Source organism: Juglans regia, chromosome 10 (assembly GCF_001411555.2).
Source record: "Juglans regia cultivar Chandler chromosome 10, Walnut 2.0, whole genome shotgun sequence".
Lineage (NCBI taxonomy): Eukaryota > Viridiplantae > Streptophyta > Magnoliopsida > Fagales > Juglandaceae > Juglans > Juglans regia.
Window position 1 is genome coordinate 34,357,563 of NC_049910.1, and position 72,089 is coordinate 34,429,651.

Here is a 72,089-nt window from a genome sequence, read left to right on the forward strand (position 1 = left end):
AATTGGTTTTGGAGCTTCGATATTTCTTCTATGTCATCCCCTATAATAATCATGTCATCTACATAGGAGTGTAAGGAAGTGGTGAGAGGGGGGGGTGGAAAGGTCAGAATCAGATTGAAGAACCTATAAGCAAAGTCCAAGGGCTGTTAAGAGTATGCAGGGGGAAATTAAAGGAATGGGCCAGGGGTAAGGAAAGGAATCGTGAGAAGGAAATCAATAGGCTTTCTAAGGAAATAAAACAGCTGCAAGATAATGAGAGGCTAGACAACATAGAGGCTATTAGGGAGCTCCAAAAACAGGTGGGGATTTTATTGGAACAAGAGGATTTAAAATGGAGGCTAAGGGCAAAAAAAAACTAGTACAAACTTGGTGATAGAAATACCAAGTTTTTTCATGCATGTGCCTCTCAAAGAAGGAAGAAGAACAAGATAAAACAGGTTAGGATGCTAATGGGAGGCTTTGGGAGGAGCAGGAGGATATCATAGAGGCATTTTATTCTCACTATAAACAAGTTTACCAATCGACTTCACCATCAATCGAGGCTATTAATTCGTGTCTTTGTGCAATGGAGAAACGCATAACTACTGAGATGAATGATGATTTGCAGAGAGAGTACAGCAGAGATGAGGTGGTAATAGCTATGCAACAAATTGGACCCTTGAAATCACCAGGCCCCGATGGATTTGGTGCCTCTTTCTATCAAAACTACTGGGAGGTGGTGGGGGATGAGGTGACAGAGGCAGTATTAAGCTTTCTTAGGGGGAAGGGTAGCTCGAATTGTTTAAACCATACACATGTGGTTTTGATCCCTAAGATAAAGGAACCAAAAGATGTTGGGGATTTTAGACCAATTAGTCTTTGCAATGTTTTTTATAAAATCATTGCAAAGACTCTGGCCAATAGACTTAAGAAAGTGCTAAACAATGTGATTTCTTTGAACCAAAGTGCTTTTATACCGGGGAGGCTTATTACTGATAACATAATTGCAGCCTATGAAATTCTCCATTCCATGAAGAAGAAGAAGAAGAGAGGAAATAAGGGGAGTATGGCTTTAAAGCTTGACATTTCAAAAGCATACGATAGAGTAGAGTGGGGATTCCTAAGGGTAGTAATGGTTAAGTTGGGTTTTGGTGAAAAATGGGTGGGTCTCATAATGCAGTGTGTTCAAACAGTATCCTATGCCATTGTAGTGAACGGAAAACCTGGAAATTCTTTAAAACCATCTCGGGGTCTAAGGTAGGGAGACCCTTTATCTCCCTACCTTTTTCTCCTATGTGCAGAGGGATTGAGTACTCTCATAAACCAAGCTGAAAGGAGGGGAGTTTTGAATGGAGTTTCAGTGGCTAGAGGGGGGATTCGAGTTACACATATGCTTTTTGCATATGACTGCTTGGTGTTTGGGCAAGCTTCTTGGCATGAATGGGTGAAGATAAAAGTATTGTTGCATATTTATGAGGAAGCTTCAGGTCAATGTTTAAACAGGCAGAAAACAGCTTTGTTTTTTAGCTCTAACATTAAGGCAGACATTAGGGAGAGGATCAGAGTGGATGTGGGGGCAGGGATTCAGAATAATTGTGAAAAGTACTTGGGATTACCTGTGATGGTGGGGAAATCCCAATATATTACCTTTTGAGGTATAAATGACAGGGTGTGGAATAAAATTAGTAATTGGAAAAACCATTTCCTCTCACCCTCGGGCAAAGAAGTATTGTTGAAGGTAGTAGCACAAGCTGTCCCAACTTATCACACGAATGTTTTTAGACTCCCTGTGAAACTTTGCAAGGAAATATCTGCATTAATGGCTAAATTCTGGTGGAGTTCTCAGAAAAATGAAAATAGAATCCAATGGAAGAGTTGGGCAAAAATGGGAACTGCTAAAACAGAAGAGGGTATGGGTTTTAGAGAGCTTCAAAGTTTCAACACTGCACTTTTGGCAAAGCAATGTTGGAGGATCATGACCATGCCACAATCTGTTGCTGCGAGGGTGCTGAAAGATAAGTTTTTTAAACACTCTGACCTGCTGAAAGCTAAATTGGGGTGGGGTCTTCAAAAATATGGAGGATTTTGTGGGGTTCTATTGGTTTGTTAAAGGAGGGATTGGTTTGGAGGGTGGGAAATGGTGAACAGGTGAAGATATGGGAGGATAAGTGGATCCCAAAACCCATTCAATTTAGCATTCAATCCCCTCAAAGGAACCTGTGTGCGGAGGCAAAAGTGGAAGAACTCTTGCTTAATGGAGGGTGGAATCATAGGCTAGTTTATGATACTTTCTTAAAAGAGGAGGCTGACCTTATTTGTGGTTTACCAGTTAGTAGCTCTAATGCACCAGATAAAAGGATTTGGGCTTTTTCCAAGGATGGCTTATATAGTGTTAAAAGTGGTTACCATTTGGAGAGAACTAGGAAAGGCAGAGATAAAGGGTGTTCTTCAGAGGCAAAATGTGAAAAAATAGTATGGAAGAGTATTTGGCAGCTGAATACACCTGAAGTGGTAAAAGTGTTTATGTGGAAAGCTGTTGTGAATAGCCTACCTACCAAGTGGAATCTGTTTAGAAGGAAAGTAGTGGAAAATTCACTATGTCTAGTGTGTGGAAGAGAGAATGAAACAGTGGGACATGTGCTGTGGAGTTGCAATGCTACTGGTGATTTGTGGGCTGATAATAAGAGCCCAGTGCAAAATGGCATCAGATGGATGGTGATTTTATAGATGTTTGGTTGCTGATGATAAAGAAACTTCCACGACAAAAACTTGATCTAGTAGCAACTGTAATGAGGAACCTGTGGTGGAGGAGAAATGCCTTTGTCTTTGAAAAGAAATTCAAAGGACCAGGGGAGTTGTTTCGACAAGCTGAAGAGAGTCAAAAGTTTTTTGATGAGGTTAAAAGGGATTCGGATGGGGTTAGCAGAGGAAGGGAAATGCAGAAAATTGGTGACAAATGGATTAAACCAGATAGGGGGTTTGTGAAGGTGAATTGGGGTGCTAGTTTGAATATAAAAAAGAATAAAAGAGGGGTAGGGATTGTGGTGAGGGATGAAGAAGGTGAGGTTTTGTTATCACTTTGCTGTTCAGTTGCAGGTACATGTACACCAGTAGTTGCAGAGTTACAAGCCTTGTGGAGAGCGGTAAAGCTTTGTGAGGAGCTGAATTAGCAGAGGGTCATCTTTGAAGGTGATGTGTTAGGGATCATACAAGTTGTAAATAGGAATAGTTGTTGTTGGGAGTGGCATGGACAGATAGTTGACGATATAAAACTATTTTTACACAATAGAAGGAATTGGTCTATACAATACACACACAGAGGAAACAATAGAGTAGCTCACACTTTAGCTAAGCTGGATCTTGATGTATTGGATGAATTCGTTTGGATGGAAGGGGTCCATCAAGAATTAATTCCTTTGTTTTGCAAGACAAATTATGCAACGTTTCAGTTATGAGGTAATACAGAAATGAAAATTTTCTGTTTTCAAAAAGAAAAAAAAAAAAAAAAAACTTAAGTCACACAAAACTTTAAGAGAAATAATTTTTGTAAAAAGTCTCAAAACCCTTTTTCTCTTTTGGCACACTTGGATACCTTATCATGAGTATATGATTGTGTAAGAAATTTCATGCTCCAAAGGGCCTCTGAATTGATTAAATTTTTTTGAATTTCAAAATCGCATTCTTGAAAATTCGAAGATAATCTGACACTCATCTCATCCCAACTCATTTCATTTCATCTAATCATTATAATTTTCACAAACTTTCATACAAAATACAATAAATAATTTAATTTTTTTTCAAATTTCAAAACAAAAATTATATTAAAAAATAATATTCTAATAATATTTTATTCAACTTTCATTTTATCTCAACTGACTATTCAAGCCTCCTGGCCTAACTCTTCTTCAAAATGCGGCATGCCCTTCTATCTAAATTTTGAATTTCGAGATCTTCAAAGCTTCATCATCATCCAATACTCAAACTTATCTCAATAAATAGAGCATTGGTCTCTTATCAACCCTTACCCATTATCTATATAGATAATCTGATCTTTCTATTATACCCAAACTAAAAAAACAAACGTTATCTATTGTTTTGAAACAAATTTAACCAATACTAAAAATACTAACAAGTTCTTTATAAATCTGAAACAAGAAGAAGGCACTTTTTCCCAAAAATTCTATTCGCATTAAATTCACTATTGCGCCCACTCAAAAGGGCAAGTCCAGGACCAGTGAGAGTGGTCTTAAGGCCCAAAAGGTTACCATATTAAAGCGACAACATGCTCCCACAAGAAAATACAACTACCAAACTATCGAAAGCAATAAGTGAGTTAGACCCCTCCAAAAAACGAGATACAAATATAGAATATAATAAAGATATAGAGGTATGCCCATACTCTCTCTTTTAAATAATTGAGAAAAAAAGGATAAAGGAATACCTACTCTTTTACTCTTATTGCAATTCAGACAAAGTTGATTATTGTGTGCAGAGACTAGATATATATTGATAAAAAAAAATTACTGCATCTCTGATCGATGTTCTTGTCCCTATTCATTGTTGGAGAATAGAAAAGAACAAACAACATATCATGAGTGCCATGCCATCATCATCATCCAAGAATGTCGACTCCACCTGTGGTAATTGGTACATCCATGCACATGATCAGCTCGCTTGTGACATTTAACCCAGAATAAGGACTAGAATTATAGCCATTACTCATTATCTACATAATATTATATATCTGTATGAACCTACCTGAGTCACAATTAAACTTCAAATACACGCGGTATGTCCTAAATATTTTCCTTTCAAAATGATTTTCTAAGGATCCAAACGCCGCTTTCTGACTAGATCTGCAGAATACATATATATAAATATATATATATGCGCACGCGCTCGCACGCACTGACAAACACAATTTTATTCTTGCTTGGATGGAGGACGGGTAGAAAATGTTCAGCTGACACGCATATATCACGTACCCATCAAAAGGTAATACGTACCTTCTGAATCGATATAAATCCATATGGGTAGTGTTACTTGTCAAAGGTTTTTCTGTTGACCGTTTCTCACGGAGGCCGTTCATGAGAACGAGTCTCTAGCTTCCTTAAGTTTAGGAGCCTTTGAAGTGGTCCACTCTAATTTATTCAACACGTTCATAGAACGTAGAAACTGATCCCATGATAAACTGAGCACGTGGGACACGTAAAACTAAAGCTTGATGGAGGCTTCGGCTATAAATATTGTGTTTGGTCCCCAAATTCACTCACTCAATCCCTTTCAGTCTTGCACGATCTAAATAGAGTGGAGTAGAGTTTGGAACTGCCAAACATCAGTGAAAAACCGTAGCAAAACAGTGAGGAGCATGAATGGTTAGAGGTACTGTTTTAGTCATTAAACTAGTCGATTCTTGTTTGTAAAGTGTTTATTCCGCAATATAGAATCGCTTTAAGCTTTCATTTGGTATCAGAGCCCCGTTTTATCTCTGTCTTGGTGTTTAAAAAAATTGCTCTGTTCATCTCTGTTTTTGGCCGAAAGTTTTGAAAAATTTTAAGTTTTGATTTTTGGATGTTTTTTATTCAAAAGAAGTTTAGAAATCATGTGGAAATAGTTTTTCTAAATTTTCTGTGATTAAAAACGTGTTTTTTTTACTTGAAAATGGTTCCAAAATCGTGATCTGCGGAACTGTCTAGAGGTTGAAAACTATCAAAACGACATGTAGTTTTCAGCTTTATTGAAAACAATGTATCGTTTAGTGAGGAAGTCTTTCATTCAGTGTTGATAAACGACACGTTGTTTTCAGTTTGGTGAAAACGACATGTCGTTTAGTTCACAGCTATTTATTTAGTATGAAAATAAACGACATGTAGTTTTCAGTTTTGTTAAAAATAACATGTCGTTTAGTTGGGTTAGCATTCATTCAGTATAGCAAAACAAACGACACGTCGTTTTCTGTTTTGGCAAAAACGTCATGTCATTTAGTTGGGTCTCAATTATTCCGTAGAGAGAAAAACGACACGTCGTTTATAAGTTTAATAAAAATGACATGTCATTTATGTGGCCTGTTTTTCTTTTTAAACAATGAGGAAAACGACATGTCATTTTTCAGTTTTGGAAAAATGACATGTCGTTTATATGGGTCAGTTTTCAAAAATAAAAATAAAATAAAATAAAATAAAAAATAATTTTTTTTTCACTTTTACAGATGGTCTGGAAAGTGGGTTTTTGGGCCAAAGCCCTTTATGCTTATAATTGTTATACTGTATAGTTGTGCTTATAATTTTTATTTGATTTAATTATATGCAATTTGGATAATTGTTCTATAAATTTATTTATTATGCTCGTATTTAGTTTGCATGAATTTATTAATTTTATTCCATATTAATACAAGCAATTTTTGGATGAGTATATAGTTAAAGGCATGAAATTAAATGCTATGCATAATATTATAGTTTTGATTATGCAATATTTATGCTTATATTTTGAATATTTTGTGCATAATAATAACATGTTAGTATTAGTTAAAATTATGTAATTCATAATATTAAGCTAGTCTTATGCAATTTAATGTCTAATGATCCATATAATTTTAATTAATTAGAGAATAGCCACAGCATCTTTAATTAAGTAAAATTATTATAATTGATTAAGATCACATAAAGAATATTAGACATTAATTGTAATTAATTATACTTAATATGATAAATTTATCCCACAAGAATTTTTATTATATTTATATTATTAATTATGATAAAATATCAAGTTATTCATAAATTACCGACATGAATTATGAATTTAGTAAATGATTTGATAGCTTTATTATAAAGTTTAATCTAAAATAGAATATATCTCAAATTATAATCATAACATACTCTTAGAATTATGAATTAGGTAAATAAAGGTAAAATTCTATCATAAAGAATGATTGAATCTACTTGAATTAAAATTTAAGCCTACAGGCAATTTTATGTCATTAGATTCAATTTTTAAGCATGATTTACATTGGTAAACCTGATATTTTTTATTTAGGCCTCAGTTTTAACGTAAGCATGTAATCTATAATTTTATGCAGTTGCACAACCTGTAAATTTCTTTGATATTCGTTATGATATCCCTAAACTTTAGGGAGATAATTATAAGGTCTAGAATGAGAGAGTTCTTCTTCATTTAGGGTGGATGGACATAGACTATGCTATTAGGAAAGACGAATCACCAGCACTCACTGATACCAGCAATGCAGCAGACATCGTGCTTTTTGAGCGATGGGAGCGATGTATAATCGCCTCAGCATGATGTTCATTAAGACTAGAATTTCTGCTAGTATTCGTGGTTCTGTCGATCAGCATGAAAAGGTCCGAGATTTGCTAAAGGCCATTGATGAATAATTTGTCACTTCATACAAGGCACTAGCAAGCACCCTAATCATGAAGTTCTCATCCTTAAGGCTCACCTGTGTGAGAGGTGTGCGTGAGCACATCATGCAAATGAGGAATAATATGGCTCAATTGACGCACACCATGCAAATAAGGAACAATATGGCTCAATTGAAGAAACTCGAGGTTGAAATGTCAGATTCCTTCATAGTGCACTACATCCTAAACACCCTCCTGCATCAATATGGACCATTCAAAATCTCATATAACACACATAAGGATAAATGGTCAATTAATGAGCTCATGACCATGTGTGTTCAAAATGAATGGAGACTAATGATGGAACAGGGTGAAAGTTCAATGTTGGTAACTCGTGGAAATGGCAAATCTCAAGCCAGTCAGAAAGGAAATGCAAAATACCTCCCCAATGTGGTATTAAGAAAGCTTCCAGGTGTTTCTTCTATAAAAAGAAGGGATACATGAAGAATGAATGCGCCAAATTTCAGAAATGGCTTGCAGACAAAGGTAATCCAACCTCACTTGTTTGTTATGAATCTAATATGGTAAATGTCAATATTAACACATGGTGGATTGATTCTGGATCAACAATCCACATTTCAAATTCCTTGCAGTGTTTACAAAACCTAAGGAAGCCAGTGGGAAGTGAGCAAAGCATCTTATCAGGAAACAAGATGGGCTCGCATGTGGAAGCTATAGGAACTTGCTATTTAATTTTATCTAGTGGTTTTGTTTTAAAGTTAGAAAAGACATTTTCTGTTCCAAGTTTCTCTAGAAACTTGATTTCAGTTTCAAGACTTGTACCTTTTGAATATTCCTTTAATTTTTCAAATTCATCATTCAGTTTATTTTATAAATCTGATTGTGTTGGGAATGGAACTTTGTCTGATGGTCTTTACTGCATTAATTTACAAAATAATGTCACTTATGATTCAATGTATGTTCACATTGGCACTAAAAGGTGTGTTATTAATGATGATTCATCTAAATTATGGCACCGGAGATTAAGTCATATCTCCGTAGATAGAATTAAAAGATTAGTAAATGAATGGGTACTTAATACTCCAGATTTTATTGATTTTGAGATTTGTGTGGACTGCATAATGGGAAAGCAGACCAACAAGTCAAGGAAATGTGCCAAAAAGAGTTCAAACATATTAGAGATCATACATACTGATATATGTAGTCCAGACATAGACTCACATGGTCAGAAATATTTCATCTCTTTTATAGATGATTACTCACGATATATGTATCTCTACATGCTTCATAACAAGAACAAAGCATTAGATGTCTTTAAGATCTTCAACGCTAAAGTAGAGAAACAATACGGTAAGCAAATTAAGATCGTGAGATCAGATAGAGGTGGAGAATATTATGGTAGATACACAGAAGATGGACAAGCACATTGGCCATTTGCAAAGTTTCTTTAAGAGCATGGGATTGTTGCCGCCCAATACATCATGCTTGATTCACCGGACCAAAATGGTGTAGTAGAAAGAAGAAATCGAATATTATTGGACATGGTGCGAAATATGTTTAGCAGCTTCAATCTTCCTAAATCCTTATGGGCTAAAACACTTAAGACGACAGTGTATATATTAAATCGAGTTCCAACCAAGGCTGTTCCTAAAACACCATTTGAATTATGGAAATGTTGGAAACCGAGTTTGCAACATATGCGCGTTTGGGGATGCCCATCTGAGGTGAGAATTTATAATCCACAAGAGAAGAAACTAGACCCAATGACCATTAGTGGGTATTTCATTGGATATGATGAAATGTTTAAGGATTATAGATTTTATTGTCCATCTCACAGTACTAGAATTGTGGAATTAAGAAATGCAATGTTTCTTGAAAATGACTTGATTAGTGGGAGCAATCAAACCAGGACCATAGTTTCTGAGAATGATCATTCAGAATCTCAACATTCCACCTCAAGTGATAGATTAGTTATTATTTACAGCACCCCTCAAGTACAAACTGGTGTTGAACGACCAATCATTGAAGTTCCACAAGGTGCTGACGACATTCCAGTAGATCAGGTAGTTCAAGAGTTGCCAACAACTGTTGAACAACAAGTTGAACCATATACTTCTTAGGAAGATGATGGTACAACATTAACAAGATCTATTAGAGCAAAGAGATCAACATTTCCTAATGATTATGTTGTGTATCTACAAGAATCTGACTATAACAATGGAGCTGAAAATGATCCCCGAGTTCTTTTCACAAGCCATGAGTTGCAAAGAATCAGAATTATGGTACAATGTCATGAAGGAAGAGATGAATTCTATGAAGAGTAATAAAGTCTAGGATCTTGTTGAGCTGCCTAATGGTATAAAAGCCATTGGATGTAAATGGGTCTTTAAGACTAAGAAAGACTCATTGGGCAACATTGAGAGATACAAAGCAATACTTGTTGCTAAGGGATTCACTCAAAAAGAATGAATCGATTACAATGAGACTTTCTCTCCTGTATCTAAGAAAGATTCCTTGCGTGTTATTTTGGCATTAATAGCCCATTTTGTTGACTTAGAGTTGCAACAAATGGATGTAAAAATAGCATTTCTCAATGAAAAATCTAAATGAGGAGATTTACATGAAATAGCCTGAAAGATTCCCTCTAGTGATGGTGAGCAATTGGTCTGCAAGCTCAAGAAATCCATATACGGTTTAAAACAAGCATCCCGCCAATGGTATTTGAAATTTCATAATGTAATTTCTTCATTCGATTTTGTAGAAAACGTTATGGATCAATGTATATACCAGAAGGTCAGTGGGAGTAAAATCTTTTTTCTTGTTTTATATGTGGATGACATTTTGCTAGCAATCAATGATAAGGGTTTGCTGCATGAGGTGAAACAATTCCTCTCTAAAACTTTTGATATGAAGGATATGGGTGAGGCATCTTATGTCATTGGCATTGAGATCCATAGAGACAGATTTCGAGGTATCTTGGGTCTGTCTCAGGAAACCTATATTAGTAAAGTTTTAGAGAAATTCCAAATGAATGATTGTTCACTAAGTGTAGCTCCCATTGTGAAGGGTGATAGGTTCAATTTGAACTAATGCCCGAAGAATAACCTTGAAAGGGAACAAATGAAGAACATTTCATATGCTTCTGTTGTCAGAAGCCTAATGTATGCTCAGGTCTTTACAAGACCTGACATTGCATTTGCTGTGGGAATGTTGGGACGATATCAGAGTGATCCAGGTTTAGACCACTGGAGAACTGCAAAAAAAGTAATAAGGTACCTTCAAGGAACCAAAGAATACATGCTTGTGTATAGACGGACGGACAATCTGAAAGTAATTGGCTACTCAGATTCTGACTTTGCTGGCTGTATTGATTCACGCAAATCAACATCAAGATACATTTTTTTTTATAGCCGGTGGAGCTATATCATGGAGGAGTGCCAAACAAACATTGACTGCCACTTCCACTATAGAAGACAAGTTCATCTCTTGTTTTAAGGCTAATTTACATGGTGTATGGCTTAAGAGTTTCATTTTTGGACTTAGAATTATAGATTCTATCTCTAGGCCATTGAGAATGTATTACGACAATTCAGTTGCTGTTTTTATGGCTAAGAACAACAAAAGTGGGAGTCGAAGTAAATACATCGACATTAAATATTTGGCCATAAGGGAACGAGTTAAAGAAAAGAAAGTGGTCATTGAGCACATTAGCACTGAGCTAATGATCGCTGATCCTTTGACTAAGGGCATGCCACCATTGAAATTCAAAGATCATGTAGTGAATATGAAACTTGGTTCCATTATTTAATTTTTTATTGTATGAACAATGTTATTTTAACAAAATTCTTAAATATTTTGATATTTTTTTCTCATATTGATGTGCACCTTAATTTAATAATTTAATTTTGAGAAAATTCATCTAAGTTGGACAAAGAATAAACATAGGGTTTATTCATTAAGAAATTGTTGCCACATAAATTATAATGTTTAAGAAATAAATACATGGTAATACATGGAAGGTAATACTCGTCATTAGATGACCTATCGCCATGATTCATGTATTTATTACTTAAATGCAAATTATCAATGGGTTTAAGATGAAATATTAGATTAGAAGTGTGGACCAAATGGGAGAATGTTGACCATTTCTCACAGAGGTCGTTCGTGAGAATGAGTCTCTAGCTTCCTTAAGTTTAGGAGCCCTTAAAGTGGTCCACTCTGACTTATTCATCATTTCATAGAACGTAGAAACTGATCCCATGATAAACTGAGCACTTGGGACACGTAACACCGAGGCTTGATGGAAGCTTCGGCTATAAATACTGTGTTTGGTCACCAGACTCACTCACTCAATCTCTTTCAGTTACACCATCTAAATAGAGTGAAGTAGAGTTTGGAAGTGCCAAACATCAGTGAGAAACCACAACAAAACAGTGAGGAGCATCAATGGCTGGAGGTACTATTTTTGTCATTAAACTTGTCGATTCTTGTTTATAAAGTGTTTATTCCACATTATAGAATCGCTTTAAGCTTTCATTTTCCACCCACCTCCCCAGTCCCAACGTTAATGTCGACTACACTGCAAGGGCTCAGTACTCTTGGCTAGTGTCAAGGAGACAAAGGACCCCATTTGATGCTGCCATGCACACCATGGGTAGGCTCCTCTAGACGTAACCTACATGAGGGAACGTGCTGTAGGGGATGAGACTCATCGACCTAAAAATCCCTCGGGTAGTGTCCAGCTCTTGAGTGCTTGTCCATGTAGTGGGTGTAATGTATGAGGAACCCTCGATCCTCTGATAGGAGGGACATCAACGGACTACCAAGGATACTAACGGGAAGAAGGAAATTGGAAAATCACGTCGCATTAATGGCACTAATACCCAAGCTACGCGCCACATTATTGACGACGTCTCTGCCATGAGAGCTCAGCACTGACTAAAACCAGTCGATTAGGGAGAGAAAATCGATATTATCGGTCTTGATGTGGCCTGGTTGGATTCTTCAGCCTGCTGTCGCTGTCTCTATGATGGAGGAGGGATGTCGCGTCCATTGTTGAGTGATAGTAGAAGGTTTAGGGTTTAGGTTTTAGGGTTGCAAAAGAAGAAGAAGACGCGAGGAAGAAGAAGAAAGGGGGGTTTATTAAACCTAATTCAAAACGGCGTTGTAAGCCAAAGGGCGCCATTTTATATGTTTTTTTTCTTAACTTCCACTTGGCAAAACGACATCGTTTCACTCAATGCCATTTTATATACATATATTAAAAAAAAATAGAAATGATTGGGCGGTTCAGTGGTTTCCCAGGGGTTCACCGGCGCTAAACTGCCGTTATTGGTTTTCCCTCAAATCCTCTTGCTCGCTGATCGGTTCTGGCTAGTTTCGTGCTCATGCGACCGGTTCTGGCAGTTCCTGTACACCCCTAGGGAGAAGTATGAGACGCTTCGAATTGCGGCCCCTAGTCGATCAATTTGATTTGAGCGGGAAAGGTCTTGAGAGATGGCAATGGCACTGCGAAGCTGGCCCAACTGTGCGTCAAGAACAACGCCAGAATTCTCACCAGTCGGGGCTGCATCGAGGAGAGAAAGTCCTTGGAGGAGGGGTTTCTGGTCGAGGAGGAACGCTCTTGGAGACTCAGCAGAGTCAAGTGAGTCTTGCACGTCTTTATGTATGCTTTCCCTCTTTTAGATTTGGTTTTTGTTGCTTTTACTTGTGAAGAAATAAAAGCAGGTTGGCTTTTGATTATTCCTTTTACTGATTTGGATGAGACATTGTTCCTCATAAGCAATGTATATTGTCGAGTCTTTGTGATTGTTTAAGTTTTTGTCTTTTGATCGTGGGTTTGTTAATTAATTTTTCTGTTTTGATCCTGGGTTTGTTTATTGATTTTGGAAGGATAGTTTCGATGTCCTTTCTCTGTAATGCAGTTGCATAACTCAACCTCTCTCTCTCTCTCTCTGTCTCTGTAATGCAGTTCGTTGGTATGATGGATTTCAGGGGTTTTGATAAGTAATGTGTTTGATGTTAAAAATTTAATTACAAATGCAATTTGATAAGAAAGTTGAGTTATAGTGCAAAACACGGTTTTTGTCTGAAAGTATATTTTCATCATATTCTAATTTGGTTCACGGAATCTGTCTAAATAGAAATTTAGTGTAGAAACATACCACTATCGGGTCTAATTCTTATTGTGCTCAGCTTGAGTAAGGATTTTCATTTATACTATTTTATTTCTCGTATAATTAAATATTTTTTCAGCCCCACTTTGGTGCTGCAATCAAATATACAAGGTTTGTAGATACATCTCATGCCATCATTTATTTAAGATGTAATGCTCCTATTATATATATACGTTTTCCCAAGCGTTACCCAAAGTGGATAGATAGGCTGTTGTCCAACTCGATAGAAATCTGTGATGTAATCATCACAAGAGTAGCATTGTCTCAAGTCTGTGTTGAATTAACCATAATGCAATAGTATTTTCCACAGGATTCCAGTACTAATTGTGTATTTTCATCATATTCTAATTTGGTTCCACGGAATCTATCTAAATAGAAATTCGGCATCTTTATTTTCACAACTCCTCTCAACTCATTCAATCTAATCTAATCATTACAACTTTTTCAAATTCTCACACAAAATAAAATAAACAATTCAGCTTTTTTAAATTCCAAAACAAAAATAATATTAAAAGAATATATTTTAACAATACTTTATTTAACTTTTAACTTTAATCTTATCACATCTCATTTGTGAAAACAAACGAGGCCTAATTCTTATTGTGCTCAGCTAAATCAAGATTTTCATTTATACTATTTTATTTATCGTATAATGAAATCTTATTGTGTGACCACTTTGGTGTTGCAATCAAATATACAAAGTTTGTGGTTACATCTCATGCCATCATTCATTTAAGATGTAATGCTCCTATTATATATGATTTACCAAACGTTACCCAAAGTGGATAGATAGGATGTTGTCCAACTCGATAGAATTATGTGATGTAATCATCACAAGAGTACCATTGTCTCAAGTCTGTGTTGAATTAACCATAATGCAATAGTATTTTCCACAGGAATACAGTACTAATTGCTAAAGCAATAATTGGGAATACTTCTCTAGGATATCATATATGCCCTCCAATATAATGGCCTTGGAAAATCGGAGGAGCTGGTTATGTGGTTATTTTAGTGCCCAATTGGTATCTCTCCCAGCTGTTTTTATCATTTTCCATAAATGAAGTTTTCTATATATGCAAGTGATCAAGGGGTGAGGGAGTGGTTGTTTGTCTGTTGTCTGCATATCCAACTTGGTGAAGGGATGCATGAAAAGCCCAAAAAGAGAAACAAGCAAGCAGCTATTGGAATGACTAATATTACTTTATTGCTTTTGCACTCTTTTATGATCGCCTCTTCTTCGTGATCATGAGTTGACAACACATACATCAGAATCAAGTTGAATCCATTGTTGGTTTTTCTAGTTTGTGCAGGCACTTGATAGATACATGTACTCTAATTAATTATCGCACCTACAATAATGTGATTTGGCTCTGTAGCCGCAGATGACATTTTTGTAATGCGATTAACTATTTGTCTTAGTCGCGTTTACCTCTTAATGTTTTAATCACTATTCGTTTAGATGACAGTTCAACCATTGATCCAAATAATAAATACCAGAAACATGGGTCACACATGGAGAAGATAGTAAAATAAATACACTTAGACAGAGAAGGACAAAAACGTAAAAAAGCACTAAACTAAGAAACAAAGCGACACAACTATATGACACGGGGACATAATAGTAAGGAAAATACTAACGTTTGGATTGAGAGATAAGACAAACTGAGATAGTTTGTGAATAGTAATGAGATTTGTGAGTTGAAATATTTTTAAAAATTTTGTGTGTTTGAATTGGAAGTGAGATGAAATGATTTTAAGTTGTTCCTGAAGATGAGATAGATGTGAGTCCTATAAATGATTGTATAGTATTGTAAAGATTTTATTTATTTATAAATATATTTATAAATAAATAATAATAACTTATAAATTATATATCCAAATTTTTTTATAATATATTTTATAATAATATTATAAGATGATAACATATATCAAATCAAATTATATAAAAAAAAATGATATTTTTCTCTGTTTTCAACATTGTAAGTTGTTGTTATGCTTAAAAGTGGTAGTTAAGATTATTAAATAATTTCCCTTTTCTCTGTTTTCTAATGGTATTTTTATTATTATATGGGACAGGTAGATGGCAATCAATAGGGGCATAAAGCCAAATGCAATCACTTTTGTCGTTAGTAAGAACATGTGAAGACATCTCAAAATTAAAAAGTAATTATTGCTTGGATTGAAAGACTATTTTACCGTACTAGATGAGTTGGGATGATTTAAACCAAAAAAAACACTATTTGGATAGGTTAATCTCCCTGACTCTCCAATTCCTCCGTCTTGTTACCCTCCCTAATTTCCTGAACTACACAGTACACACTACAAAATCACAGATAGCAGCCTGTCGTCTGAGAAAGAAGGAACTCCAAAATTCCACACCTATTGACTCGCGAGAGAAAACAGAGAAGATTGTTCGGTTAACTACATAAATTAGTTATTTATAAGTCAATATTATTTTTATTTTAAAATTTATAAAAGTAATTTTTAATACTATTTGAATATAATTTTTTATATTATTTTTGCGTTTATTTTGCCCATTTTAACCTAGCCACTTCATATCCTGATAATTTTTCGAACGATATAAAATGCTCAATAAAATTTGTAGGACATATTTTGTATATTTATCTAGTTTTTACTTAAAACTCTAAATTTGAATAAGTTCGTGATCACATCTCATTTTAAGTTTGAATTTAAAAGGTCCTCAAGTCATTGTTAGCTATTGACAATGCAAAATAAGCAATCAAAATAAGTTTATGTAATGTCTAGTTAATAATTAGATAAAAAAGTTAAAAATTTGAAATTTAAAAGTGTTTGTCTTAGAGTAATGTTTGAAAAGGAAATTAAAAGTAGAGATAATTTCACTTTACAAAGAAACTGTAACAACCGGGCTTAAAGCCCAGCCCGTTGGAGAAGCCCAGCCCGCGAGTGGATAAGGAAGGACTGAACGGCGCCGTTTGGTGAAGGGATTTAATTCCCTTTTACGGAAACACTGTTTCTCTTCTCCGCGTTGCCTCCCCCAGTTCTCTACAATTCCGGATCTCACTCACCCGTGCGCACCAACCCACGACTCCAGCAGTTGTGTTTCATCTCCTTTCACACTCAAGGTTCGGCCATTACTCAATTTTTTTCAGATTACTCAATCGGGTTCTCAGTGTTTTTCTTCTTCTTCATCTCTTCACTGTGTGCTCAACTCAAGGTTTTGAAACTTTAAATTGTTCTTCCATTGCAGATTTTTTTTCGGCTTCTTGAACAGAGTGGTAACTCCTCTCTTTTGTTTATTTTATTTTACTTCTTCTCCTTCCTTCTTCTTCCGGTTTTACTCTTACGGGCTTCACTACCATTTTCGGTTTTACTCTGTTTTGACGCGCACACACACGCTGCCTGTTTAGCCGTGCATCATTTAGTCAATTTTTTTCCCCTTTACGTAGACCATTAATTTATTCCAGTAGAAAATTTTTTGACTTTTATTTCGGATTGATGTTTTTAATTGTTAGAGCAGTGGAGGGTGTTAGAATTAAGGATGTTGATGGGTATAATCTTGGATGTTTATTGAGTCGGTGTTTGAAATATTATTTCAGACTCTTCAGTGTGAACAATGGATGTTTTGGAACTGATTGTATTGAAGTTTCGTGCAAGTTTTGAATTGATGAATGATTAGAGTAAGGATGCGTGCACTGAAATTGTCTTATTCAAAGGTTGGAAATAGTTTGGGTTGGATTATGTTTTAACTAATGGAGTTACTGTTGTTGATTTTGGAAATAATTATATTTGGTTTGGTGTTATAGAAGGTGGTTGTTTCGGGTTTTAAATGCGAATGGATGAAGAGAATTGTTCGGGTTTAATTGTTAGGATAGTTATTGAGTTGTGAAGGGATTGTTTTGATTTATTACTTAATAAATAGCAGCCTACTAGATTGGTTATTAAATGTTGGATATATATTCTTTTGTTTAGGTGGTGTTACTTTTAGAGTTCCGACTCAAGGTGTTGATAATTCTAAGAAGTCAGGTAAGCGGGGTTCATATACTAGTTTTGCATAAAAGAAATAAAGTGAGGTTGACTTTAAAACTAAACGTGTTTGTTTTTTAAAAGAAATGATCTGAAAATAACCTCAGATGTTTATTCTGCATACGCATAAATTCAATATAAGAGAAAGTGTTTTCTGTCATGACTGGTGTAGACATGAGCTAGTTTTGTGCATGTTGTTTCTGAACTATGTAAAAGAGCGAATAAGAAATTCTAAAAGTTTTGTTATGAACAAATGAGAATATTTTGTTTATATTTATCTCGAACACGTGAAATGATCTGAAACTTTTCAGTGTTTTGTTTAGACATGATGTATCGTCTGAAAATCTTGGCATGAAGTTCTGATTCTATATATGTTTGTAACCGGATTTTCGATGAAATTCGTTCTGTTTCTGTTAAGGCCCAGCCACGGGTATAATGGTGGTTTATAACCCTACCACGGGGTGAAACATGGTATACGGCCCAGCCACGGGTATAATGGTGGTTTATAACCCTACCACGGGGGTGAAACATGGAATATGACCCAGCCACGGGTATAATGGTGGTTTATAACCCTACCACGGGGGTTAAACATGGTATTGTCCCGATGTGTTTATTAAACGATGATATGATTATAAGGTGTCAGTTTAGAAATGTCAACGGATTCTCTTTTGGAATAAGTTTATTTTTCTGAAAACTTCGCTCTAATGTTTTTGTACAAGTTTTGTTTCTGCATTCTGAAAGTAAATGTTTTGTTCGGCTTATCAAATGTTATAAATGCTCATGTTTACATGCTAGTATATGCTCTCTGCTTGCTGAGTTGTTGATAACTCACCCCGTTAATCTTCATAATATTTCAGATGATATCGATGGCTCAGCTAAAGATCAGTATTAGAGTCTAAGGAGAAGATTAACATTGATTTGTTGTTGGGTATCCCATGATATTAGTGTTGGTGTTGGAGGTTAATTATCTTTCTTAAGTTTGCTTCAATGGATTTAGACGGTTTATGGAGACTATGTTAATATTTTATTATTTCTAGTTGTTATTTGAGACATGAAGAAGAGTTGATTTTTTTTGGGGTTGTTGGATTGAATATTGGACAAATGAGTTTATTTGATTTATTTAATTGAAGTATTTACGTTTGATTTGAGGTTTGGGAAAATGGATATATTCTTGAATTTGGAAGTACTCTAGCCTTGTTAGAGTTGATTATCAGGTGTTATGAGTTAACTCTCCGGACCCTCGGGGTCGGGGCGTTACAGAAACCTCAAGTCTTTTATCTAAAATTTAGAGCACTGATTTGTGTGGACTTATATGTATAATAATTAAATGTCGCATACGCATGAGATATGTTAATGAGATCACTTTTTACGTATAAGTATTCACACTGTTGGCTTGTTATAATTTAGTTTGACATATCAATAGTGTGGATGATGCATCTATCACAACAATTTACAAATACAATTTTTCTTAAAATTTTTGAATTATGTGCTCACATCCCACTTGAAATTGACTTATATAAAAATGTTTGAGATTCCTCAATCACACCCTCATGATTGGCCTTCTCTTAACTCGAGATGAAAGTGAAGGAAGAATTGGAAAACACTATTATGTCCTCACAATTGTACCGTCTTAATTGACCACTGGTTAAAAATATTTTTTTATTTATTTAGTAATTAAGAAAGTAATTTTAAGCGTATTGACGTATAATTTTATATTTTAAAAATATTAAAAAAATGTAAAAATAAAAAAAAAATAAAAAAACCTGAGTGGTACGTGTAAACGCTGGGCAGCATATTAGCGTTGCCCTTAAAAGGCTGAAAACAGAGTCAGTCATGAGTGATGATACCCACACTTCCGACTACTACCACTTTACTATTATGCGCACACGTGGCTTTATTTATTTTTTTCTCCTCCTTTGCCTATTGTATTTCTGCTGCCCGAAATTCAAAAATCGTCATAAACTTGTATTTCTAACAGAGAGGGCACGTACTCTCTCTCTCTCTCTCTCTCCCCCTAAACTGGTCAGAGTTCTCATTGGCTGTTGAAATTGGAGCGGCTTCATCACCCTGAGTTTCTTTAACTTCATGATCTAAGCTTTTCTTTCTAAATGTCTGCAATCTTCAGAAATCTGGCATGTTGAACCAACAGATCCAAACAGGTTTGTCGCAATGCTAACGAACAACTGAATGGCAACATAAGGAAGGAAAAAGGAACCAAACTCCCATGAATGGTTTTTGCAATTTTCACCAACACCATCAGAATCAAATATATTTGAGCGTAAAAAGTGTTATTCAGATCACACTAAAACATATTACAGGATTTTTGAATTTTATTGTGTAGACATGCGGCTGTCATTGTGTTATTTTCATCAATGCATCAGAATTTTCAGGTCTATGCTCCACATAGGGTGGGGAGGATAACAGTTGAACTGCAAGGCAGGATTAATGATGGTCGGACACTCACTTAGGGGCAGGATATCTAAGCAGAATATTTGGTCTTATTGTTTCAGCAAATATTTCTTAATTTGACAGTTCATATAAAAAAAAACGATTTGCTTATTAAATGGATTCAATGCTTATAATCAATTTGAACGGCATGCACATCATAAGTTGTCTGAAAATACTAAATAATTCTAACAGCATGCAATATTCCACCATTTGTCAACCTCAAGTAAATAATTTTTTCATTCCAGCTTCACCAGCTACAACAAATGGTGGAATAATAATTTTCCCGTAGCCTTCTATCAATAACTGGATTAAATCCACATTCAATGGTTCACAATTGCATCGCTAATATGTAAACTTTTACAATACACAGAGTTTCCAGCTACATACACGTTTACAACATACTAAGGTCACTATGGTGACTACATTCACATGGATCTAGTGTAGACATTCTTGGAGCTTTTGTCCAATTACATCAACCATATATCAAGCTGCCTTGATTAGTCTGTTGTCTGTTGTCTGCATACCCAACTTGGTGAATGCATGCAGGAAAAGCCCAAAAAGAGCACCAAGCAAGCAGCCATTGGAATGACTATGTTCTGTAGTTTGTTAGGAGTCATTATTACATTGTATACTATTCATTTTATAGACCTGTATTATATTCCACATGATAATGACATTTTGTCTTTTCAATATTCTTGGTAGGCATGCATAATTTTGTTGTTGCTTTGGGTTATGTTGATTGCCTTGGGAAAGGATTAATTTTTTGCTTTCATTTTACTGCTTTGCCCATGAGTCTGTTCTTTTTAACTTGATGGAATGTCTGTCGCAACAGGGCAGCTGCCACGGCACTGGCCAAAAGGCATGCAGATGGTTCACTACCAGTTGAAGACTTTAACATAGAGGTTGAAGATCAAAGTGGACAGATTGTACAGTTGGGATCTGAAACTGATCAGCGGTATGGTAAATAGTTAAGTTTTGCACATAATATTTTGAAAGTGCTGTTAGATGTGAGCATGGAATTCTTTTTTTGAGGGATTTAAGGATCTATGATCCCTTTCTCAATGCTGAAGATTTGAACGAACTTTCATGTTACAGGGCTGTAATGATGGGACTGATGCTTCATGCAAATGGAAAGCAACTAATTAGGAGTGAGAACTACAAAGATGCATTAGAAGTGCTCACCATGGGAGAGGTCAGTGGCAGTCCAGTTTTTGCAAGTGGTTAATACATTTAAATTAGTTACGTAATTGATTTTTTGATATTGTATGGTTTTCTTGGAATAATTAATTCAACCCCATATGTTTTCATGATTGTAATTTTGGGATTTTGAAATTAGGCCATAAAAAAAAAAGAAAAGAAAAGGAAAAAAGTTCTTAGAAGAAATATGAGTAAGACTCAAAAGTTTGAACCAATGCTATACTTATAAATAAATAAAAAAAGGTTTGAACCAATGCTATTGTCCTGATCAATTGTTTTTTATTCAGTAATCATAGATTTTCTCTCATACGATTCTAATCGATAACCCTGCATTCTCTTTGGTTACGAACCCCCTCTCTATCAATTGCTCTGTCTTTTTTTATTGTTTGTTTTAATCTTGCATTCATGAATAGATTTTTATCTTATATTAGCCACTTTTTTTCTTGACATGAGAAGTTGTTTGCTGTAATGTACAGTAAAATATTTTCCTGTGATTAATCCCAATTGGGTTCACCGCTTTCTTCCAGGAGGCTTTCTCTCTTTGCAATCCGAAGGTCATTGAGGGGAGTGAGCATTCTTTCACCTGCGTATATAAGGCCTCCTGCAATAGTATTAAATTATTGACGACCATTCACTTTGAGAGGCATGTCATGTTTCAAGGTCATCTGTTTTCATTTGATTGAAATAGCTGAAATTTGCTTTGAGTTGCTTCCAATTAAGGGACACCATTTGGCTGAGCTGCTTGCGGAACATGCCTTTCAAAATTGCTAGTAACCATTAGAGATTTTGCTTCTAGAATTTGATTGAACATGACCTAGGTTACCAATGCTTCTGGGAGTTGGAAAAAATAAATAAATAAAGCTACCTAAGTAATTCATGACATGGTGAATTTTAGATTTGGTAAAGGTAACTTTGGCGATTTCATCCTTGTTGACATTCAAACATTTAGTTTCTTTTTACTTATAAAAAAAAAACATTTAGTTTCTTTTTACTTATAAAAAAAAACATTTAGTTTCTTTTTGGTTATAGACTATCCTCAGCTTTTTAGTGATATCTTGTTTGCTTTCAGTTGATTGACAATGTCCCAATACTGCAAATGGACATGGTCTGGTGTTATTTCATGCTCCGAGATATCAGATGGCTCTCGGTGCAGGAGCACGCCTGGAAAAGGCTAGGGAAGGAATTGAACGTGCTCATGGGAAAGACTACTCCCGTGTCAGACTGCTCCAAGCAGGTCGCCATCCAGAGCTTGCAATGTGTGTTTTCAAATGTATACTTTTAGTCTCTATGTTCTTCACCAGTGGTAACCCCTAGGGGTTGGCTCAAGTGGTAAAGGCCTTGATCTTGGTGGTATGCTCCCTCCAAAGTCTAAGGTTTGAATCTTCTTGGGTGCAAACAATCTTCAGGAGCCATCGGACTAGGTGCACTTTGCGGAAAATTCATTGCCGAGGGCCTATGCACCCCCGGGATTAGTTGGGACGCTGTTCTCGGACACCCGGTGCCATTCAAAACAGAAAAAAAACTAGTGGCAGGAAAATTCTTGGATATTCTGTGTGAAGCTAATTTATTTTGAATTTCTGTATATAGACATTTGAGACTGGAGCTGCTGGAAGGGGTGGTGGCATATCACAATGGTGAGTTTGATAGATCAAGGAAGGCATTGACCTCAGCGCATGCAAAATACTTCCAGGTTAGTTGATACCTAACATAACTTAGAACAAAAGGAAGAGAGTTTTGGGTAATGTACCATCCCCTTCCTCTAAAAATTAATCTCTTCACCTTGTTTTCTAACAATCTGAGTAATGTACTATCTCTACGTGTTTCTTCCTTCTCAGTACTAATCTCCTGCTGTTGATTTCAGCTGCAGGTACCAGATGAAGCCTTATCACTTGTTATGAGCATGGGATTTAAAGAACGTGATGCAAAGAGGGCACTGCGAATGAGCAATCAAGATGTTGGGAGTGCTGTTGATTTTCTTGTTGAGGAGAAGGCAAAAAGAGCACAGAAAAGAGAGGAGGATATTAGGTGAAGAACCGAAATAATGTGGGTGTGACTTGATCAATGTAATTCTGATGTATTCGGTTTTTACCTGTTAATAGTGCTCATTAGTACAAAAATTTTTGTAGGGAGCAAAAAAGGTATGGAATGACACCCTCAAAGAAAGCTGTGGATCTTAATAAACTGAATGAATTGGTCTCTGTTGGGTAAGTATGCCAACCAATACAATTTTTAGGGTTTAGGATCTGATCTACTTTCTTTTTCACACTATCAATGTATCTGATCTACTTTCTTCAAATATTGTTACATTTTAATAATTTGTTGCTGTTTTTTTTTTTTTTTTGAGTGAACTTTAATATTAAGCATGTGCATGGTACTAATAAATTTATTCTCACATCCGTTATCACTAGTCATGCAAAGAATTGCTTGATTTGGCAGGTTTTAGAAGGAGCTTGCTGCTGAAGCACTTCGAAGAAATGAGAATGACTTTGAGAAGGCATGGGATAATTTGACAGATCCAGAAGCAAATTCGGCCATACAGGTCACCTTGCCTTTCCCCTGCAATAAGTTTGGTTGTTCATTTTAACTCACCCTACCAGTATTTTCTTTCTTTGTCTACAGGTTGATATTGAATCAAGGAAAAGAAAAAGAACACGACAAGCATCAGAAACTGCAATTGAGCAGCTTGTACGTATGGGCTTTGAAAGATCAAGAGGTAACTTATTGCATCGCAACATATACTCACTTAAAGTAGTTATTTTTAGGTTTATTTCCCTAACTGCTCTAGTTTATTTTTAGGTTTCTTTGGAAACTAAAGTCGCTGAACTACATGATAGTAGCATACAATTATTGGTTTCAATCCCCGAAATTAGTATTCATGAGGAAACCAAATGACTAGAAAACTCATTGAAAGTTCCACCAAATTGTTTTCCTTTAGCATTTTGATGAGGACTAGGGTGGTAAGATGTCTGGGAGAAACATGAGTAGAATTCAATAACTTCACCTGATTTTCTTTAGGGTAAGTAGCAAGGTTCTGATGTCATCACTTGTGTGCAGTGGTTGCCGCTCTTCAGACTATGGCATTGAAGTTACAAATGAAGGCGAAGCCATAAATGAGTACTTGGCTATGCCATAGCGTGGAGGCATCTCGACAATGAGAAGACAAGTACTCTAGGCAATACTTGCGTACTAGTATATATGTAAATAATATGATTGGTACATGTCGAATCTGCTTCACTTATAAAGAGGTGTCTAGAATTTAGTCATGGGCAGTTCATAATAGAGTTCCACCAACATTACACCTGTAATTGTGACATGAAATATGGCCTGCTTTTCAGTCACAATGCTTCAGATTTTATGCGTATGCCATATTTATCCATTGCTTGAAAAACTAACACACATTCTCAGGGGGAGCTTAAGTATTACTACAGGTTTTAGAGTTCTACTTAGTATTTGTCATCATAAAAAACAGGGAGATTGTTGAACCCAAGGTTTTAAGCTTCATATAATTTTATATCTACATATGGATTTTGATAATAACAAATGAATTTAAGCATAAATGAGAGATGTTTTGATGGAAACAATGTCCATGACTTTCTTTCATTAACCTAGAATGTACTTAGGTATTCTTTTGTATACTTCCTATGTATATGGACTATGTCTAGTACATTCGTATGAATAAAATCTACTTATTATTACTTGTAAAAAAAAATAGTTGATAATCAATCGCCCACGACATGTTGTGTTTCATTCCGACAAGGTCATATTTTCCGGGCGTTGCAGGGCTAGAATCCTAGAAACAACAAAACTTGTCATAAATAGTTGGTATATCTCTTTTAAAATTCTGACCTAACGAGGGAAGAATCATGAATTTTCAAGATCAAGCCACTACAACTTAGAAAGCTTGAACTAGCCCAAAATTGACATTTTTATTTATTTTAGAACATTGCCAGGTGAGCTTGCAGAGTCGCGGTCCACAGATCCATTTCACCAACATGTTGGAAATGGACAGTACTTTAAATTGGATTTCAAATTATCGAGAATCCTTAAGAGGGGGGAATCTTCTTGGAAGACTATCAACAAGGATGGTGAAATTGACCAAGAAAGTTGGGGGCGATTGATTATGTATCTATCTTCTTTTTCAGGGAAAAAAAAAACAACAAAATATCCAAATACAATGAAGGATCATCTCTATGTTGCATTGACATGCCATAGAAAGCATGAATCATTCTTTTTACACGTATTGACAACCCCTCTGCGTGTCAGTACATGTCACTCTTTTGGATCATGAATTGATAGATCGTCATTGTCTGTGACCATAAGGATCGGCTTTTCTTTGGATTCTTCCTCCACTTTTGTTTCCTTGAAATCTTTAGGAAGCACATTACAGTTAATGGTGTGCCACACTGGTCTCTCTTCTTGAAACAATCTGCTAGGTCAAAGGTGGTCAGACCAAGTGTCCAGTGCATTAACATAAAAGATATATAGACACAGCATAACATGCATGTTTTGGCACTGCATAATGGCAGGCTACCATCACACACACACACACACACACACACAAGACTTACAGGTGCTTGCAAAGCGTTGGACATTGAACTGTGAGTGCATACTTGCAAGTGGATAGCTCTGTAAGAGAACTAATCATTGCTCTAGACTCCGAGCATACAAACCTCACCTGTGAATGGAAACAAAAATTTGCCATGAGATACATGGGAGCAGAAAAATCAATAATCTTGAATTACTTCATACCTCAGTCTCTCGTGGCTGATTAGTAAGGTCACACATGGTTCCATTTGTATACTGATGAGCGTGATACGTACACGAACCATTCAATATGATAACACTTCTGCTATGTACAGTCGCCGGCTACAGTCGCCGCGCAGTCAGCTGTCAGCTTGTATTAAAAACAAAAAACAAAACAAAAACAGAACAAAACAGAGTACATTTTCGATTCTCCGAGCTCGTCTTCGGCAACTCATTTTGGAACTGGTGTGGTCTTCGGCAACTCGAGCTCGTCTGTTTTTAAGTGGATCTGTGCTCTCTGACCTTCAAGTGGTTGAGTTCGTAAGCAGCCACTGATTTCGAAGGCAGATATTTGTCGTGATTTCTACTTGGTCATCTTCGACTGGGTGATTTCTAAATTATAATAATGATAATGATAGCAATGAAGCCTTAGGCAGGAAGTTCCTTGCCTAGGAAGCAAATAGAATTTTTCACGTCTTTTTCCCGTCACCCAGCACGAGCCTCCGCTGTGATCTCGTAGCTGTCTGTGTTTAACTTAGCGTTGCAGTCGCTTCATTCTCTGCAACCCAGTTATTTGTCGAAGTGTTCTTTTTAGATTCGAATAATGCTATTTTATAAAAAAAAAAAAAAAAATTACAATCTAATGTAATACATGAAGTCAAGTCAATTTTTGTGTTTACTTTAGTGAAACCTAAAACATTTCTCTTTAAAAAAATTAATGAAAATTTTCATTACTTTAAAAAAAAAATAAATTAAAAGTTAAAACAAAGTATATCCTCATTAGCTTACAGCAAAAAAATGCAGAGCCGACGACACAAACGACCTGTAAAGCAAAGTCATTGGTTTATAGTTTCCAACACGATCGAAAACCCAAGTACTCTTTCCTACTCCCCAAGCAAATCTTCTTGTCCCTTTGTTTCCTCGACCCATTTAAAGTCCATCGGACATGGCCGGGCTGGTGTGATAGAGGTGATTAAACTGACTGCAGCCCCGAGTCGATTAACTAATAATTGAGTATTAATGAGAATTTGAACAATTAATCATAACTGGACATGACCTCCTTAATTGGAGCAGAAGGTTGGATTAATTATCTACAAAATAAATCATAAGTGACAACATGACAATTAATTATCTACTAAAAAAAAGATTGAACTTTAAAAAGAAATTATTATTGATAACGAAAATTAAAACATTAAAAATGGGATTAGCTAGGCACCATTAGTTGGGTTTAGATGAATAGATTATTCTAACGGAGTTTGTATGAACTGTGATTTTGAGCAACGAAGGTAGATTGTCTTGAATGGAGAGTTGATACCATTTACCTTGATCGGAGTACTTGATATGAACTAGTGTCAACCAATGATGTACGTGTAAAAGGGCCGGGGTTATATGGATCCCTGCCATTTTTGTATATTTTATAACGACACACATAAACTAAATTTTTTAAATATAATTTAACCGTACATTTAAAAAAATCATAAAATTAATTACAGACCTCATGATTTCATTTCATCCATATCTTTATTCCATTCTAAGTTGTAGGTTTTTTTTTTTTCCTTCTGAAAACCTAAATCGTAGAATTAAGATTAAAATACATCCAAGGATGTACAAAGACCCAATCAAGGTATTAATTTCTGGTACCACCAAACATTTGCAAGAACAAAAAGCATCCGAAACTGAATTGTAATCGCTTTTATCTGGTCTTTTTCAAATTGTTTGGTCTAGCACCAAATGTCAGCCTCTTTTATATACTGAGAGGATATGAAAATGTTTTTAAAAAAGCGTTAGAACCATTAGATAATTTTGTTGAACCTTTAACCCTCACCATCATACCACTGCACCTTAACCGCTATCGTTAGGGGTGTCAAATCGTGTTAACGGGTCGTGTCAAGACATGTATATTATATTATATGGGTCAATCCTAATCTGACCCGTTAAACTTATCGTATCAAAATCTTAAACCCTAACACGACCAATTAACATAAAGGGTCGTGTCGTGTCAACCCCGTCTTGACCCGTTTATGTAAATGGGTTAAACAGACCCGAAATTAACTAGTTTGGCCTAATCAATTTTAGCATAATTTTATATAAAGGTTAAGGGTGATGCTACAACCCCCGCTGGGGGCTCTCGCTGGGGGCTGTAGATTATTTTATAGGTATTTTATTTAAATAATTTTTTATATCAATTTTTTAATATTTTAAAATATTTTAAAAAAATAAAATAAATTTAAAATATTATTAAGAAAATATTTTTTTAATCAGAAAGTAAAAAAATATATATTAAAAAATACTTTCTTAATTATGAAATAAAATAAAAAATTATAATTTTTAATTAATATTTTTACTTCATGATTAAGAAAATATTTTTAATAATATTATGATTTTTTTTAAATATTTAAAATGGACATGCTACAGTCTCGCTGTGGCTTCCGTTGGGCTTAATATGTATTTTTCTATGTATATTTTTTTAATTTATTTTTTATATAGATTTGTTTTACACTTTTAATAAATAAAATAAATTTAAAATATCATTAAAAAATACTTCCTTAATCAGAAAGTAAAAAAAAAATTATTAAAAAATACTTTCTTAATCATGAAATAGAATAAAAAATAATATTTATTCTATTTTATGATTAAGAAAGTATTTTTTAATAATATTATAATTTTTATTTTATTTTTTAAAATATTAAAAATTATTAAAAAATATATATATAAAAAAAACGAAAAAAATATAAATAAAAAAATGCTACATGCCCAGTGGGAGCTCCCAAAGGGAGCCCCTAGCGGGGCATGTAGCATTTTCCAATGGTTAAAATCAAAATATCTATAAAAAAATATAAAACTAACTACAAGTCCAAAATTACAATCTAAACAATAAAAATATCGAAATTAAAATCCCAACAATTTTATTTTTAGGTATAAAGGTATAATTGTAATTTTAAATTTCTTAACGGGTCAAAACAGGTTGACCCGTTATCAACCCGTTACGCAATTATGTCTTAACGGGTCAATCCGTTTTGACCCGAATATGTTAAGGCTAAACCCTAACACGCTTTTATCGTGTCGTGTTTGTGTTGGGTTAACGGGTCGTGTCACATATTGCCACCCCTAGCTGTCGCCACTCAGCATCATAATAATGCCTCCTTTTCCTCCTCTTTGTTTCTCTCCTCTCTGTTTCTTTTGGTTTCCTTATTTAGGAGTGGAAAAAAAAATTAGTGAACTGGTAAACCGGATCAGGCCGGACCGGTTTCATTTTTTTTCAAAACCGGTCAAAATCGGTCTGGTTCTGATTTTTCTTTTTCTAATACCGGACCGAACTGGACCGGACCGGTTCATATATATATTTCTTAATTTTATAAAACATTTTTAATATTATATATAATTTATATATATAATTATATATAAAATAATTTTGTATTATATGATAAATTACTAATTAATATAACATTAAAATTTAAAATCCTATATAAATAACTATATATTATCACTATATTCTATAGTATTAGTAGTTATACTAATACTATATAGTATTAATTAGTATTAGTATATATAACAATATATTACAATATACTATAATATATCACTATAATCTAGAATAAAATTATAATATATTACAATATATTATCACTATATTATTATATACTATAATATATATACACAAGATTATATATACTATATATACATAATATACCAAAAAAGTCAGATCTACCGGAATCGGTAAAATCGGAAGTACCGGTTTAGGAGTATAACCGATGTGGTACCGGTTCTTCAAATCTCAAAACCGGTATATACCGGTTCGGTTTTAAAATATGTTCAAAATCGGATCGAACCGGATCGGTATACACCCTATCCGGCCTTATTGTTAATTAAAATATAAAAAGAGTTCATCTCTCGGAGTTTTGTCTATAGAGTTTGAGTTCTCTCATTCTATGAATGGTGAGGTTGAGTCTCTGTTTAGATTGAGAGCATTGTCTCATGGACGTTTGTTTTTAAAAAGTATTTGCAGTAGTGAAGACTAAACCAATCATGAAAGGAAATCTGGTGGAGCTTCAAATACATTATTTTGATTTATGATATCATGTTTGATATGCAGACATCCTATAATGTATTCGATCATGGATGTAAATTTTTTTATGAATGAATGATTACAATTTCCCTTTAAAAAATTTTTTCTAAATGTGATCCTTGACTCACGTCATCTTGAATTGCATCGCCTAATTAGAAACTATTTTTTTTAGTCAACAACCATAAACTCCATTTCATTAAAATCAAACAACTTTAAATCTTATATGGGCTTAATAATTTCTAACCATTTTAAAAAATTTGTAGGGTAACTGAACTAGCTTCACTTTATCTTATTTCAATTTTAAATGCTGCTTGGGTGTGGAGTAATGATAAGGATTTTTATTATTTTTTTACAATCATCTTTCAAAATCAGAATATTTATGTAAATTAAGTGAGATTATTTTTAAAAGTTATTTTATAAAAATATTTTGCATTTAAAGTATAGTTCTATAAGAATTATAAAAAATAATTGTAGTGTACCATTTTCTTTCGTAAAGTTGCTATCAACGGCTCGCACCAAAATTTAGAACGAAATATTTTAAAATGCCGAGTTCACATGACACCAATTGTCAAAAGTAATGACAGCAATTGTCGGCCACACCCAGAAAGAAATCGTAGAAACGGCCATTTCTCTGAAGTGAAGAGATTGTGAGAGTAAACTCGAAAGCAGTTTGAAAGTGAACTCCATATTTTTTCGGTTCTCTTTTCGGTTTCAGTACTTTTTATCTGTAATTCTTGTTTATTTACGTTTAATGGGGTTTGAACCATATATGTCTTTCTATGACATTTTTGGTCTTCTAATGTTGTTCTTCACGTGGAGCTGTAAGAATTCTATTCAAAGATGCCCAGTTCACATGACACCAATTGTCAAAAGTCATTACACCAATTGTCAGCCACACTCAGAAAGAAATCGTAGAAACGGCCATTTCTCTAAAGTGAGTCAAGGTCTTCTCAAATAATGCAAATGTGATAATAATCGGTGGAAATATGCGTATTATAGGGAGAAAGGAAGAGACGAAAATGTAAAATAAATTAAATATATAAAAAGTTGAAAAATGTTTTGGGTAAAGAGATTTCAATGAAAGTAAATTTATAATTGATGTAATTTGATATAGTATATCAAATTGTAAAATTATTTTTATCGTAAAGTAAATTTAACATATTACATAAAATCGCGTCTATTTTTAGATTTATTTGTATGAAATCTCTTTTGTAACCATTTCACTTTTTTAAAAGTTATATGGTGTCCATTTGTCGTTAATTTGCAGCCATAGGATGCCAGCTTTGATGAAATGCATTGCATTTGTGGAATATATTAAAGAAAAATGATATTTTAAGTCGTGGAGTACATAAACGCCACACACCTCTTTGAAAAAAATGAATAAATACAGGACTTGTTTGAATAAATAATTAATTTTTTAATAGTAGACTTCGCTATTTTTTAATAGTAGAGTGTTATAGTTTTATTTAAGTTAACATGTTTTATTTGATTTTTAAAAATGAGAGAAAAAGTTAATCGAATGTGAATGTTATAAAATTAAAAATTTATTTGAATATAATTTTTTTAATATTGTTTTTAATTTAAAATTTAAAAAAGTTGTAGTATTTTTTTGTTTGAAAATTTGAGAAAGTTTTAATAATTAGTTAATGATTAAATAAAAATTAGATTAAAGATTTGAAATTAAAAAATATTTTATATTTAAATGATGTTTATAAAAATAATTATAAAAAACGTAAATCTCATCTCATCGATCTAATCTAAAAATCAATAATTCAAAAACTTGATCTCTTTATCCATCTTTATCACCATTAATACTGAGTCAAGGTTTCTAAAATAATGGAACCACTATGACTACCTGGTTGGCGCTATAAGGACATGAATCATTACTAAGGATCGAATACTTGTAGCGGAACCCAGTCTGCGCACGGATATGTCTGGAAGATTTTTCTAAATGATTATCGGTGGAAATATGGGTGTATGGAAAAAAGAAGAGACGAAAATGTAAAGTAAATTATACATATAAAAATGAGTCCATCTATCATTAATTTGAAGCCCTATGATGTCAGCTTATTATATATATATATATATATATATGTATGTATGTATGAAAGTATGTAACTTAAATAATAACATATTAATAACTTAATATTCATATTCATATTTAACAATAAGTTTATATCAAGGAGAGGCATAAACAATAATATTAAAATTTTATATTATATTAATTTTATAATATGTGTAATATATATAGCATAAAAATTAAAAAAATTATAATATGCTAATATAAGAAATTAAATATATATTTCGCTTTGGTTTGGTCCAATTCGGTTTTCAAATCTTGAAAATCGATAGCAAACTGGTTTTTAATCGGTTTTGATTTCTAGGAAACCGACTGAATTGGGCCGATTATTTTCAGTTCAATCGGTTGAATCAATTTTTTCCTACAGTAATCCTAATTTTTAATCATATAAAAAAAGATTTGACGGCATGTGGACTAGCTTAATTTTATCTTATTTCAATCGATCTTAAATGTTACTTGGGAGAGGAGGCCAATACTTCAACTTCCAACTTTTTCAAAGTCCAGGACATATCAAGTAAATCAATTAGGTAATACATGCAGAAAAGGCCCTAATTTGATTTGGATATCCTCTAGCATTAATTCGTTGGATTGTTTACAGCGAGAGAAACTTTTTGCAAAGTTCTTACACCCGGCGGGTAGAAGCCTTTTACAAAGTTGTCATTAATCGGTGAACCATCTTCTTAATACACTTTTTGTGAAGTTCTTGATAGCATACACTTTTCTAATTTATTGTAATTTATGTTATCACTTTTGTAAGATTAACAATATTTGATTAATGAAGTATTTGTTTTTGTTTTTGTAAAGCTTTGTTTATTGTAAAGAAATCAAGGGGATTATATTTATAAGCTTCTTTACATCTGCGATGTCTTTTTATGAACATAACATGATTCCTCTAATCTATATGGTAGTCTAGGATCAGGCATTTAGAGTTATAAATAACCAAAACTACCTGACTAGATCTCTTTTAGCCATTTTATCTTTAAATTGTATGATGGTGTTTGTTAGCTTAGTGAAAATGTTGAAATGCAAATCGTTTGCATTTAGGCTTGTTTGGACACTTGGAGTATCTCATAATTTTGTAAATAGTAATGAATTGTTTTGAGTTAAGATGTTTCATTAGATTTTGAGAGAAGAGAGAGAAAAAGTTAAATAAAATATTATAAAATTAAAAATTTATTTTAAATATTTTTTATTATTATAAAGTTTGTAAAAGTTATATTGATTTTTGTATTTTATTTTCAAGTTTGTAAAAGTGAAATTGATTTTTGTGTTTTGTTTTGAAGTTTCATAAAATTGTAATGTTTAGGTAAGATTAGAAGAAAAAGTTTAAAATTTGAAATTAAAAATTATTTATATTTGAATGATGTTTGAAAAAGAAATTATAAATGTTCTAGAGTACTTATATGTATAGTAATTAAATATAGCGTACGTATGGATATGTTAATGAGACCTTTTACATATAAGTATTCATGACACTATTGATTTGTCATAGTATGATAAAAATATAATTTTTCTTAAAATTTTAGAATTATATAAAAATGTTTGAGATTCCTCGTTCACCTCACCTTGAAAGCAAAGGAAGTTGGCCGGGTTAAGAGTTTCAAAGCAAAAGACTGAAAACAGAGTCAGTCATACTAAAAATCAAAGATTCAAAAGCTAGCTCTCTTTGTCCATCTCTATCTCCTCTCCATTATGACTGAGTCAAGGTCTTCTGGTCAAATAATGCAACTGTGATTACTACCAGCTATAAGGACATGTCATTAATAAGGATCGTTAATTTGGAAATGGCATCCATACGTCGTTAATTTGGAAATGGAGTCGGGCTATATGAAATTTACAAGCCGAGTTTAAATAGTTAGGAAAAAATAAAAAGTTATAATTATTGCTTAAAATATAAGATACCGAGTAAAATAAGTATCTTGCTAAAATCTCGACAAAATTTGAAATAAAAATCGTTCTTAAATATAAACATTATTATAAAAGAAAAATAATTTAAAATGAAAAAATAACTTAAAAGTGATGATTCAGAGGGAAAATGACTAATTTTGGAGTTGAAAAGGTGACCACTAGGCACCAAGTAAAGTTAGAGACCACGACGTACGTACGCACCGAAGAGAACTTAATGTTTTGATAAGAGATCATTTCCCTCCACAAACAAGCCCCAAGTCTTTTATTTAAAATTTAGAGTACTGATTTGTGTGGACTTATATGTATAATAATTAAATATAGCATACGCATGAGATTTGTTAATGAGACTTTCTACGTATAAGTAGTATTCACACTATTGAATATTTGTCATAATTTGATTTATAAAAGACATTCAAAATTAAATTCTTTTCTAAACCACAATTTGAGGTATCAGTAGTCTGATGATGTTTGAGATTCCTCGTTCATCCCATGACCTTGAGTGGCCCTCTCTTAACTCGAGATGATAGCAAAGGAAGTTGGCCGGGTTAAGATTGAAAACAGAGTCAGTCATACTAAAAATCATTGATTCAAAAACAGAGTCAGTCATACTAAAAATCATTATGACTGAGTCAAGGGAACCCAGTGGGCACGTATATGTCATCACCATGGAAGACTTTCTAGATAGTCATCGGTGGAAACATGCGTATTATATGGAAAAAGGAAGAAATGAAAATGCAAAACAAATTATTTATATAAATATCTAAGTATAGGTAGGTGCGAGTCTTATTGTAATTACATAAAGAGTAGAAAGCAGTTAGTTGATCAATGGAGATGGGGCGTTTTTGTTGGTGCATTATTATTTTGGTCTGGGTTCAAGCATGTATGATCCCTGGGTTCTCTGGTTGTTTGGAGGAAGAGGAAAATGCTCTTTTCCTACTCAAAGCCTCCATCAACTATCCAATTAATGAATCTTTTTCACCATCTTCGAAATTAATCAACAAACAGAGGACTACTACTGATTGCTGCAATTGGACAGGTGTCCAGTGCAGTAACATTACAGGCCGTGTAACCCATATTACTCTTTATGGGTTGATCGATTCTTGGAGTATTGGATCAGAATATTGGTACTTGAATACCTCTTTGTTGCTTCCCTTTCAAGAGCTCAAGTCTCTGTATTTGGATGGTTACATTCATAATTTTAGGGTATCAAAAGAAGGTCTGTGTAAATAACTTGTGTCTTGTGATAGCATTTCTTCCATTTTTCTTGTGAGATGAAATTAGCATGATCACTCATTTCAAAGGCGACTTGGCCTTAGATTTAAAGTTGGTCCAAATATATGGACCATGGAATCGAACAAACAAACATCGGTTTCCACAAGCTCAAATCATTGGACACACGCCCATATATACCAATTTGTTGTATTTTAGGATTTATTGTACACAGCTTTGGACATTGAAAAATCACAATTGCAGGTTTTGAAAGATTGTCTGCTTTGAGCAAGCTGGAGGAGCTAAACTTGGATTATAATGACTTCAATGAAAGCATCTTGCCATCCCTTGGCAAGATTGCATCGCTTAAGAAACTATCTTTGAGGTGGAATAAGATTAGTGGAAGGGTCCCAATTAATAAAGGTCGGTATATATTGTATTAGCTAGTTAGGTAGTATTTCTTCTATTTTCATTTACCTTACATATATTTATGTTTTCTAATCTGATTCATTTTTAACAAATTTTTTTAATGAATAATGGAATATCAAAATTATTGCAGGTTTTACAATGAGTAAGCTAGAGGAGCTCAACTTGTATGGTAATGACTTTACAGACATGAGATTCATTTCTAAGATTCCATCTCTCAAGAAACTATATTTGGGAGAAGCTAAGTTGAATGAGGGAATTAATATTCAAGGTAAGTCTCAAAGTTCAATTACATATCAATTCACGTGATAAGTAATTTCAACGCACATGATAAATATCTAAAGCTTGTGTTATTGTTTTTATAGAGCTTGGAAAACTAAAGAACCTACAGGAGTTGTATTTGGACGATTCATCCATTGACAAAAGCTTTCTTAATAAAGTTGGAGTGATGATTTCTCTTAATGTATTATCAATGAGAACTTGTGGACTCAATGGGAGCTTACCCAACCAAGGTAGAAACATTTTTTTCCAAATATGTTGATGATCATAAACAAGCTGATCTCAGTAGCATAAATTAAAAATATAATTCTTTTACAGGCTGGTGTGAACTCAAGAATCTACAAGAGTTAGACCTTGGTGATAATGATTTTGAAGGGAGATTGCCTTCTTGTTTGGCAAACATGACTACACTTCAAGTATTGAATCTCGCATTCAATAACTTCAACGGAAGCATTTCTCACTCTGCCATACCTAGTTTGCAGTCACTCGAGTACCTTTCTCTGTCTTATAACCACTTCAGCCCAATTACAATTTCCTCCTTTTTTAATCTCTCGAAGATTAAGATATTCATGAGTAATAACAACACACTTGTTGATGAAACAGAGTCTCAACGTTGGACTTCATACTTTCAGTTGAAGGTTCTGTCGTTTTCAAGTAGCCTTGCTAGAAGACCCACTAGAATGATTCCCAAATTCCTTCATTACCAATATAAGTTACAAGCAATTGATCTCTCGCACAATAATTTGGTGGGAAAGTTTCCCACTTGGTTGCTAGAAAACAATACAAGATTGGAGATTCTTAATTTAAGGAATAACACTTTCACAAACCCTTTCCAATTACCCTATCGTCCTAATCCCCATATTCGAAAAATAGATATTTCGAATAATGATCTAAGAGGTTCAATTCCGACAAACTTGGGTTTAGTTTTTCCCAATTTAGTGCATTTAAACATGTCTCAAAATGCATTTGTAGGCATTATTCCATCTTCTTTAGGTATTTTAGTTTCCTTGGGAACATTGGACTTGTCTAGCAATCATTTGTCAGGAACAATACCAGACGATTTGGTAATGGGTTGCCCCGATTTGAGATACCTCAAATTGTCAAATAATAAATTTAGTGGCCAATTATTTCCTGCCATAAATAATCTAACTCTTCTTGAGTTTTTGTATTTGGACCACAACCAATTTTCCGGAAAGATCCCATATAGCTTATCTAGTAGTGCTTACTTGATTGCATTTGATTTTAGTAGTAACTCTTTGTCAGGCATGCTTCCAAGATGGATTGGCAACATGACCAACTTGGTTGAAATTGTTATGGCCAAAAACCAACTTGAAGGTCCTATTCCGATTGAGTTATGCAAAGTCAAACAAATTAGATTTCTTGACCTTTCCGAGAATAATTTTTCTGACTTCATACCATCCTGCTTCAATTCATTAAACATCAAACATGTTCATCTGGGGAAAAATAGGCTAAGTGGTCCCATTACAAGTGCATTCAAGAATAGCTATGCTCTGGTTACATTAGATCTTACAGATAACCGCCTAACTGGCAACATTCCAGATTGGATCGGAAACCTCTCATCATTGAGCATCCTCCTCTTGAAAGCTAATCACTTACAAGGAATGATTCCAATTCAAATATGCCTTCTTGGAAACTTAACCATGCTGGATCTTTCAAATAATAGTTTTACTGGTCCAATACCTCATTGCTTGAGCGACATTAGTTTTGGGGAAACTGAGCAAAAAACCAATCTAGGAGGTACAAGATCATTTGATTTTGGAATTGGAGGATCGATATACTTGGAGACAAAGACACAACAAAAGATTGAAAATGATGGTGATTTTTTCTCGGAAGTGGATGCACAACAAGAAGTAGAGTTCACAACAAAGAGCAAAACTTACTCCTATAAGGGTGATATCCTCAATTATATGTCTGGAATAGACCTCTCATGCAATTGTTTATCTGGTGAAATTCCACTCGAGCTTGGAAACTTGAGCAACATCCATGCGTTGAACTTGTCGCACAACAATCTAACTGGATCAATCCCCACAACATTCTCATACCTAAAAGAAATAGAGAGCTTGGATCTCTCCCACAATAAGTTGAATGGCAGCATTCCCCCTCAACTTATAGAGTTAAACTTTCTAGCTGTCTTTAGCGTGGCTGACAATAATTTATCGGGCAGAACACCAGAAAGAAAAGGTCAATTTGGAACCTTTGATGAAAGCAGTTATACGGGGAATCCTCTTCTGTATGGACCTCCACTACCTCACACTTGGAACAAAACTGGATTGCCATCTAATGAGGAGGGAGAAGAAAGTGGTGGTTTCATAGACATGAATTTTTTCTACATAAGTTTCGGGGTGTCTTACACAACATTGTTGCTGGGAATTATTGCAGCTTTGTATATAAGTCCTTATTGGCGTCAGGAGTGGTTTAGCTTCATTGAAGTGTGCCTCACCAGTTCTTATTTTTCTTTATTTGTGAAATCTCATAAGCTGTCCACTTTCTAAATTATGTAGCTTTGCATAAGTTTGCATATGTCTATATGCTTGTTCTTGATTTTCAAATCTGAGGTTTATAGCTTTCGATAAATCTTTATGGATCGATCATTTATCTATTTTCTACTAAATTGTGTGGACTTTTTATGTGTATTTCTATTGAATTTTAAGCATTCGTAAAATGGATGGTATTATTTGCTAAAAACAAAAAAGATTCCAAAATTGATATGCATAGCTCAATAGACGGTCATCAATTTTCCATTTAGAAGCATACCACCCACCACAAAGATCCCAGTTATCATATCGAATTTCCAAAGCAATAAAGACGGCCCCCTTTATATTGGTTTGTAATAAACTTGATAATTTTTTTTTATAATATATGCTTAAGATGATCTTAAAAGAACAAAAGAAAAAGGGAAGAAAGGAGAGGAGTTTGTAAATATTGTTCATAGACTAAACTTGATAAAGATTAATCATGTTTGGGAATATCTATGAGAGCTAATAAAATCCTACTAGGATTGTATATTACCTTAATCATTCAAAAAGAAAAATGGCAATTAGCTGAAAAAAATTAAAACTATATATATTGTATTAGAGGAAAATTCTATTTATCATATATTTAACTATCATCCTCTCAACATTTTATGACCTTATAATGATTTTAAGTTGTTTATGAAGAGGAAATAGATGTAGATCCTATAAAGATTTTATTTATTTATGAAATCAAATTAAATATATCAAAAATGATATTCTTCTCTGTTTTCAACATTGAAAGTTGTTGTAATGCGTAAAAGTAGTAGCTAAGATTATTAAATAATTACCCTTTTCTGTGTTTTCTAGTGATATTTTTATTATTATACGGGGGCAGGTAGATAGCAATAATAGGGGCATAAAGGCAAATGCAATCACTTTTGTCGTTAGTAAAAACATGTGAAAACATCTCAAAATTGAAAAGGAATTGTTTCTATTTTACCGTTTTGAGATGATTTAAACAAAAAAAACACCATTTGGATAGGTTAATCTTCCCGACTCTCCAATTCCTCCGTCTTGGTACCCTCCCTTTCCTGAACTACACAGTACACACTACAAAATCACAGATAGCAGCCTGTCGTCTGAGAAAGAAGGAACTCCAAAACTCCACACCTATTGACTCGCGAGAGAAAACAGAGGAGATTGTTCGGTTAACTACTTAAATTAGTTATTTATTCTTCTTAGAGTCAATATTATTTTTATTTTAAAATTTATAAAAGTAATTTTTAATACTATTAGAATATAATTTTTTATATTATTTTTGCATTTATTTTCCCCATTTTAACCTAGCCACTTATACTCGTTAGAACCAAATGTTGGGAATTAAGATTCTCTTGAATGTGATTGATGTAAACCCAAGAAATAGACTTTACAACATTTATTCATATCCTGATAATTTTTCGAACGATATAAAAGGCTCAATAAAATTTGTAGGAAATATTTTGAACATTTATCTAGTTTTTACTTAAAACTCTAAATTTGAATAAGTTGGTGATCACATCTCATTTTAAGTTTGAATTTAAAAGGTCCTCAAATCATTGTTAGGTATTGACAAATATGCAAAATAAGCAATCAAAATAAGATTATGTAATGTCTGGTTAATAATTAGATAAAAAAGTTAAAAATTTGAAATTTAGAAGTGTTTGTCTTGAATAATGTTTGAAAATGCAATTATGAGACGAGATCATTTCACGTTACAAAGAAACCTCAAGTCTTTTATCTAAAATTTAGAGTACTGATTTGTGTGGACTTATATGTATAATAATTAAATATCGCATACGCATGAGATATGTTAATGAGATCACTTTTTACCTATAGGTATTCAAACTGTTGGCTTGTTATAATTTAGTTTGACATATCGATAGTGTGGATGATGCATCTATCACAGCAATTTACAAACACAATTTTTCTTAAAATTTTTGAATTATGTGCTCACATCCCACTTGAAATTGACTTATATAAAATGATGATGCTACAGCTCCCGCTGGGGGCTCCTGCTAGGGCCGTAGCATATATTTACATGTATTTTTTTAATAATTTTTAATATTTTTAAAATATAAAATAAATTTAGAACATCATTAAAAACACTTTCTTAATCAAAAAGTAAAAAAAAAAAATTATTAAAAAATACTTCCTTAATTACGAAGTAAAATAAAAAATCATAAAAAAATATTTTTTATTTTACTACGTGATTAAGAAAGTATTGTTTAATAATATTATAAATTTTTTTATTTTTTTAAATATTTAAAATTATTAAAAAATCTATATAAAAAAAACTAGAAAATACACATAATAAAACACGCTAGAGCTCCGGCGGGCATTTTCCTAGATAAAAATGTTTGAGATTCCTCGATCACACCCCCCATGATTGGCCCTCTCTTAACTCGAGATGAAAGCGAAGGAAGAATTGGAAAACACTACTCTGTCCTCACAATTGTACCATCCTAGTTGACCGCTGGTTAAAAATATTTTTTTTTATTTAGTGATTAAGAAAGTAATTTTAAACTTATTGGTGTATAATTTTATTTTTTAAAAATATTAAAAAATTTTGAAAAGAAAAAAAAAATCAAAAAACCTGAGCGGTACATCTAACGATAAACGCTGGACAGCATAGTAGCGTTGCCCTTAAAGCAAGACTGAAAACAGAGTCAGTCATGAGTGATGATACCCATACTTCTGACTACTACCACTTTACTATTGAGCACGGCTACGCATCAGCCGCACTCTCTGCACACTGTAATTGTTTTTTTTTTTTTTAAACTCAACAACACTGGGTGTGTTGAGGCTTACATCAACAGTAGGCTGATATAAGTAATTACTCTTTACTATTATGTGCACACGTGGCTTTATTTATTTTTTTCTCCTCCTTTGCCTACTGCATTTCTGCTGCCCAAAATTCAAAAATTGTCATAAACTTGTGGTAGAAGTCTCTGTCTCCTTCGGATCCATTCACTCGCCTAAAACAAAGAAGGCACATATACTCTCTCTCTCTCTCCCTCCCTCTCTCCCCCCCTAAACTGATCAGAGTTCTCATTGGCTGTTGAAATTGGAGCGGCTTCATCACCCTGAGTTTCTTTAACTTCATGATCTAAGCTTTTCTTTCTAAATGTCTGCAATCTTCAGAAATCTGGCATGTTGAACCAACAGATCCAAACAGGTTTGTCGCAATGCTAACGAACAACTGAATGGCAACATAAGGAAGGAAAAAGGAACCAAACTCCCATGAATGTTTTTTGCAATTTTCACCAACACCATCAGAATCAAATATATCTCAGAGTAAAAAGTGTTATTCAGATCGCACTAAAACATATTACAGGATTTTTTAATTTTATTGTGTAGACATGCGGCTGTCATTGTGTTATTTTCATCAATGCATCAGAATTTTCAGGTCTATGCTCCACATAGGGTGGGGAGGATAACAGTTGAACTGCAAGGCAGGATTAATGATGGTCGGGCACTCACTTGGGGGCAGGATATCTACGCAGAATATTTGGTCTTATTGTTTCAGCAAATATTTCTTAATTTGAGAGTTCATATAAAAAAAAAAAAAGAAGACAATTTGCTTATTAAATGGATTCAATGCTTATAATCAATTAGAACGGCATGCACGTCATAACTTGTCTGAAAATACTAAATAATTCTAACAGCATGCAATATTCCACCATTTGTCAACCTCAAGTAAATAATTTTTTCATTCCAGCTTCACCAGCTACAATAAATGGTGGAATAATAATTTTCCCATAGCCTTCTATCAATAACTGGATTAAATCCACATTCAATGGTTCACAATTGCATCGCTAATATGTAAACTTTTACAATACACAAAGTTTCCAGCTACATACATGGTTACAACATACTAAGGTCATTGTGGTGACTACATTCACTTGGATCTAGTGTAGACATTCTTGGAGCTTTTGTCCAATTACATCAACCATATATCAAGCTGCCTTGATTAGTGGGTATTCACATGGATAAGCTAGCTGCTGCAACATGAAATGGACACCTCTTCTTGTCTTTTATTTGGCAATCAAAGTTACCATCATTGAAGTTCGTTCGTTCAAAGAGTACTACTTTCAATACTTCATATATCAGCAAGAAATTAAAGTAAGAGGTGCACATATAGATCATATTTATATCATCATGCGCAAATAATTGCATGAAAAAAGTACGTAAGACTGCTTCAGTACTCAAGTTTACTTCCCAATTTTCTAGTGATCTTTTTAAACAAAAAATCAATGACTAAATAGATAATGCACAATAACTGTGACTTTCACCTTCCTCTCTTAAATTTCTCAACAGGAATGTCGCTTAGGGGGAAAAAACATAGCAATGTCAAAACCATTTGATCTTCCTTCTCCCAGCTCCCTGATCTCCGACTATTTCAAACGATGTGCCTAAAGAGTTGCGATCTCAAAGTTGAGGTTAATGACAAATACATAAATATACATAAACGAAAAAGAGGCAAAGTTAGTTTTTCCTCAGCCATCAACTCTTTTTTCATATATTCCTTCTGTTCTACTCGGATGGAATTTTTATGCAACATTATACTGATAAAACAATTACTACACAAACTTGCCTCATTGGCGAAAAAGACAAGTGGACCCGAACATGAAAAAGCATCTCATCAAGTGGCAAGCAAATTTTAAATTTTAAACACGCATAATGCTTAAATTTGAATAGGTGTTAAATTTCACAGTGGTCAAAGCTCTGGTACAAAACCCAGGAGATTCAACATGTTCTATGATTAACCCAGCAACAATCTAAGTTATCTGATTCATTGGGAAAAAAAGAGTTAAAACCACATTTGAAGCCACCTATATCATCAAACACATCTAAACAAAACCTTTTATTTTCCTTTTTTTTAACCATGCATTCAGAAGAATTTGAGTAGACCATTTTAGGTCCATATGAGAACCATGCAAGACCCAATTTAAAAAAGCCTCAAATATGTTTACCCTATTACAAAATACACAAAAGGCATAAAGATGATGTGAAGTAGATCGACAATGAATTACTTGAAGAGTTTCTCCATTGTATCCTTCAAGCAAGTCACATCGACGACAACGAAAATCCTTCTCCGTGGCGATGAAAATTCCTAGGGAATGGACGAAACTATTTGAGTTTGGATTTTTCTGAACGAGATTTGGGAGAAGGGTGTAGAATGGATGAAGAAGAAGGTGAAGAGTGTTGGAATGGATGAAGGAGAAGAGAAATTTAGGGCAGGTTTGGGGCACAAGATAAAACACAAAATTCTCATCTCATCTCATCTCATCATTACACTTTTTTCAAATTCACATACAAAATATAATAAACAATTCAACTTTTTTAAATCTCAATATACCTTTTTCAAATATCAAAATAATAATAATATTAAAAAATAATATTTTAAACTTCAAAACAAAACATAAAATTCTCATCTCACCCCCCAAATCTGCCCTTAGTGGAAAATTAATGAAGTTACGTACAAGGGGAAGGAGAAGGGATAGGGTTTTCTTTTTATTGTCTTGCTAAACGCACCGTTTTAATAAATGGATTCAAAATTCAAAATTTCGCTGGAACCATTTTGCCACTACCTTATATTTGATCTGCAAATCCACACCATTTCATTAAAAGCTAACTTTTTGACTTTCCACGTTGATGGGTACGCGTATGAGTGTGCATATCGCTTACAAGCAGAATTTTCCTTCAACGAGATAGAGCACTATATATAAGTTGCACCATTGGGATCCTTTGTCTCCTTGACAGCCAAGAGTGAGCCGGATTCAAAATGATGTACGTATTATCTTTCGGTGGGTCAGCCTCCTTGCATGCAATACTTGATATATGCATGTCAATTAAACATTTTCTACACATCCTCCAAAAAGAGGGCATCCAAAATTTGTGTTTGAGACTTTGAGTGATATACACTACAAAAAAAAAAAAAAGAGAGAGTTTTTGGGACGAAACAAAAATCATCCCAAAAAATGAGTTATAGGGTCAAAATTCAAATTTTGTCTCTAATAAAATATCCATCCGAACATTTACTAAAACATTCAAACGTAATAAAATAAACATTTGAAATGCTATTATATATGGTCGAATTAGAAATTAGTGTGTTAAGTGACTAAATTTAGCAGGATATTAACTTACTGTTCAAACAACTTACTACACCGTTCAAACATCAAGGTTAATCATTGTTTGGGCGTAAAATAAAGAGATCGAACGAAAATTAATTGCAGAAATCTTTTCGAACATAATAAAATAAACTTTCAAACAGATATTATATAGGATCGAACGAGGAATTGATGGGTTAAGTCCCTAAATTTAGCCGTACATTGACTTACCATTCGAACAATTTATTACACCGTTCGAACGTCTAGGTTAATCGTTGTTCAAACATAAATTTATTGCTGAAATATTTAGTAGGAATGGAAAAACATTTGAATGCTTATAAATTACGTTTGAACAAAGATATAATATTTTCAATTTTTTATGACAACACAATACCTTATTTAATTATGGAGAAATATTTAATTTATATAAAAAAACTAGTAGTTAAATACATATATATAATAGAAATCAATAATTAATTTAGAAAAGAAAAAGAAGATTCATAAATATTAAATTAATTTTACAAAATACAAAATATTGTCCACACAAAAAATTAAAAAAATGCAAATAAAAGATACGTACACACTATTACCCACCCAAATCTCTAACCACATCCTAGACTCTAGCTAGGCATGTCTCTAGAGTCGAGTATTGATCGTCATCTGAGTCACAGAAATGCTAGCAATCGTTAGAAAATCATCAAAGTGTTACCTGAGTCAGAAAGTGGCGTTTGGATCCTCAGAAAATAATCTTGAATGTAAAATATTTAGGATGTACGTGTCAAAGCGTTTGGATATTGAACTGAGTTGAGTTGAGATGATAAAATATTGTTAAAATATTATTTTTTAATATTATTATTATTTTAAGATTTGAAAAAGTTGAATTGTTTATTATATTTTGTGTTAGGATTTAAAAAAGTTGTAATGATGAGTTGAAATGAGTTGAGATGAATTTGGGATTCAACCTTAGGTGGGCAACACGTCGATATCTGATATTGTGTAGATAATGAGTAATGACTATATATAAGTCAGTGCGACCTTCAAGGTTTATCATTCGGGTGATGTTTTTTTTCAATATATAGTGACTAACATGTTATGATGTTTGTGTGTGCTATCTTTTAAAATATGAAAGAGGAAAAAAGTGAATATAAAACCAGTTGAAGCAAAAAGCTATGGGTTTTGGAAATATATTTATTTAGATACAGCTTCATCACCTGAATGGTAGCCTTCTTCTTGTTTCAGATTTTTAGGATATATAACTAATTGTTAGTATTTTATAGTAGGAGAAATTATAGTTGCAGTCGTGAGTACGCAAGTATTGTATAATCATTTTAAAAAAAAGTGAATAAATACTAGACTCATATAAAAAAATTAATAGTAGATTTCACTCTTTTTCAAAACGACTATATGATACTTATACACTCCATAATTGCAAATAGCATTACTCAACTTCGTTTGTTTTTTGGGTCACTTCTGCTATGTACAGTCGTCGTGCAGTTGGCTGTCAACTGGTATTTAAAAAAAAAAATCAAAAACAGAACAAATAGAATTTTCCACGTCTTTTTCCTGTCACCCAGCACGAGCCTCCGCTGTGATCTCGTAGCTGTCTATGTTTAACATAGCGTTGCAACTGCTTCATTCTCTATAGCCCAGTTATTTGTCGAAATGTTGTTTTAAGATTCTTCCCACCCACTCATGTACGCTTTGGAACTCTCCTCTCTAGTCCTTTCTCTTTTTCCCTTCAATCACTCTGTGCTTCAACTATATTTGATTCAATTGACGAGAGATTTTATAGTGTTGCAAGCATTGTTGCAAGTTGCAACTGTGACTTCTCGTCGGTAATCTTTATTGTCTCATGATGCTATGTGTTCTGTTCATTGACTTATAAACTTCAAACTTTCAGGGATTAAAGACTTGCACTTCCCAAGAGCTTTCCTTTGCAAATCTTTGTTCAATAAGGAAAGATGAATTCTGAGATCATCAAAGAAACTGCATGCCTTGAAGGATGCAATCAACATCGTGAGATTGGTGCATTGAGAGATAATCTTGTGGAAGAAGCTAATGCTCAAGAAAGGGGTAAGATTTATTGTATTGTGGGTGCTTATTTCTTCACGCATTGACTGTTATCTATTTTATGCTTACAATGCCATGTGTAAGACAGGAAGAATTCTGTATCCCTTGTGTTTTTTCAACCCCATCGTTTTTTAAACCTTTTGATGATTGCCACTTATACTCGAATCTGTAACTATTAAATCTAAAGGGAACGAACCTTATATTGATGAGCAACTCAGTTATTTCCAACCTGAACTGGTCGGTCATATTCCAAAGAATTTGAATATATTGTATCATTACTACTTAATGGAGCTGGAGCAGAAATTTGCTTACGATATTTTAGTTCATGATATTGTGCTTGTCCTGAGAAATAAGCTAGAAGCTCAACTTGGAAGCGAATTTACTTGTGTGAAATCTCCTTGTAGCCATTTCACTTTTCTAAAAAGTTATATGGTGTCCATTTGTCGTTAATTTGCAGCCATAGGATGTCAATTGCCAGCGATGAAATGCATGCATAGTATTTGTGGAATATATTGAAGAAAAATGATATTTACAGTTGTAGAATGCATAAGCATCGTAGTCTCTTTGAAAAAAGTGAGTAAATAGGAGATTTACATCAAACAAATAATTTTTTAATAGTGGACATCACTCTTTTTTAAAATGGTTGCACATCACTTGCGTACTCTACGACTATATATAGTATTACTCTTTGGTTAAAGATAAATATTTTTTGATATGTTGTTTTAGAGTGTTATAGTTTTATTTGAGTTAACATGTTTTATTTGATTTTGAAAAATGAGAGATAAAAAAGTTGAATACGAATATTATAAAATTAAAATTTTTTTTGAATATAATTTTTATTTTAAAATTTGAAAAATTTGTAGTATTTTTTTTATTTGAAAAAGTTTTAATAATTAGGTAATGATTAAATGAAAATTAGGTTAGAGATTTGAAATTAAAAAACATTTTGCATGTATTTGAATTATGTTTGCTAGGGAAATTATAAAAAAAAAAAATCTCATCTCATCCAAAAATCAATGATTCAAAAGCTTGATTTTTTTGTCCATCTCTATCACCATTATCATTGAGTCAAGGTCTTCTAAAATAATGGAACCAGTATTACTACCTAGCGCTATAAGGACATGATGTCATTACTAATTAAGGATGGACAACTTCTAATGGAACCCAGTATGCACAGATATGTCATGACCATGGAAGACTTTTCTAGATAGTAATCAGTGGAAATATGCGTATATGGAAAAAGAAAGACACGAAATGCAAAACAAATTATTGATATAAATATTTATTTGGAAATGGCGTCCATATGTCGTTAATTTCCAGCCATATGTCATTATTTTAATTGTGGTTGTAGTCAATGCACTGTATAGGATGCCGGTGGCCTATTTAAGCAAAACCTTTGTGAGTCTTATTGTGATTACTTAAAGAGTAGAAAGCAATTAGTTGATCAATGGAGATGGGCCGTTTTTGTTGGTGCATTGTTATTTTGGTATGTGTTCAAGCATGTAAGATCCCTCCGTGCTCTGGTACTTGTTTGGAGGAAGAGCAAAATACTATTTTCCTACTGATCAACTACCCAAATGAATCTTTTTCACCATCTTCAAACTTAATTACCAACAAAGAGATTACTATTACTGATTGCTGCAATTGGAAAATCTAGATTGGATCGGAAACCTCTCATCGTTGAGCGTCCTCCTCTTGGAAGCTAATCACTTACAAGGAAATATTCCAATTCAAATATGTCTTCTTGAAAACTTAACCATGCTTAGGGGTGATATCGGTCCGGTCCAATCCGGTCTTGGCGGTTTTGTGGACCGGACTGGACCTATTCCCCTGGACCGGATCGAGAATATATAGGACCGGTCTGGTCTGGTACATTTCAGTCCGATCCGGTCCAGGGTCAGTCCATTCGGTCTGGACATGTCCCAAATGGGCTGAATAGCCCATCTAAATCTGATTTTTTTTTTTTTTTTTTTGCCCAATTTCAATTATTTTCGGCCTATTTCAAATTTTGTACATTTTTTAAACTAAAAATACTAAAAGAAACTTGATCTTGAAAAATATGATGATAAAAGAAAACTAATCTATATAAAAAACTAGAAAAATAAAAAAATAATAATAATAATACAAAAGTTATTACAAATTACAAATTATAATCCAAAACTTAATATTCGTAACATATAATGGGTAATTTCTAAACTTCTAAGGGCTGGCAGATATTCTTCCAGTTGCATTCATGATATACTATACTATTATACATACATTATGCTATAATCCTATAACTCTTATGATATATTAATATATACTAATACTATATATTATACTATTATAGACTATAGTGTTACTGTTACTACTACATATAGACTTATAGTGTGTGTGTGTATATATATATATATTATAATGATATAGTGATATTAATACTATGTATTATACAATAATACATTGATATAAATTATTACTAATACTATTATTACTATATACTATATTAATAATTTAATAATGATGTTAATACTATATAATAATATATGGTCATAGTCTCATAGTGATATGGTCATTAGTCATAGACTTAGTGATATTAATAATTTAATACTATATATAGACAGTAAACTTATAGACTTATAGTGATTTAGTTATAATTTATAATTATAGTTATAGACTATAGTGATTTAGTTTAGTTATAATTATATTGACGATGTTAATTATTACTTTATTACTAACTTAAAGTATGTTAATGCATAATGAGCTATTGAATTTGAGCTATATACAACTTTTAACATTTTGTATATGAAGCAATAAGCATAAATAATTTAATTATCCATACATATTACATCCATAATTGAGAAAAATACATACTTAACATACTATTATAAATAAGCATAAAATATTTAATTATACATACTATTATAAATTTATAAATTATACATATATTACAACTTATACTATAACTCTTAATACTTAATAGTATTAGTAATACATTAAAGAATATATTAATACATTGATACTAAATAGTAAATATATATAGTTATAGACTTATAGTGATTAGTTATTGTGAATCATGATTAGTATAACTATATAATAATATTAGTATAAAGTATTAGACTATAGTATAGCTATATATTAGTAATATTAGTATAAGTATAACTGTATAACTATAGTCTATACTTTTTTTTTTATTAGTGTATACTATTGTCTATACTTAATTTATAATTATAATATAGTATAATTATATATTAGTTAGTGATAAGATTAGGTTAGATGAAAATTATATAATTAATTATATATATAAATTATAATATATATATATTTTATTTACATTCGGTCCCGTCCGGTCCGAAAAACCCCTGGACTGTGGATCAGACTGAATGAACTCCGTCCTATAAAATTCGGACCGGACCGGACTGGGACCAACCTCTGTTCGGTCCGGTCGGTTTTTTCGATCCAGACCGCCCGATGCTCACCCCTAACCATACTGGATTTTTCAAATAATAAATTTATTGGTCCAATACCACATTGCTTGAGCAACATTAGCTTTGGGGCAACTAACCAAAAATCTGATCTCGGAAGTACACTGTTATTTGGTTTTGACAGTGCAACATCAACATACTTGGAGACAAAGACACATTTTCAGATTGCAAATGAAGATGATGATTCTTTCGGGAATGCGGATACACAACAAGAAGTAGAGTTCACAACAAAGAGCAGAACTTACTCCTATAAGGGTGATATCCTCAATTATGTATGGAATAGACCTCTGATGCAATTGTTTATCTGGTAAAATTCCACTTGAGCTTGGATACTTGAGCAACATCCGTGCGCTTAACTTGTCGCATAACAATCTAATCGGATTAATCCCCACAACATTCTCGAAGCTAAAAGAAATAGAGAGCTCAGATCTCTCCCACAATAAGTTGAATGGCAGCATCCCCCTCAACTTATAGAGTTATACTCTCTAGCTATCTTTAGCGTGATTGACAATAATTTATCGGGCAAAACACCAAAAAGAAAAGCTCAATTTGGAACCTTCGATGAAAGCAGCTATAAGGGAAATCCTCTTCTGTATGGACCTCCACTACCTAATACTTGGAACAAAACTGGATTGCTATCTAATAAAAGGGAGAAGAAAGTGGTGGTTTCATTGACATGGATTTTTTTCTACATAAGATTCGGTGTGTCTTACACAATAGTATTGTTGGGAATTGTTGCAATTGTTATTGGGAATTGTTGCAATTCTGTATATAAATCCTTATTGGCGTCAGGTGTGGTTTAGTTTCATTGAAGTGTGCATCACCAAGTTTTTTTATTTCTTTGTTTGAGATTTCTCATAAGTTGTCCTGTACTTTCTAAATTATATAGCCTTGCATAATGATGTTTGCATATGTCCATATGCTTGTTCTTGATTTTCAAATATGAGGTTTATAACTTTTTATAAACCTTTATCGATCGATTATTTATCTATTTTCTACTAAAATGTATGGACTTTTTATATGTATTTCTATCGAAATTGAAGCATTTGTAAGTATAAAGGGTGTTGTTATTTGCTATTCGCTAAAGTTAAAAAAGTTTTGACAAATGAAGAAACGATAAGCATGACTCATTTACAGACCCAAAGACATTGGAAAGGAAGTTTGGCAAAGTTTTCCTAGAAAGAGACTCATTTGTGGTGACTATGGCCATCATGAATTCCCATTTGACACAAGCTCGATTAAATCAATTAATTGTAAGCATATTATGCACCTTCTCCAAACCTCAATGCATTGGAATGTACAAAAAAATTGATTGCAAAATTGATATTTACATTCATAGCCCAATACGCTGTCACCAATTTTCAATTTAGAAGAATACCACCCACCACTAAGATCCCACGTCTTGAATTTCCAAAGCAATTAAGATCCCTTTATATTGGTTTGTAACAAATTTGATTAGTTTTTTATAATGAAAAAATATATTTGCAATCGTGAATTGTGTAACTGTCACGTAATCGTTTTGTAAAAAGTGAATAATACATGAAATCCACATAAAAAATTAATTTTTTAATAATAGACCCTACTCTTTTTCAAATCGATTAGGTGGCGTTTATACACTTCACAATTGTATATAGAATTACTATTTTATAATATATGTTTAATTTGATCTTAAAAGAGGAAAAAAAGAGAAGAAATGAGAGGAGGCTGTAAATATTGTTCATAGAGTAAACTTGATAAAGATTAATCATGTTTGGGAGAATCTATAACAACTAAATTAATCCTACTAGGATTGTAGATTAGTAGGTTTCAAAGAAAAATGGCAATTAGTAGAAGAAAATTAAAACTATATATATATATATATATATATATATTATATTAGAGGAAAATTTTATTTATCATCTATTTTACCATTATCCTCTCAACATTTTATGACGTGGCATCAAATGATTGGCCCATAAGTTGGATATAACAAATAATCTCCAATAATTAATACCATATAGTTCTATAGTCACAAAAAAAATTAAGCTTGTTTGGGAAGTGAGATGAGATGAGAATTTTGTAAATAATAATAAGATAGTTTGTGAATAATAACGAGATAGTTTAAGTTGAGTATTTTTTGAGATTTGAGAAATGAGAGAAAAAAAAACTGAATAAGAATATTATAAAGTTAAAATATTATAAGAATATAATTTATAATATAATTTTTGTTTGAAATTTGAAAAAGTTAAAATTATTTTTTATTTTTTATTTAAAAATTTGAAAAGTTGTAACAATTAGTTTTAAAATTTTGTATTAGAGTTGTGTTTGCGAATAAGATAAAATGAGATTAAATGAAGATTTTATATCTCATCATGTATCAAACCTGCCAATAAAGTAAACATATAAAGTGATATGACTTTATGTGATATGTTAGATCTATTTTATAATAAAAATAACTTTAAAACTAATTTAACAAATGAAACAACATCAGTTTGTATATTTATTTTTGTGAAAACTAATACATTTCTCTTAAAAAATTTATCAATTTTTTCGTTACTTATTTTTTAAAAAAAATAATTTAATTATTTTTGTAAATAAGATTAGATGAGATGAGTTGAGATTAAAATTAAAAAGTTGAATAAAATATTATTAGAATATATTTTTTAATATTATTTTTATTTTAAAATTTAAAAAAATTGAATTATTTTATTTTATTTTATAATAAAATTTAAAAAAATTATAATAATGAAATAGAGAATTGAAAGTTTCCCGTAAACGAAGCATATTCTCGTTAGCTTTGAGGAAACAAATGCTGCGCTGACGACACAGACGACCTCTAAAGCAAAGTCATTAGTCTGTAGTTTCCAACCCAATCGAAAACCCGACTCTTTCTTAGTCCCCAAGCAAATCTCCTCGCCTCTTTGTTTCCTCGACCTGTAAAGCAAATTCATTAGTTTAAAGTCCATCGGAGCGCAACCTATGATCTGTATCTTTTTTCTCAATGGCGAAGCTGAAGATAGGAGGGACATGGGCTGGTGTGATAGAGGTGGTACTGGAGGAATGGACCGTGCCCATGTTGAGGATAGAGGTGGCAAAGCGGTCAAACTGCGGCCCCGAGTCGATCAATTTGATTTGCGCAGGAAAGGTCTTGAGAGATGGCGATGGCACTGAGAAGCTGGCCCAACTGGGCGTCAAGAACAACGCTAGGATTCTCGCCAGTCGGGGCAGCATCGAGGAGGGAAAGTCCTTGGAGGAGGGGTTGCTGGCCGAGGAGGAACGCTCTCGGAGACTCAGCAGAGTCAAGTGAGTCTTGCAAGTCTTTATGCATGCTTTCCCTCTTTTAGATTCGTTTTTTGTTGTTTTTACTTGCGAAGAAATAAAAGCAGGTTGGCTTTTGATTATTCCTTTTACTAATTTTGATGAGAGGTTCGTTGTTCCTCATAAGCAATGTCTATTGTTGAGTCTTTGTGCTTGTTTAAGTTTGTGTATTTTGATCCTGGGTTTTTTAATTTTTCTGTTTTGATCCTGGGTTTGTTAATTGATTTTGGAAGGATATTTTCGATGTCCTTTCTCTGTAATGCAGTTGCATAACTCACCTTCTCTCTCCCTTTCTCTGTCCAGTTCGTTGGTATGATGGATCTCAGGGATTTTGATAAGTAATGTGTTTGATGTTAATGCAATTTGATAAGAAAGTTGAGTTATGGTACACCATTTACTCATAAAAAAAAAAAAAAAATTGAGTTATAGTGCATAGCTTTAATACGGTTTTTTTCGGATTGTAATTTCTGAGTTTTTTTTTTTTTTTTTTTGGGGAGTAGAATATTCAGAAATTCAGAGTAGAATATTCCATTTAATGTTATTTTGGTTCATACTGTAAGAAACATACACCACTATCAGGTCTAATTCTTATTGTGCTCAGCTTGAGTAAAGATTTTCATTTATACTATTTTATTTCTCGTACAATGAAGTCTTTTTTCAGTCCCACTTTGGTGCTGCAATCAAATATACAAAGTTTGTGGTTATGTCTCATGCCATCATTCATTTAAGATGGAATGCTCCTATTATATACGATTTCCCAAGCATTACCCAAAGTGGATAGATAGCCTGTTATCCAACTCGATAGAAATCTGTGATGTAATCATCACAAGAGTACTATTGTCTCGAGTCTGTGTTGAATTAACCCTAATGCAATAGTATCTTCCACACAAATCCAGTAATTCTGAAAGCAATAATTGGAAATACTTCTCTAGGATTTTATATACGCCCTCCAATATAGTGGCTTAAGAAAATCAGAGGAGCTGGTTAAACGGTTATTCTAGTGCCCAATTTATATGTCTCTCTGGCGTGCCAAACATGGCCCCATCTGTTTTTATCATTTTCCATAAATTAAGTTTTCTATCCAAGTGAAGGGGTGAGGGAGTGGTTGTTTGTCTGTTGTCTGTTGTCTGCATACCCAACTTGGTGAAGGCATGCAAGAAAAGCCCAAAAAGAGCACCAAGCAAGCAGCCATTGGAATGACTATGTTCTGTAGTTTGTTAGGAGTCATTATTACATTGTATACTATTCATTTAATAGACCTGCATTATATTCCACATGATAACATGATAATGACATTTTGTCTTTTCAATATTCTTGGTAGGCATGCATAATTTTGTTGTTGCTTTGGGTTATGTTGATTGCCTTGGGAAAGGATTAATTTTTTGCTTTCATTTTACTGCTTTGCCCATGAGTCTGTTCTTTTTAACTTGATGGAATGTCTGTCGCAACAGGGCAGCTGCCACGGCACTGGCCAAAAGGCACGCAGATGGTTCACTACCAGTTGAAGACTTTAACATAGAGGTTGAAGATCAAAGTGGACAGATTGTACAGTTGGGATCTGAAACTGATCAGCGGTATGGTAAATAGTTAAGTTTTGCGCATAATATTTTGAAAGTGCTGTTAGATGTGAGCATGGAATTCTTTTATTGAGGGATTTAAGGATTTATGATCCCTTTCTCAATGCTGAAGATTTGAACGAACTTTCATGTTACAGGGCTGTAATGATGGGACTGATGCTTCATGCAAATGGAAAGCAACTAATTAGAAGTGAGAACTACAAAGATGCATTAGAAGTGCTCACCATGGGAGAGGTCAGTGGCAGTCCAGTTTTTGCAAGTGGTTAATACATTTAAATTAGTTACGTAATTGATTTTTTGATATTGTATGGTTTTCTTGGAATAATTAATTCAACCCCATATGTTTTCATGATTGTAATTTTGGGATTTTGAAATTAGGCCATAAAAAAAAAAGAAAAGAAAAGGAAAAAAGTTCTTAGAAGAAATATGAGTAAGACTCAAAAGTTTGAACCAATGCTATACTTATAAATAAATAAAAAAAGGTTTGAACCAATGCTATTGTCCTGATCAATTGTTTTTTATTCAGTAATCATAGATTTTCTCTCATACGATTCTAATCGATAACCCTGCATTCTCTTTGGTTACGAACCCCCTCTCTATCAATTGCTCTGTCTTTTTTTATTGTTTGTTTTAATCTTGCATTCATGAAAAGATTTTTATCTTATATTAGCCACTTTTTTTCTTGACATGAGAAGTTGTTTGCTGTAATGTACAGTAAAATATTTTCCTGTGATTAATCCCAATTGGGTTCACCGCTTTCTTCCAGGAGGCTTTCTCTCTTTGCAATCCGAAGGTCATTGAGGTGAGTGAGCATTCTTTCACCTGCGTATATAAGGCCTCCTGCAATAGTATTAAATTATTGATGACCATTCACTTTGAGAGGCATGTCATGTTTCAAGGTCATCTGTTTTCATTTGAAATAGCTGAAATTTGCTTTGAGTTGCTTCCTATTAAGGGACACCATTTGGCTGAGCTGCTTGCGGAACGTGCCTTTCAAAATTGCTAGTAACCATTAGAGATTTTGCTTCTAGAATTTGATTGAACATGACCTAAGTTACCAATGCTTCTGGGAGTTTGAAAAAATAAATAAATAAAGCTACCCAAGTAATCCATGACATGGTGAATTTTGGATTTGGTAAAGGTAACTTTGGCGATTTCATCCTTGTTGACATTCAAACATTTAGTTTCTTTTTACTTATAAAAAAAAAACATTTAGTTTCTTTTTACTTATAAAAAAAAAACATTTAGTTTCTTTGTGGTTATAGACTATCCTCAGCTTTTTAGTGATATCTTGTTTGCTTTCAGTTGATTGACAATGTCCCAATACTGCAAATGGACATGGTCTGGTGTTATTTCATGCTCCGAGATATCAGATGGCTCTCGGTGGCAGGAGCACGCCTGGAAAAGGCTAGGGAAGGAATTGAACGTGCTCATGGGAAAGACTACTCCCGTGTCAGACTCCTCCAAGCAGGTCGCCATCCAGAGCTTGCAATGTGAGTTTTCAAATGTATACTTTTAGTCTGTATGTTCTTCACCAGTGGTAACTCCTAGGGTTGGCTCAAGTGGTAAAGGCCTTGGTCTTGGTGGTATGCTCCCTCCAAAGTCTAAGGTTTGAATCCTCTTGGGTGCAAACAGTCTTCAGGAGCCATCGGACTAGGTGCACTTTGCGGAAAATTCATTGCCGAGGGCCTATGCACCCCCGGGATTAGTTGGGACGCTGTTCTCGGACACCCGGTGCCATTCAAAACAGAAAAAAAACTAGTGGCAGGAAAATTCTTGGATATTCTGTGTGAAGCTAATTTATTTTGAATTTCTGTATATAGACATTTGAGACTGGAGCTGCTGGAAGGGGTGGTGGCATATCACAATGGTGAGTTTGATAGATCAAGGAAGGCATTGACCTCAGCTCATGCAAAATACTTCCAGGTTAGTTGATACCTAACATAACTTAGAACAAAAGGAAGAGAGTTTTGGGTAATGTACCATCCCCTTCCTCTAAAAATTAATCACTTCACCTTATTTTCTAACAATCTGAGTAATGTACCATCTCTACGTGTTTCTTCCTTCTCAGTACGAATCTCCTGCTGTTGATTTCAGCTGCAGGTACCAGATGAAGCCTTATCACTTGTTATGAGCATGGGATTTAAAGAACGTGATGCAAAGAGGGCACTGCGAATGAGCAATCAAGATGTTGGGAGTGCTGTTGATTTTCTTGTTGAGGAGAAGGCAAAAAGAGCACAGAAAAGAGAGGAGGATATTAGGCGAAGAACCGAAATAATGTGGGTGTGACTTGATCAATGTAATTCTGATGTATTCTGTTTTTACCTGTTAGTAGTGCTCATTAGTACAAAAAGTTTTGTAGGGAGCAAAAAAGGTATGGAATGACACCCTCAAAGAAAGCTGTGGATCTTAATAAACTGAATGAATTGGTCTCTGTTGGGTAAGTATGCCAACCGATACAATTTTTAGGGTTTGGGATCTGATCTACTTTCTTTTTCACACTATCAATGTATCTGATCTACTTTCTTCAAATATTGTTACATTTTAATAATTTGTGCTGTTTTTTTTTTTTTTTTTTCTTTGAGTGAACTTTAATATTAAACTGAAGCTTCAGTTTGATACCTACTATCCATAAGCATGTGCATGGTCATTTATTCTCACATCCGTTATCACTAGTCATGCAAAGAATTGCTTGATTTGGCAGGTTTGAGAAGGACCTTGCTGCTGAAGCACTTCGAAGAAATGAGAATGACTTTGAGAAGGCATTGGATAATTTGACAGATCCAGAAGCAAATTCGGCCATACAGGTCACCTTGCCTTTCCCCTGCAATAAGTTTGGTTTTTCATTTTAACTCACCCTACCGGTATTTTCTCTTTGTCTACAGGTTGATATTGAATCAAGGAAAAGAAAAAGAACACGACAAGCATCAGAAACTGCAATTGAGCAGCTTGTACGTATGGGCTTTGAAAGATCAAGAGGTAACTTATTGCATTGCGACATATACTCACTTACCGTAGTTATTTATAGGTTTATTTCCCTAACTGCTCTAGTTTCAAGAAGACCCATTTCTTTGGAAACTAAAGTCGCTAAACGGCCTTCATCAAATTCCCTTTCTCTGGCTTTTCATACCCTACATGATAGTAGCATACAATTATTGGTTTCAATCCCCGAATTAGTATTCATGAGGAAACCAAATGACTAGAAAACTCATTGAAATTTCCACCAAATCCATTGTTTTCCTTTAGCATTTTGATGAGAACTAGGGTGGTAAGATGTCTGGGAGAAGCATGAGTAGAATTCAATAACGTCACCTGATTTTCTTTAGGGTAAGTAGCAAGGTTCTGATGTCATCACTTGTGTTCAGTGGTTGCTGCTCTTCAGGCTGGTGGTACTATTGAGCAAGCTATGCAACAACTTCTCTCACAATCTGATTCAAACTCCACAGTTGGTGCTGATAACAGTGCCAATTCTTCCGCACCAATACTTCCTGATGCGTCTGGCAGCAGTAATGATGTTGGAGGACCATCAACTGCAAGTGAAGCAGAAGAGAGGGATGCAGAGATGGAAGATGCACTGGCTGGAGAACTAGCAAAAGGAGACGCTTTAACAGACTATGACATTGAAGTTTTAAATGAAGGCGAAGCCATAAATGAGTACTTGGCTCTGCTGGAGTCAGCTGGTAATAGCGTGGAGGCATCTCGACAATGAGAAGACAACTCTAGGCAATACTTGCGTACTACTATTATATATATATATATATATATATGTAAATAGTATGATGGTACATGTCGAATCTGCTTCGCTGATAAAGAGGTGTCTAGAGTTTAGTCATGGGCAGTTCATAATAGAGTTCCACCAACATTAGACCTCTAATTGTGACATAAAATATGACCTGCTTTTTCAGTCACAATGCGTCAGATTTTATATGTATGCCATGTTTATCTATTGCTTGAAAAACTAACGCGTATTTTCAGGGGGAGCTTACGTATTACTACAGACTTCAGAGTTCTACTAAGTATTTGTCATCATAAAAAATAGGGAGATTGTTGAACCCAAGCTTTTAACCTTCATATAATTATATATCTACATATGGATTTTGATAATAACAAATGAATTCAAGCATAGAAGAAAGATGCTTTGATGGAAACAATGTCTATGACTTTCTTTCATTAACCTAGAATGTATTTAGATGTTCTTTTGTATACTTCTTGTATACATGGGTTATGCCTAGTGCATTTGTATGAATAAAATCTACTTATTATTTATTACATCGACATGATCATATGTAACGGGCGCCTCAGGGCTAGAAACAACTTCACTTGTCATAAATAGTTGGTATATCTTTTTAAATTCTGACATAACGAAGGAAGCTTCAGCAATTTTAAAGATCAAGCCACTACAACTTGGAAAGCTTAAACTAGTCCAAAATTGATATCTGACTGTTTCGGTTGTGAAATGAGCTTACTTTAAATCAATGATATGTCTTAGATTTCACCATTAGCAGCAAGAGCCTGAATACTTATCCCAATTCAAGTTTCATCATTTAAGAATTTCTATATCATGTTGGTTATTTCATTTTCCAGAGAGTTTCTTTTGATCTTTTTCTCTTTAATTACGGCTTACTCTAGATTGACACTATATATTTCAAATACCTGAGTGTCAGATTTCATTTTGAGTTATGCCATATGTTAACCCATTCCATTTTCATTACATTATGATGATGGAACATTATCTGTCACCTATTAAATTAACAATCATGTTTTAAAAAAAAAAAAAAACAAAATCTTGGCAAGCAGTTTCATATAAAAGATCTATAACAAATTCAACCGCTAATGGATAATGTTACATTTGATGATCCATTTCACCAACATGTTGGAAATGGACAGTACTTTGAATTGGAGTTCAAATTATCGGAAGACTATCAACAAGGATATTGGTGAAATTGAACGAGAAAGTTGGGGGCGATTGATTACTTATCTATCTTCTTTCAGGAAAAAAAAAATCAACAAAATATCCAAAAACAATGAAGGATCATCCCTATGTTGCATTGACATGCCGTAGAAAGCATGAGTCATTCTTTTGGCTTGTATCATGACAAAACCCTCTACGTGTCAGTACATGTCACTCTTTTGGATCATGAATTGATAGACCGTCATTGTCCGTGACCATAAGGATCAGCTTTTCTTTGGATTCTTCCTCCATTTTTGTTTCCTTGAAATCTTTAGGAAGCACATTACAGTTAATGGTGTGCCACACTGGTCTCTCTTCTTGAAACAATCTGCTAGGTCAATGGTGGTCAGACCAAGTGTCCAATGCATTTACATAAAAGATATATAGACACAGCATAACAGGCATGTTTTGACACTCCATAATGGCAGGCTACCATCACACAGAGAGAGAGAGAGAGAGAGAGAGAGAGAGAGACTTACGGGTGCTTGCAAAGCGTTGGGCATTGAACTGTGAGTGCATACTTGCAAGTGGATAGCTCTGTAAGAGAACTAATCATTGCTCTAGACTCCGAGCATACAAACCTCACCTGTGAATGGAAACAAAAATTTGACATGAGAGACATGGGAGAAGAAAAATCACTGATCTTGAATTACTTCATACCTCAGTCTCTCGTGGCTGATTAGTAAGGTCACACATGGTTCCATTTGTATACTGATGAGCATGATACCTACACGAAACATTCAATATGATAATTGTATAATTTCTTAGTCCCTATTTTCTTTCCTCTACCAAAGTCCTTTCCTAACTAAAAACAATTTTTTCCTTCAACATAGCGTAACCTAATCATCTCCCAAATAAATGAAATCATACCTTTGGGATGCATCTTTGGAGCGGGGATCTTTCAGTGTAGAAATTTCAGAGATATTCTGGTTAAAAGCAGCTGTGGCCTCTGCATTGTATTCACCTAATATGAACTCCTGAACCACCTGTAACAGTAACAAGATTTATCTGATGATTACATGGTTCTAAAAATGTTTGGGTCTTTCAACACAACCGACTCCAGTAAGGGTATTCACACAAAAGAATGAAAAATTTACAGCCAATGCTACCACTGCCACAGGTCATAATAATATTGCTGTTACAACAACCATGATCACTACAAGGATGGTAATCATAACAAAATATTGGACACATATTTATCCAATCTATTTGCAAGGTTTAGTAATTAATTCATGGCGTGGATCCATCAAAACTAGTCAAAACCCAAAACCCACCAACAAAAGTTTCATCAACATGCTTGCTTATTTGATCCACCCAGACGTCATGCTATTATTGATGGTATGTTTAAGTAGACATCAGTTACAAAAGCAAATAACAAAGAATTGCATGTAGGAAAATAGGAAAAGCCACTTAGACAATACCTTTTCATCCTCCGAATGAACTTGACGCAACTTCTTCTGATAGCAAAATTCATATGACCACCAACCTTCTTGCTGCATGAAGGATTTCGTAACGTGAGAGGATAATTAAGGTGGATGCAAAATCTTTCGAAAGAAGCATACTAATTTGCAGAAACAAATACAGCCACTTCTTGCAGCACATACAAGGAATTTTTACTTTTTAGTAATTTTCAGAAAATATTAAGCATTGTTCAACCAGGGGACTGAACAACGAAACTATTGGGGTCTCAGATCGTAACTCGGATAAAACATCGGTCCTTCAATATTTCAAGCAGTTCATCAGGCGTCTTCAGTTTTATCCGCTTCTCAGATTCCATAATCATGCTGCTTGTATTGAGCTGAGTAACAGGCTTTCCACTCTTGGCTTTCTCCAGCTTAGGCAAAAAACAAATAAAATTCTCTCCATTTTTATTTGGCATTACCACAGACTCCTGATCATCATCCTGCCAAGTAAACAGGCCCAACTATTAGATCATATTACTATCATATAAAAATAACATAGTTATCCACACAGACCTGAGAATGAAAGCAAATACGGATTAGAATTTATCAAAAACAAAATTTAATCCCAAGGGCAACTGGTAACTGTAATTCATAGTCCCATAGAAAGGAATTCGGCATAACCACTATAACTAGTAAAAAGCCAGGCAGCTAATTGTTGCATAGAGGAAGCACCCCACCACCTTCACAATTAGGTTAAGTACTTAAAACTGTAACTCTTGCTTGCTGCTTAAACCCCCTACCCTTGCACAAAGGGTTCAAAGCCACCTGCTTTCCTGTCTACGAAAAATGCTGATAGCAAGGAAATGGATACAGGTGAACTGATAACAGCAACATACCAATTAAATCCATCATGTAGATAGGTCAACTGATGTCATCAACTTTTTAATGACAAATGAAATTACTAGAAATACGGTATCCAGATCACAAAAATTGTCATAAGATTAAGTTTAAACAACCAGACAAAAAGGTGAATCTTCCATGTAGACCACAAACCTACAGTGGCATATTAAAAAAGTAAAAATAAAGGAATAAAGAAGAACCCTTTAACGACAAAAGATTTGAGGAATCCATCTAGTATCTAATCATATAGGTTGATAGAATTACCCAGCAGCATGGCTACTAGGCCAAATGGGAAAAAGGTTTAAAAGAATCTAAGCTACTTACGGGATGAAACAGGGAATCTTCTGGATGGAATTCAATCTTGTACTTCGGTTCACGAAAGCTGTGACCAAATGTGCCACCTGCTGATCAAAAGTTATAATGGAGAAAAGAACATAACTTTGCAGCACCAAAAATGAATGCAAGAACAGACTTTCTGATTATATCCAGCAATAGAGAAAATAAATCTGGTTGATAGGCACAACCACTTGGGAGAGAAAAAACACATATCATGCATAACCAATATAACTAATGGTGGGAATTGGGATTTCATGGGTGAGGCGTGCGGGTTGGGGAGGCTTAGGAGTCTTATTAGACTGGATAGGTTGGGTATTCCGAATGTTAGACGTTAAGTTATGTTGGGGCTTTGATGGTGATTCTTTGATGTAATTATGGTTGTTCCTCCGCCATAAGTGAGGGTTTATTAATAAAATTGGGGAGGGATCACTCTTGGACATGTGGCTCCAACTCTTTCATAAAAATTAAAAAAAATAAAAAATAAAAAAAAATGAAAAAAAGAACCCCACATGAATCAGTTTGCCCTCGAAGCTGTTGGGATGGTAACTGCCTATTCAAAGCACACGCAGTATCTACATTGGCCTCATTACAGCTGAACCACTCCATGAAGTCCCCAAATAGTTTATTACCAATTCACATGTTGCTCAAAATAGTTCATCGTAATCATTAACACCTTGGCGAGCTAGCTGTTTATGATTCTAATCGTCTTGTAATTAATATGCAGGAATAAGCAAAAGCAGCCAGCATTTCAGAATTAACATCAATTAAATTCCACGTAAGCTCCAAGAACCAAATTCCATATAAGTTCAATTTCTAACGAAGCAATTAAAAACCCACTTGGCTCTATTAAATGGAAGAGAGAGAGAGAGAGAGAGGAAAGAATTTGAAGCCGATCGATGTAAAAATCAAGAAAAAAAATAAAGAACTCGCGAGCACAAGTTGAAGTCATAATAGCATCGGATAAACATACATGAGATTTAATCGTAAAAATAAGAGATTAAAAGGGCATTTAGAAGAGGGGTTTACCTACATGACCAGGGAAGATCTGATCGGCAAACGCACTGTGACACAGGGTGTATGAAAGTAGGATCAGCCACCACAATACCTTCATCTTCATTTTTTCCCTCTTCTCTATTGATCGTTAGTCTCAGGGTTCTTTCTCTCTAATGTTAAACCCCAAACAAGGAGAAAACTCAGCTTTCCTTCTATATATCGCTTCTTCTAGGAAAAGGAGGAAGAAGGTCGTTCCGTGACGACGGGTTTGTTACCTACACGCCTTTAAACCAATCAATATCCGCCACGTCATTAACGTGCAGGACACTAGGAATTAACACGTGCAAAGCGACGTGAAGCTGTTAGATGCGAAAGCCAAAAGATAAAATAGCTCTTCAGTTTAACTAGATAAATAATTGGATAAATTTTAAAATTCAAAGTTATATTTATAAGTCCACATAGAAAATAAAGAAAAAGATAAGGAGTTTTTGAAAAGAAATGATTTTATTTCTGTTAATGACAACGTGAACACAGAGGCAATACAAAGGCATGTATTTAAACATGAATATATCAGATAAAAATGAAAACAATAAAACAATAAAAATCTCATAAAATTTGGCGACTGAAATGCTCCTAATAAATCTAGTTGATAGCTTATGTTGGATCACTATCTTGATTTGAATTAGTTGTCGTTAGAGCTCCAATATCCCTCAACGTCTCTCCATTGATTGAGGTAAAACTATTAGAGCATCCAGCCTTATTGCTCCAAGAATCTTGTATATCCTTATCTCTCCAGCGACTCTCACAATTGCCAAGCTTGCCGAGTTGTTATATGCTAATACCCTCTCACAAACTGTGTCGGGGTCGGAGGCAGAGTTTGGTTCGAAAATAATGAACGGCTCCCTTTGACATTGACTTAGTGAACAGGTCTGCAACTTGGTTATCAGTGGAGATATGTCGAGTGATAAGTAGTCCAAGTGCAACATGTTCGCGCACAAAATGGTAATCCAACTCGATGTGTTTACTTCGAGCATGGAACACATGATTAACTATCATATAAAGAGAACTAAGGTTGTCGCAGTAGGATTTTTTGGCAAGGAAAGGTGAGGAGGGCCTCACTAGGATTTTTTTACCTGGAGAGTGCATACCGAAGCTATTGAGGGGCATTATTAGGTTAGATGCTTTGGGATGTCCTTCCTTAAGGAAGTAATGGTTTCAAAGTTATCTTTAGTTTTCCATGGTTTTGGGGTTGGGTTTGTGTTTTATTGTTTTTTTGGTGTTGGATAAATTTTTGTTTCTTCCACAGTATTCCTCCGCCATAAGTGAGGTTTTTCTTCAATAAAATTGGGACAGGGCTACGGATTGAGTGGCTTCCGATTCTTTCAAAAAAAAAAGGTTGTCGCAGTAGAGTATGGGAGGAGATGCCATTGGAATGCGGAGATCTTTGAGATTGAAGGTCATCCATGTTAGTTCAGCAGTAGTGTTAGCCATGGCTCGATACTCTGCTTCTGTGCTTGATTGGGAAATTGTATGTTGTTTCTTCGCACACCAAGAGATAAGGTTTCCTCCAAGGTAGGTGCAGTAGCCAGTAGTGGAGCATCTCGTAGTGGGACACTCTGCCCAATCTGCATTTGAAAATGCTTACAGATCAAGTGTAGTGTTTGAAGAAAAATGTAATCATATGTCTATAGTTCCTTTGACGTATCGTAGGATACGCTGAACCATTTTCAAATAAGTAATGATGGGAGCATGCATGAATTGAGACACATAGTTAACAAAGTCCCGTTTGGATTGAGAGATGAGATGAAATGAGTTGAGATGATTTATGAATAGTAGTGAAATTTGTGAGTTGAAATTTGTAAATAGTAGTGAGATGAGTTGAGAAAATTCATCTCTCAATACAAACAGACTCTAAATGAAAGATTAGGACGTGTGAGTGTGAGGTACTGTAAAACTCCAACAAGTCCTCGATAGTAATTGGGATCTTCCATGAGAGTGCAATCTACCATGTTGGATCGTTCAAGTATGGTAAGAGCGTAGTGTGATTAGGATAGATGAAGACCACTAGATGTTGGGGAGATTTCAATGCCAAGAAAGTGATGAATCGGTCCCAAGTCTTTCATTGCGAATTCACTGCTCAACAGTTGAATGAAATTTGTAACAAGTGTTGGAGCAGATCCTGTGAGCAGTATATCATCTACATAAAGAAGCAAAATTAGTGAGCCATAATTAGAATGAAAAATAAACAAGGACGGATCTGCTAAGCTGCAAAAGAACCCATATTTTAGGAGGAGGGCACTGAATCGATCAAACCGAGCACATGGTGCTTGTTTTAAACCATAGAGAGCTTTCTGGAGTGTGCAAACATGTGTCGGGTGTTGAGGATCCGTCATTCCTGGGGGTTGTTGCATATCATGCAGAAAGACATTATTTACGTCTAGCTGACGAATAGGCCATTGCTCAACAAGTGCTATAGTAATGATCATGCAAATGGTTCCTGGTTTGATAACTGGAGAAAAATGTTTCTGTGTAGTCCACTCCATCAATTTGATGATAGCCCTTTGCAACAAGATGTGACTTGAGTCGATCTAGAGAACCTCGGGTTTGAGTTTTGATTTGAATACCCATTTAGATTCAATGACGTGCATGTTAGCTATGTGAGGAACAAGGTTCCATGTTTGATTTTGATGTAGTGCTGCAAGTTCCTCATCCATGGCAGCTTTCCAACCAAGATGTGCCAAGGCAGATCTAGCATTGTGTGGTTCACGAGGTATAATTAGTGAGCTATAATAAGAATGAAAAATAAACAAGGAAGGATCTGCTAAGCTGCAAATGAACCAGTATTTTAGGAGGAAGGCATTGAATCAATCAAACTAAGCTCGTGGTGCTTGTTTTAAACCATAGAGAGCTTTCTGGAGTTTGCAAATATGTGTCGGGTGTTGAGGATCTGCCATTCCTGGTGGTTGTTGCAGACCATGCAGAAAGGTATTCTTTACATCTAGCTGACGAATAGGCCATTGCTATACAAGTGCTATAGTAATGATCATGCGAATGGTTCCTGGTTTGATAACTGGAGAAAATGTTTCTGTGTAGTCCACTCCATCAATTTGATGATAGCCCTTAGCAACAAGACGTGCCTTGAGTTGATCTAGAGAACCTCGGGTTTGTTTTGATTTGAATACCCATTTAGATCCAATGACGTGCATGTTAGATGTGCGAGGAACAAGGTTCTAGGTTTGATTTTGCTGTAGTACTGCAAGTTCCTCGTCCATGGCAGCTTTCCAACCAGGATGTGCCAAGGCAATTCTAACATTGTGTGGTTCACGAGGTACATTGACAGATGTGGTAGCAATCAAAGCATACTTTGGGTTGGGTTTTACTATACCTAGTTTAGACTGAGTCTTCATAAAATGAAGTATTAGTGCTCAATAAACTGGAGTACGATGAGATGACTTCGATTGTTCAGGTGCGAGCTATGGAAGTGATGCGGGTTGAGACAGTTCCAAAAGCTCAGACTCGTGCGGTGTTTCAAGTAGTGTCAAGCTATGATAATAGGATAGGGAGGATGGAATATCTAATAGGTCAGTGGAACTAGGATGGTGGGGTGGTGGGATTGTAATATGGATGTCTGCTGCCAGTAAGGGACTCAAACAAGGTGGTGTTGAAGATTGCAAAGAAGGCCCGGCAGAGGAGCTTATGTTAGTGTGTGGCAGCCAAGAATCAAAGATGCTAATGACCTGTAGCATAGTAGATGTGATGCGGGAAGTGTTGTCAGTCTTATAAGGAAAGACTAAACTCATCAAAAACAACATGCCGAGAGATAAAAAAAAATTTACTCGAAGGGTGAAAGCACTTGTATCCCTTGTGTTTATCACTGTAGCCTTCAAAAATACAGATAAGTGTTTTTGGATAAACTTTGTGACGTCGTGTGTCCCAAGTGTAAGTAAAACATTTAGAGCCAAAGGCAAGAAGTGAAGAGTAAACAGGATGGACTCCTTGTTGCGCAAAATATGGGATTTCAAAATTAAGTGCAGATGAGGGCAGTCAATTAATAAGGTAGACAGCTGCAATGAAAGTTTCTACCCATAGAAATAAAGGAGCACCACAGTAAAACAACATAGTCATACCTAGCTCTCTTATAGTCATATGACATCTTTCAACTATATCAGTCCGCTTAGGAGTATATGGGGAAGATACCTGATGAATAGTATCTGTGGAAAAAAAGTGAAATGAAAGTCTGCAGTTCATGAACTCACCGCCTCCATCTGAATGGAAGATTTTAATGTGTTTGTTGAACTGCCTGGCAACGTATTTTTCAAATGCAAAATATGCATTAAAACAATCAGATTTATGATGTAAGGGAATAATCCATGTATATTTAGAGAAGTCATCTACCAAGCAAGCATAAGCAAGCATAATATCTGAATTTTGCAATAGATAAAACAGGAGTGGGTCCCCACAAATAACAATGAATTTTTTAAAAAATATTAGAACTTGAATGTTCATAGCAAGAAAAAGGTAACAGGCTAAGCTTTCCTAATTGACAACTATCACAAAGATATTGAGATTTTGCTGCCCCTACGACATCAATTAGCCCCTTATTTTTTAGTAACTGTAAAGCTGAAGACTGAGGACGGTCTAAGCGTTGGTGTCAAACTTCTGCAGTGCCGGATTTGAAACGATGAGAAAAATATAATTCCAATGAAGTGGGTAGAATGTAAAGATCGCCCCTGCGTCTCCCTGTTATCACTGGTTGTCCTGTTTCCCATTCCTTAACACAAAAATCAACGTTAGAAAATTCACAATTGACATGAAATTGAGTAGTTAACTGGCTTACAGAGAGTGAATTTTTTGTTGAGTCTGGAACTAACAAGACATCATGAAGGGGTAAGGCAAATTTCTTTTGCTTTATACAAGAGTCACCGATTCCAAGAATTGGCAAGGAAGATCCATTGCCAATTAAAATTGACCACTAGAATACTTACGAATATTGTTTAACATATTTGGCTTACCTATCATGTGATTGCAAGCTCCAGTGTCTATTGTCCATTTTGTATCTGCGATGGTGTTGTCAAAGTAAGTGTTACACGTACTTGTGGAATTTCATCATGAAGTAGACTTTTTGGGCACCCACTAGCAGATCTTGGCAATATGACCCATCATCCCACAGTATTGACATTGTTGATCACGATATTTGTCCCTCTCAACAGGAGTCATACGACGCTCACCTGTTGGTGGAGGACGGCATTGGAGTCCTTGGGTTGTTGTGCCTAGAATCCATGCCCATTAGATGTGAACTTCTGTGAGGTTCCATGATATCCTGAGGAAGTTTGTTGGGAGCATTGCTGCTACTAACCATAGAATGCCATTTGATGGGTGAGTGATGAAGCTGGTACATCTGTATGACTAGAAAACCAATTGCGCCTTTGATCAAAATTTTGGAGTTGAGAAACCAACTCATAGTATGAAGGTCGTGGGGGCTTCAACATGGTAGTTGTGAAGATCTCATATTGAGGACCAAGACTAGTAAGAAGATAGAATACTTTTTCTTGGTCGGGAATAGGTTTCCCAATGGCTGCTAAACTTTGACATAAACCTTTGAAGTTACGAATGTGTTGTGTAATGGTTTTGTCATTTTCTTTTTGAAAATAAGTTACCTGTTGATGTAGCTGCTAAATTTGCGTTCTTGCGATTCTTGGGCATATGCAATTTTAAGTGCTTCCCATACTGCATGAGCTGTGTCAAGGCCAACAACGAGTCCGAGAGTTTCCCCTGAGAGTGTCCCGATGATCCACCCACAAAGGAGACGATTAGACTTTCGCTAGGCTATCTAGGCATATGTTAATTGTTGAACAAAACTTTTAGCATCTGTGGAATTGTTTGGATTTGGTGTGGTGTATTTGGTAAGAGCGGGATCTTTATTTGTGAGATGGCCAACCAATTCTTGACTCTTTGCAAGATCCAAGGCTTGTTCACGCCACAAGGGATAATTGTTGGGGGTGAGTCCGAGTGTGATGAAGTTGCCAACATTGAGAGATAGTGTAGTCATGACGGAAGAAGAGAGTGAAAGATAAAAGAAAAGAAAAGAAATAAATAATAGAAATTATGATATGCTAATGACTAAAGATGCAGTCCATGAAAGTAGAGATGTGATACCACAGTGTTCACAATGGCTCTTGATATCATAAAGAAATAGATAAGAATGAGGAGTTTTTGAAAAGAAATTATTTTATTTCTGTTAATGGCAACGTGAACACAGAGGCGATACAAAGGCATTTTTTTTTTAAGAAACTGGAGATCAGGTCTCCTTATTATTAATAATCATACTCTTGGTATAGGAAAACCTTATACAAAGTTCCAAAGCTTGAAGCATCTTATGTGAAAAATTAACCCAAAACCAAAGGACTCCATAAGTCCTGTAACACTACTACTGAAGCACCCACGCAAAAAATCATATACGAACTTTTCTTATGTAAGGTAAACCCATGAGATCCGTTCTGAGAATCCCCTTAAGCAAAGATGGGAGCTCATCCTGTGTCAGCCATACTCTATTGCAACCACTACTTCCCAGTCTAGCAAGATAATCCGATGCCATATGACCTTCCCTAAAAACATGCTTTGTTTGAAAATTCATCGACAATAACATGAATACATCAGATAAAGATGGAAATAGAAAAACAATAAAATCTCATAAAAGCTGCCAACTGATATGCTCCTCATAAATCTGGTTGATAGTTTATGTGCATTCCTTATCTGTTGGATCACTATCTTGGTTTGAATTAGTTGCCGTTAGAGCTCCAATATCCCTCAACGTCTCTCCACTAATTGAGGTAAAATTAGAGCTCCAACCTTATTGCTCCAAGAATCTTGTCTATCCTTATCTCTCCTTCGACTTTCACAATTGCCAAGCTTACTGTTATGTGCTAATAGATAACGCATTTAATAAAGTGCTTATACGGTATAATTTGACTTAAAAAATAAATTTTAAAATTTAAATCTTACAAATTAAATTTTACTATTTAAGTGATATGAATAGTAGTGTACTCTATATAAGAATAGAAAACTCTTTAAAATATATATTTTAAATCAAATTATGCCATGCAAATATTTTATTAGATATGTTCTACTCACTAACTTGAGGATAAAAATTTTTGATCAATAATATTGATTCAAAATTCAAATCGTTTCTCAATTTGTTTTACTAATATGATAATATTATTTAATTCAAAAAATTTATTAAATTTAAACTATTTATTCAACTAAAAAATATTTATAACGGAATTGTAAAAAGCTGAAAATTTTTAAAGAGAAAATTTATTTATAATACTATTGTGATATGGATTATATATTAAACTATCAAATTATTCATTTTCTTTTTCTATAATCTGTTCTTTTTATTTTCATATCATGATCTAACGATTAGGATCATCTCAGGTCTTGTATTTTTAGTCCATTATATTTTCGGTCGATCATTAACCGGGTAGATTGCAACTCGTAATTTTTCAAATAGTTCAGACATCGGCTTTCCAATGAGGAAAATTACCTGATGCATGCTAGTCCAAAGCAAATTAGGAAAGCAAAAATGATGAGGAGAATGGTCCAAAGGGCTGGCTTTGAGTAGAGGACTTGGAGGAAAATGGTCGAAGAGGCAACAATACATTAAGTAGTCTCGGAATACAGATGACGAGGTATGTACTTTTAACCTATCATAATAGAATAATGTTACTATGCTTCCTTAATTTATTCTCTCATTTTGACCTCTCTTGTATTTAATTTTTTTTTAATTTTTTAATGATTAAGAAAGTGACTATTAGTGTATTTATATTTTTTTTGTAAAAAAAAGTGTTTAAACATGTTTTAAAAAATATTTGAAATAAAAAGCAAAAAAAAAAAAAAGTACAATTTGCACTAGATGCCACATGGAGCGATCACTTGCAGGCAGCAGAGTAGCACCCTCATCATAATATATCATGATGTTAAAATTTCTTGTACGTATAAGCATTTATTTTTTATTACATGACATCCTATGATAAGTTGGGAATATTAAACGTCAGCATTATGCAACTCGCTGTGAGAGGGTAAGGTGCCATGAGTCTTTAAAGAGCATGTTACGATGGTTCATTAATCACTGCAATTGCGAAAGTGGTCTTTTGCAGCGATTTTTTAATTTTCAAAATCGCTGAAAAAAGGCTATTCCCAGCGATTTTTTTTATCGCCGCAAAAATATCACCACCAATAATACTTATTTTTAGCGATTGAACTTTCACCGGTGAATTAAAGCACGAATTCGGAAAATGCTGATGGAGAAATTAACTGTTACGTTTTGTGGCGACTTTCTGACATTTTCTGCCACAATAAACAATTTTTACTATAGTGGCATTCTCTTTCCATCAAATCCAAAAATCGCCACAATAGATAATTTTTGTAGCGAAAATTGACGTTGTAATGGTTTTGCGGCCACTTAAAATATTATTAGCGGCGATATGAATGTGCCACAAAAAGCTAACAAAATTAAAAGCCTCGCTCGTTTTCCAGTCATTTCCCTCCATCTGTCTCCCCCTTCCCCCTTCCAAAGTTTTGAATACC

General features: G+C 34.2%; 5 protein-coding genes and 1 pseudogene across 7 annotated transcripts; 4 read left to right on the forward strand and 2 right to left on the reverse strand.

Annotated features, from left to right (window-relative positions):
- Positions 1-565: 565 nt before the first annotated feature.
- LOC118349708 lies at positions 566-2,706 on the forward strand. Its single transcript, XM_035695251.1, has 4 exons — positions 566-1,236; positions 1,483-1,603; positions 1,826-1,984; positions 2,092-2,706. The coding sequence occupies exons 1-4, from the start codon at positions 566-568 to the stop codon at positions 2,704-2,706; spliced, it is 1,566 nt and encodes a 521-aa protein (XP_035551144.1).
- An 8,223-nt stretch (positions 2,707-10,929) lies between these two features.
- LOC109005281 lies at positions 10,930-24,524 on the forward strand (annotated as a pseudogene).
- An 889-nt stretch (positions 24,525-25,413) lies between these two features.
- Positions 25,414-26,175, reverse strand: LOC109005431 (protein OS-9 homolog). Its single transcript, XM_018984382.2, has 4 exons — positions 26,125-26,175; positions 25,931-26,047; positions 25,750-25,856; positions 25,414-25,607 (listed from the first exon to the last, which is right to left on the reverse strand). The coding sequence occupies exons 1-4, from the start codon at positions 26,158-26,160 to the stop codon at positions 25,451-25,453; spliced, it is 417 nt and encodes a 138-aa protein (XP_018839927.1). The 5' UTR covers positions 26,161-26,175; the 3' UTR covers positions 25,414-25,450.
- An 8,612-nt stretch (positions 26,176-34,787) lies between these two features.
- Positions 34,788-38,497, forward strand: LOC109005376 (receptor-like protein 15). Of its 2 annotated transcripts, XM_035694942.1 has the most exons (6): positions 34,788-35,194; positions 35,452-35,610; positions 35,747-35,884; positions 35,979-36,125; positions 36,211-36,382; positions 37,156-37,321. In XM_035694942.1, exons 1-6 carry the CDS (start codon positions 34,804-34,806, stop codon positions 37,196-37,198), a joined length of 1,050 nt encoding a protein of 349 aa, XP_035550835.1. In that variant the 5' UTR covers positions 34,788-34,803; the 3' UTR covers positions 37,199-37,321. The 2 variants fall into 2 exon arrangements, with proteins under 2 accessions (XP_035550835.1, XP_018839847.2); XM_018984302.2 differs by having other exon boundaries at positions 36,211-38,497.
- A 14,301-nt stretch (positions 38,498-52,798) lies between these two features.
- Positions 52,799-58,847, forward strand: LOC109021041 (NEDD8 ultimate buster 1-like). Its single transcript, XM_035694943.1, has 11 exons — positions 52,799-53,328; positions 54,795-54,917; positions 55,058-55,154; positions 55,687-55,722; positions 56,226-56,413; positions 56,744-56,846; positions 57,018-57,199; positions 57,283-57,360; positions 57,625-57,727; positions 57,806-57,899; positions 58,286-58,847. The coding sequence occupies exons 1-11, from the start codon at positions 53,027-53,029 to the stop codon at positions 58,627-58,629; spliced, it is 1,650 nt and encodes a 549-aa protein (XP_035550836.1). The 5' UTR covers positions 52,799-53,026; the 3' UTR covers positions 58,630-58,847.
- Positions 58,848-59,706: 859 nt separating this feature from the next.
- Positions 59,707-63,761, reverse strand: LOC109005401 (protein OS-9 homolog). Of its 2 annotated transcripts, none has more exons than XM_018984349.2 (8): positions 63,537-63,761; positions 62,499-62,575; positions 61,571-61,774; positions 61,293-61,364; positions 60,742-60,857; positions 60,532-60,598; positions 60,351-60,457; positions 59,707-60,199 (listed from the first exon to the last, which is right to left on the reverse strand). In XM_018984349.2, exons 1-8 carry the CDS (start codon positions 63,625-63,627, stop codon positions 60,043-60,045), a joined length of 891 nt encoding a protein of 296 aa, XP_018839894.2. In that variant the 5' UTR covers positions 63,628-63,761; the 3' UTR covers positions 59,707-60,042. The 2 variants fall into 2 exon arrangements, with proteins under 2 accessions (XP_018839894.2, XP_018839887.2); XM_018984342.2 differs by having other exon boundaries at positions 62,499-62,578; positions 63,537-63,732.
- Positions 63,762-72,089: the final 8,328 nt, after the last annotated feature.

Bases quoted from the DNA above. Each gene is read 5' to 3' on its own strand.
- LOC109005431 (XM_018984382.2), bottom strand. From the start codon at position 26,160: ATGAGTTGCCGAAGACGAGCTCGGAGAATCGAAAAT. The intron at 26,048-26,124 runs GTACTCTGTTTT...CGGCGACTGTAG, and splicing joins GAGCTCGGAGAATCGAAAAT to CCGGCGACTGTACATAGCAG. The intron at 25,857-25,930 runs GTATGAAGTAAT...TTCCATTCACAG, and splicing joins ATCAGCCACGAGAGACTGAG to GTGAGGTTTGTATGCTCGGA.
- LOC109021041 (XM_035694943.1), top strand. From the start codon at position 53,027: ATGGCGAAGCTGAAGATAGGAGGGACATGGGCTGGTGTGATAGAGGTG. The intron at 55,155-55,686 runs GTCAGTGGCAGT...GCTTTCTTCCAG, and splicing joins AAGTGCTCACCATGGGAGAG to GAGGCTTTCTCTCTTTGCAA. The intron at 56,414-56,743 runs GTGAGTTTTCAA...TTCTGTATATAG, and splicing joins CGCCATCCAGAGCTTGCAAT to ACATTTGAGACTGGAGCTGC.
- LOC109005376 (XM_018984302.2), top strand. From the start codon at position 34,804: ATGGAGATGGGGCGTTTTTGTTGGTGCATTATTATTTTGGTCTGGGTT. The intron at 35,195-35,451 runs GTCTGTGTAAAT...TCACAATTGCAG, and splicing joins TTTTAGGGTATCAAAAGAAG to GTTTTGAAAGATTGTCTGCT. The intron at 36,126-36,210 runs GTAGAAACATTT...ATTCTTTTACAG, and splicing joins TGGGAGCTTACCCAACCAAG to GCTGGTGTGAACTCAAGAAT.
- LOC118349708 (XM_035695251.1), top strand. From the start codon at position 566: ATGGAGAAACGCATAACTACTGAGATGAATGATGATTTGCAGAGAGAG. The intron at 1,604-1,825 runs GTGGGGAAATCC...TGGAGTTCTCAG, and splicing joins ACTTGGGATTACCTGTGATG to AAAAATGAAAATAGAATCCA. The intron at 1,985-2,091 runs GTGCTGAAAGAT...GGTTTGTTAAAG, and splicing joins CACAATCTGTTGCTGCGAGG to GAGGGATTGGTTTGGAGGGT.
- LOC109005401 (XM_018984342.2), bottom strand. From the start codon at position 63,627: ATGAAGATGAAGGTATTGTGGTGGCTGATCCTACTTTCATACACCCTG. The intron at 62,579-63,536 runs GTAAACCCCTCT...ACTTTTGATCAG, and splicing joins GATCTTCCCTGGTCATGTAG to CAGGTGGCACATTTGGTCAC. The intron at 61,365-61,570 runs GTTACGATCTGA...TCCTTCATGCAG, and splicing joins AGGACCGATGTTTTATCCGA to CAAGAAGGTTGGTGGTCATA.